The 69,668-nt window shown below is 44.4% G+C and overlaps 9 protein-coding genes, 1 non-coding gene and 1 pseudogene across 12 annotated transcripts; 5 read left to right on the top strand and 6 right to left on the bottom strand.

The window, feature by feature from the left end:
- Positions 1 to 5,800: 5,800 nt before the first annotated feature.
- On the top strand, positions 5,801 to 10,282 carry LOC125524859 (uncharacterized). The gene is made up of 2 exons (XM_048689885.2): positions 5,801 to 6,615; positions 8,678 to 10,282. Exons 1-2 carry the CDS (start codon positions 6,149 to 6,151, stop codon positions 9,972 to 9,974), a joined length of 1,764 nt encoding a protein of 587 aa, XP_048545842.2. The 5' UTR covers positions 5,801 to 6,148; the 3' UTR covers positions 9,975 to 10,282.
- A 7,601-nt stretch (positions 10,283 to 17,883) lies between these two features.
- LOC125522745 (putative F-box protein At3g25750) lies at positions 17,884 to 20,378 on the bottom strand. The gene is made up of 2 exons (XM_048687777.2): positions 20,215 to 20,378; positions 17,884 to 19,420 (listed from the first exon to the last, which is right to left on the bottom strand). Exons 1-2 carry the CDS (start codon positions 20,316 to 20,318, stop codon positions 18,226 to 18,228), a joined length of 1,299 nt encoding a protein of 432 aa, XP_048543734.2. The 5' UTR covers positions 20,319 to 20,378; the 3' UTR covers positions 17,884 to 18,225.
- A 10,418-nt stretch (positions 20,379 to 30,796) lies between these two features.
- Positions 30,797 to 30,868, bottom strand: TRNAD-GUC (transfer RNA aspartic acid (anticodon GUC)). Its single transcript has one exon. It is a non-coding gene; the product is annotated as a tRNA-Asp (tRNA).
- A 1,970-nt stretch (positions 30,869 to 32,838) lies between these two features.
- On the top strand, positions 32,839 to 38,459 carry LOC125524608 (uncharacterized). Its single transcript, XM_048689650.2, has 2 exons — positions 32,839 to 33,202; positions 37,085 to 38,459. The coding sequence occupies exons 1-2, from the start codon at positions 33,082 to 33,084 to the stop codon at positions 38,191 to 38,193; spliced, it is 1,230 nt and encodes a 409-aa protein (XP_048545607.2). The 5' UTR covers positions 32,839 to 33,081; the 3' UTR covers positions 38,194 to 38,459.
- A 451-nt stretch (positions 38,460 to 38,910) lies between these two features.
- Positions 38,911 to 42,971, bottom strand: LOC125518147 (putative F-box protein At3g25750; annotated as a pseudogene).
- LOC125521476 (uncharacterized) lies at positions 42,347 to 45,775 on the bottom strand. 3 transcript variants are annotated; one of them, XM_087537133.1, is made up of 4 exons: positions 45,598 to 45,775; positions 44,328 to 44,567; positions 43,371 to 44,246; positions 42,347 to 42,836 (listed from the first exon to the last, which is right to left on the bottom strand). In XM_087537133.1, exons 1-3 carry the CDS (start codon positions 45,684 to 45,686, stop codon positions 43,388 to 43,390), a joined length of 1,188 nt encoding a protein of 395 aa, XP_087393259.1. In that variant the 5' UTR covers positions 45,687 to 45,775; the 3' UTR covers positions 42,347 to 42,836; positions 43,371 to 43,387. The 3 variants fall into 3 exon arrangements, with proteins under 3 accessions (XP_087393259.1, XP_087393258.1, XP_087393261.1); XM_087537132.1 differs by having other exon boundaries at positions 43,371 to 44,567; XM_087537135.1 differs by lacking the exon at positions 42,347 to 42,836 and having other exon boundaries at positions 43,826 to 44,030; positions 44,132 to 44,567.
- A 3,125-nt stretch (positions 45,776 to 48,900) lies between these two features.
- Positions 48,901 to 51,275, bottom strand: LOC125521138 (uncharacterized). The gene is made up of 2 exons (XM_048686187.2): positions 51,106 to 51,275; positions 48,901 to 50,400 (listed from the first exon to the last, which is right to left on the bottom strand). The coding sequence occupies exons 1-2, from the start codon at positions 51,183 to 51,185 to the stop codon at positions 49,179 to 49,181; spliced, it is 1,302 nt and encodes a 433-aa protein (XP_048542144.2). The 5' UTR covers positions 51,186 to 51,275; the 3' UTR covers positions 48,901 to 49,178.
- Positions 51,276 to 55,283: 4,008 nt separating this feature from the next.
- Positions 55,284 to 56,030, top strand: LOC125522762 (avenin-like a5). Its single transcript, XM_048687796.2, has one exon. The coding sequence runs from the start codon at positions 55,347 to 55,349 to the stop codon at positions 55,866 to 55,868; it is 522 nt and encodes a 173-aa protein (XP_048543753.2). The 5' UTR covers positions 55,284 to 55,346; the 3' UTR covers positions 55,869 to 56,030.
- Positions 56,031 to 59,528: 3,498 nt separating this feature from the next.
- On the top strand, positions 59,529 to 60,227 carry LOC125519703 (avenin-like a2). The gene has a single exon (XM_048684435.2). It carries the CDS (start codon positions 59,529 to 59,531, stop codon positions 60,072 to 60,074), a length of 546 nt encoding a protein of 181 aa, XP_048540392.2. The 3' UTR covers positions 60,075 to 60,227.
- A 647-nt stretch (positions 60,228 to 60,874) lies between these two features.
- Positions 60,875 to 63,460, bottom strand: LOC125519701 (uncharacterized). The gene is made up of 2 exons (XM_048684433.2): positions 63,235 to 63,460; positions 60,875 to 62,247 (listed from the first exon to the last, which is right to left on the bottom strand). The coding sequence occupies exons 1-2, from the start codon at positions 63,324 to 63,326 to the stop codon at positions 61,074 to 61,076; spliced, it is 1,266 nt and encodes a 421-aa protein (XP_048540390.1). The 5' UTR covers positions 63,327 to 63,460; the 3' UTR covers positions 60,875 to 61,073.
- Positions 63,461 to 68,406: 4,946 nt separating this feature from the next.
- Positions 68,407 to 69,419, top strand: LOC125519702 (avenin-like b6). Its single transcript, XM_048684434.2, has one exon. The coding sequence runs from the start codon at positions 68,476 to 68,478 to the stop codon at positions 69,316 to 69,318; it is 843 nt and encodes a 280-aa protein (XP_048540391.2). The 5' UTR covers positions 68,407 to 68,475; the 3' UTR covers positions 69,319 to 69,419.
- Positions 69,420 to 69,668: the final 249 nt, after the last annotated feature.

Here is a 69,668-nt window from a genome sequence, read left to right as displayed (position 1 = left end):
GAACTCCCACATGCACCGCCAATACATTAGTATCGCATTACCAAACGAGCCAACGAGCTTACAGAGGGATAGAGAAACCACTGACATTGTCTAATCACTCTCAAGATTCCTGTAATCAGTAGTACAGTAACCTCTACACCTCCCTGCCTGTCCTGGTCCATGGAGAGGGGAGACGCCAGCTGCCGCTGCATGCAGTGCAGCGAAGAGGGAGACGACGGCCGCAATGCGGTGCAGGGAAGATGCGTTGTCCGTCTCATATTTTTCTTCCTTGTTAACCAGCTTAGCTTCGGTTTGCTAGGGTTGGCTTGGGGTCCTGGGGAACAGCGGGAACAGCTGTGTGTTGGGGCGCCCCATATGATTTGCAGTTAGCGGTACCCTGCAAATAATGGTAAGTTGCCAGGGCGCAAAAGGACTTTTTCTCCGCCTCCAGTCCAGCTTCCAAGTCAAAAGACCCGCCCGCCAAGCCCAACCCCAAGACCAACCCCAACGGCAAAAGCTACAGTGCAGGGCTGGCCGGGGCATGCTTGCATCATTGCACCCCATCCCTAACCCTAACCGTTACCCTGATTTTGTGTGTGTGTGTGTGTGTGTGCTGCCCTGTTGGATGGTAGGTGTCCTAGAGACCCACTCCTAGACTACTCGACCTACCTGCGAGGCCGGCCAGCAAAGAAACCACTTTGGACACTCATCCAAATAAAAATAGATAAGGCACTTTGAACACTCAACAAATAAATAATGAAGATATTGCATGGAGGAACACATGGCTACTTTACTTTATTGGGTGTACTATTTGTGTTGGTTTTGCTTGGTGTGGATAATTATGTGGATAGGGGCGGGTGATTTGCCCTCCCCTGCCCATGCACGTTACTCCTAGATGAATCTCGATTGAGTTATGGGGAGTGATACTGATGCATATGGCCTCTGCTGCATGCCTTGTCGTTCCTTCTCCCGTAGTGGCGAGTGAGAGTGAGGCTGTATCATTTTGTCCATGCATGCGTGCCATTAATTAGATTGAGCTGGACGAACACCTCGTGACCTGCCAGTTAAACTCGGCTTTGGCTCCACTATAGGAACGAGACCACTCTCTAATACCGGTGTTACATGGCAGTTCGATACACCCCATGTGTTGCCTTTGTCCATACGTGCATGCATACATGTGTGCATGCCATTAACTTGGTTGAGCTGGATGGTCGGTTTAAGGGTACGTGTACCACCGCATGCACTTCCCATTGGTGTAGGGCTCCATGCATGAATAGCTCCAGCATCGTGAGCTGCTAGTTTAACTAGTTCTTGGCTCGACTCACTCCAGATCGACCGGGAAAAGATACGATTTAGCTTTGAGCATCATGTGTGTGGGGCTCCGGTGAAAACAGCTTGGTTGATGTGTTCCAACTTTGTGATTAATCTAACTTTCTCACTATAAGGATAATGCGGGCATATGTCACGTTTTTTCGTTTGACAATGGCATATACATGCCACTTTTAATAAAGGTGTGGAGTATTAATCTCAGGGCCTTAATGGGTTGCATTCTTTTTTTTTCCCGGTAAATATGCGTACAACAATATGGTAAGAGACTCCGAGATCGCAACGTGACAACACTTACCCCAAGCAAGCCTTCCACCGACAGGCGCTTAGGCCCCTTCGGCAAGTTCAGCATCTATGGTCAAGTGCGAATGGAAATGAAAAAGAAAAACATCTATGGTTCTATGCACGCCAATAGTAATGTGGTCTCCTATAACAAAGGGAAAAATTGTAACAGGACCAGGCGAGGCGTCGACGTGCCCTCCTAGCTCGCCGCCATCCACGACACGATCTTCCATCACCATTTGATTTGTGTGTGCAACTGCTAGCTCCTTGCACCACTTGACACGCTTGTCATCCCAGCGATGAGCTCATCCGGACGTGTCCACTGCTAGTCATACTCGGTTTTGGCTCAACTCGAGATCATCAACTAGCGATGCTGATACAAGTCGAGCGCCTTGTGGGGCTCAGGTAAAAATAAACCTATATGGTGCTGTGATAGCTTAGGTTTATCTTCCGAACACTTCGATAGCCTAGTGTATCTTTTCAAAACTTTGATGGGAGTGCCTAGAACTCATTTAGATGAGATATAATTTGGTCTCATTCACCTTGAAAACAAAAACAGATACAACCCACGTCAGCACACACGCATCTTATAGCATCATATCTAGTGGCTATAAAAGGTGAATGAGACCAAATTATATCTCATCTAGATGAATTCTAGCAAAACTGAACTTTGATAGCTTAGTTGGTGCATCTCCATGACAACCCATGCCACTTTGAGGTGGAACGACGATATTATTTTTTTGTCTTTCGGATGAATTTCTGGTGAGCATCCAAATATCCGTAAACTCTTTTTTTTTTTGACAAATTCAAACTAATGTAAAAGCCAAACTTAATTAGGTCAAAATAATTGATATTTATTGAATTTAAAAAGAAATTCCGATTCTTTACTGTTAGCTTAATGATTTATGGGATTCAAAGGAATGAACTAGTATGATGATAGATGAACCACATGGCCACAATCATTCTACGGTTTCTGCTGCTAAGATGAGGCAAAGCCGGTTTAGTTTGCAGCCAGCGAGAAGCAGGCCCCTCAATTTTTTTTGCTGCGATGCATCTCTTGAGCCGCTGGTCCTCACACGCACCCACAACACAAAACCCTAGCGTTAGCGGCGGGAGGAGGCAGCAGCAGTATTTCCCTTGCTCCAAGTACCCCCGCTCTACATCCACAGCGTGCGTTTCGTGTCCCAGCCAGCCAGCCCGTCCATGTGCGTGTGAGCCGGGCAGCGCAGGCAAGCAGGCTGCGGCGCCGGGCCAGGGCCAACGGCCGGCCATGCAACACAGGCACACCGCGCACACATGGTAGGCCCGAGCCAGCCAGCCAGCCGGTGCAACCAGTTTAATCTATCTTTTTTTCACCCACGTGAAAGATAACCTCAAATAAAATCTACGGCCTGCCTCGGGCTCTGCGCGTCGCCGTCACGGGAAAGAAAGAAAGAAAGAAAGAAATTACCCAAGCCCGTACACGTACGTCCGGGTCCGGCCGGGGGTGACGCGCCGGTGATCGCACCCGTCCATCAGCCGCGGCGGACGTCAGCCGGGAGCATCATCCCACACTAGTTGTTAACGCATGCAGCATCATGCGTTTTCTTATCAAAGAGACTGCAATTTTCAGCACGCAAGCAACCTCTGAGAGAAAAACGGCATGAAAGTGACTTGCAATAAAAGAAAACACACACACACACACACTGCTAGTTGAGGCTGTTACCGTCACCGCAATGGAACGGAATGGAACCCTATCATCAAGCTAATAATCCCGTCCCGTTCCGTCCCACGGAGGAGCCATGGGCCGACGGACATCGCAAGAGCCACATGGACGGATGAGCAGATGAACAAGACAGGGGCAGCAACGAGTTTTTTCCATCCTGATGTCAAGAGGCAGGCAAGGCGATGCAGTCCCGGAGATGCAGGCACTTCTGGCCTAGGGGGCAGGGCAGGGCAAAGTGAAAATTATATACTGTGTGTGAGAATGGAGCGTAGCCCGGCTAGGGCATCCAAGGTTAAAAAGGCCAATCGAGTCGACTCCCCCTCTTTCTTGGCCGGGTGGGAACTGCTATGGGTCCCCCGCCACAGGCCTCCAGCTACCAAGCCATCGCTTCCCTGTCAACTGCCTATTGGCAAGACAAATCGTTTTGTTACAATCGTCTCCTTGCTGCTTGTGGTATGCTCAAGTAGGAAACTTACTACTCCCTCCATTCCATAATGTAGTGCTCCCTCTATCTCCGTGCTTCAACTTTGACCGTAAATTTAACTATCAAGACCCATTGCGGTAGGAGCAAAAATTATATCAGTGAATTTGTATTCGAAAGAAAAGTTTTTAATTATGTAATTTTTTTCTCCCGCCGCAGTCGGTCTCGTTCGTTAAATTTGTGGTCAAAGTTCGACATCGGAAAGCGCGGACGCACTATATTTTGGAATAGAGGGAGTAATTGGATGGATCCGTCTATCGCGTGGTCCGCAGCTACTAAAATCTTGGATGTGTTGTGCGCCATGCCAATTTATCATTGCCTTCTAAAAATTTCCAAACGGGTAAATCCACATCAACATACCACAGCCCGTGATACGACATATTGTTTGGAATTCTTTATCTGTAGGGTCTTTTTTATTTGCTAAGAGCATTTAGGTTACCATCAAACACACTATCTTGAAATATGTTCATAGGTGCCATGTTGCAACGGTAAAGATTAGTCTATCTGCTACCGTCTAACCCGTGAAATATATTAAGCCACATTGTAATACCTTTTCATTCTTTTTTTCGTACGAAATCGAGAAGTGGCGCCGTGTTTTTAGGTTATGCATCCACACTTCTTATATGCATACCCCAAATATATACTCGAAATATTTGTTCACATCAGTCATGCTAAAACGACTGATGTGATATATTACGGTAAAGATCAAGTCATCTATGACCTTCTGATTACCGAGTTGTATTAAGCTGCACTCTTACGCCATTTTCTTAAATATTTTCTCACACAAAGTAGAGATGCAGCAGATATTCTCAACAACCCAAAATACGCACTCCCTACATCCCACAATATAAGATGTTTTTGCAAGCTAAAACAGTTTGGAAAAAACATATTATACCGTGGGACAAAGGGAATATGTTTTTCTTTGCTAGCCATGTGATGGTTTATGGCACTCTATTATCGTTAGTTAGTACCGCGAAAGGTGGTTTGATAGATTACTTGAAAACATACTACGATAAAGATTAATTCACCCGTGATTGCCCGGTCAATGAAACACATTGAGCTGCACTTTACACCTGTCCATTTTCCTCATAAGAAATATGGATGCAAGGGAAGGGATATCCTCGACAACTCATACTTTTCACCTTGTTTTTTCTACACGCTTAGCCTGGTTTGTTAGATAACTACAAAGCCCAACCAACCCTAATCTTGTACCCATTACCTGTGCATTATATGGCTCTAAACTTGTATACACCCTTTTGCTAGCTCAGTTTGGAAATATAAGATGTTTTTGCAAGCTAAAACAGTTTGAAAAAACATCTTATACCGTGGGACAAAGGGAATATGTTTTTCTTTGCCAGCCATCTGATGGCTTATGGCACTCTGTTATCGTTAGTTAGTACCGCGAAAGGTGGTTTGATAGATTATTGGAAAACATATTATGGTAAAGATTAATTCACCCGTGATTGCCCGGTCAATGAAACATATTGAGCTGCACTTTACATTTGTCCATTTTCCCTGTAAGAAATATGGATGTAAAGGAAGGGATATCCTCGACAACTCACACTTTTCACCTTGTTTTCCCTACCCGCTTCGCCGGGTTTGTTAGATAACTACAAAGCCCAACCAACCCTAATCTTGTATCCATTACCTGTACATTACATGGCTCCAAATTTGTATACACCCTTTGCCAGCCATCCGTGGTCGCCATCACAGAATGCTCTACCGTCAGCATTGCGATTCACTCCGCTTTCACGCCTTCCGCACCAGCAAATTACACGAAAATGCACAGTAAATAAACAAAAAGAAGAAGATGGAAACAAAATCCATCAGTTGGTACACTTGTAGGTACACAGAAGTCACATGTTCATTGATACGCGCCGCGCCGTGCCGCCGCACGTCGCCGTCGACGGCCCGGCGGCCAACTCACCCGCCTCCAAGCAAGCAGTGGTGCAGCCCGCCCATGGGTTGGGTTGGGTTTGGTCCCCGTAGCAGAAACCCCACGCCCCCATAAAACCAGCCCCGCCATGGCTGGCTCCAATGGCAACGCACACCACTCTCTCTCTCTCTACACCCAAAACCCCATTGCATCCCCGGCTTTCAAATCCGCCACCTTTTCCCCTCCCCATTTCTCTCTCTACCTCTACTTCTCAACCCAAGAAGAGAGAGAGAGAGAGAGAGAGAGAGAGGAGCAGGCCGGCCTCAAAAGAACCACTCACCTTCCCGCAGCCGCTCTCTCTCATCACGCACATCACGCACGCCCGCTGGTAGCTGCAGCCGCCGCTCGCTCGCTCGCTCTCAACGGTAGCTAGCTAGCCGGCCGTTGGAGCGGAGCCCCTGCTGCGGCCGCTTAAAGGAGGAGGAGGAGGGCGGGAGCAATGTCGGAGCAGCCATTGCCGCAGCCGCGGAGCAGCATGAGGGAGGCGCTGCAGAAGGAGGACAAGGAGAAGGCGTCGGCGGCGGCGCCCAAGGAGAAGGCGGCCGTGGCCCCGCCCCCGGTCGCCGCGCCCCCCATGGCCAAGAACGGCGGCGGGAACGGGGGCAAGGGCGGCAACGGGGCCCAGCCGCCGGCGGCGGAGGAGACGACGCGGGAGATCCAGGTGGTGCGCGAGGCGTATCGGCAGCCGGCGGCCCCGGCGTACGTGATGCCCGAGGAGCCGCCGGCCATGGTGGAGCTTGTGGGGTGGTACCTCTACGGCTTCTGCTCCTTCTTCATCACCCACCTGTTGCTGCCGGTGCTCTTCCCGGCCATCGTCACCCAGGTCGCCTACCCCTCCTCCGACTTCACCCCCGAGGCCAAGTACACCGTCAAGGGCGCCTCCTGCTCCGTCCACGAGATGTCCATGTAAGAAGAACAACATCCCACTCCCCACTCCCTCCCTACTTCTCTCCCAAAGTTTTGATTTTTTTTGGGTTCTCTCCCCTGTTTATTTCAAGTTCTTGGCTGTTTCTTGTGGTTTTTAGAGGGGTTTTGGGCCAGATTTGGGGGACCCTGTCCAGTTTCTCGGCGAGGTTTCTTTCAGCTCCCCTCCTCCACACAAGACTTGCAGATTTGTATTCTTCTTCCTGTATTTTCCCTCCCCTGTTCCTCTTTCACACAAGTTCGAGCCAGATTTGCTCACAAGCAAGCAAGAAAAAAAGTCCTCCATGTTTTTTATGGGAAGTAGTAATCTTCCCTTCAGTTTTAGGGCTGTGCGCCATTGATTTTTCTTGGAGTGCTACCACTATTTTCCTCGAGAGCTTGTTCTTATCTTACCCAAGTGTCTGCCCAAAATAAAAAAGGTTCTTGTTTTTGTCTGCAAACGAGGAAGCATGGTGCTCCCCCGTCGCCCAGGCCCTCCCTTGCCTTGCGGATTTCAATTTGCTTTGGCAGTTTCTCCTGATGCATCCCGTGATCTCGTCTGTACTTCTGCGCACTATTATTCAGTATTTGTTTTTACCCATTTTTCAGATTTATTTATCATCTTTCTGCTACTGTGTGCAAGTACAGATATATGGTTTTCCCTGTCTGTTGGGGTGTGCGTGGGTGCGTATATTGCGGCGTATATGCGACGAAAATACCTAGGAGATAGGAGAAATGATAGGATGCGTCGTGATACCTCAGAGATTCCATGCTACCTCGCTTGCACCTCCATTATTATCAGTAGCAAGCAGATAAGAGATTCTTGGTGCAAGGCTCCAAAAGATGGCCACTGTTTTTTGGTCCTAGATGCAGATAGCTCAGTGTCATGAGGCCACATCCAACATCCCATATCCTCATTTTTTCCCTTTATTTCTTTTCTTTCCAGCTAAATATTATTTCCCCAGGATTTTTCTCTCTGCCTATATATATCTACCTACACATATTAAAAACTGCACCATATTTTGTCAGTTAGCCCTGCCCTGCTGAGGGTCACATGATTTCTCTTGGGGGGATAAGGTCAAACAAGAGATTCCCCAAGGGTGTCTCTGAAAATAAAACCCATTTGGATGAATCTTTTTGTAACGTTGGGATTGTAGTAGGAGCAGCAGTAGAAAAACATGAATGGTACTGCAAGCAGGCAGGGGAGGCCATAAGTGTGAAATTTATGGGCATGCCTGTGTATCCCATTAAATTCGGTCTCTGAACCAAAACTTGCTTCCATGCTCTGCTTCAGATAGTACACAGACAAGATACTACTACCCCATACTACTTCTACTATACTGTATTTCATTTCAAAGTTCAAAATGCCAGTACTGAGCAGCACCGATTTTCATTTGGAATGAGTGATGTTTTTCCTAGGAGAAAAATAGCAGTAGCCATGTACTACTGGGAGTGCATTTTTTCTAGGGTGATGGATAGATCTAGTGAGTACTGCATTGCTTTTGTCCCACTTTTGATAGGACCAAGGAAATGAGTGCTCGAAAGCATGCCCATGCTTTTGCCCCCCTTCTCTTGGGCCTGGTCTTCTCCCCCTTTATGCCCTTTTGAACAGGAAAAGAGGGTGATAACGCTTGTAATTATGCACAAGCTCTTTGCTTTTTACCTGCAAATTTTTTTAGGTGATGGCTGGCTAACTGCAGGTCCAGCCAACTGGTAGGTGGGTGTAGATGCTTGAATTGCATAGGGCCAACTAACTGCCCCTTGATGGGGGCAAACAAGATGTTGTTGATACATAAATGTGTCAACATTGACGCCCCAACTCACAATTGTTTTTCACCTTGTGTAATGAGTTCATCTTGCATTGCATCTACCCATGGAAAGAGTATGGTACCACTGTAAATTTCACTTTTAACTATGTTGAAATGTGCATGTTTTATCTTCTCAGCATTATTGTTCTTATTTACTTGCAAGTTTTTACTATGCAAAATTCAGTCATGCCATGTTTGCTTGTACTGCATGTTCATGTCATCAAATTGCTCACACCAAGTTTGTGAAATGTGGCCAGGTACCAGAGGCTGACCAGGTACTCCATTGACATCTCTAGCTCCCACATGTCGCCCCTGGGCTGGAGCGCCCTCTCGTGGGCGATCGGCATCCTCCTCGTGGCGCCGCTCCTCACCCAGGTTGCGCACCACCTCGACAGGGGCCAGTACCAGTCGCTCATCCTCATCGCCGCGACGTCGTTTGGCTCCTTCTTCTGCCTGCTCACCGGCTTCTTCAAGACGGTCTGGGTGTTCCTGTTCTACATCCTCTTCATCGCTGCGTCCATCATCATCGCCGAGGCGGTGCACACCCGCAACCTCGGGCTGATGATCCGTGGCCTCGCCGCTCACGACTCGGGCAAGCACCTTGTCCTGCGCCGCCGCGCTGCTGCCAGCCAGCTCAGCCTCTACTGCACCGCCATCGGCGGCATCGGCGCGGCCCTCATGGCTGCGTTCATGTACCACATGCTGAGGCGCACTGACCAGCTCACCGGCCTCTGGGTCGTCTCCATCTTCAGTGGCCTCATATGGTTCATCGGCATCTGCCATGGCCTCTTCACGAACAGGCCCAGCAGCTCGTCACCCACCACTGCATTCGAGCCGAACTTCATCAGCAAGCTCAAGTACAGCATGACCATTGGCCGCTACCCACAGGCCATCGGAAGCTTGGTGGCAGTGTTCCTGTCATCTTTCGCCACAATGTGCATCTTCACCAGTGGCACGCTCTACGCCATTGGCGGCGTCTGCATCAAGCCGGTCCTCGTGCTCGCGCTGTGGATCCTCTACTTCCTGTTCCCGCTCATCTCGCTGCCGCTGCTCCACCCGATCCAGATCATCATCCGCGCCGACGCCGTCCGCATGCAGCTGCTCGGGTTCATCATCGCCCTCTTCGTCTCCGGCGCCGGGTTCTACTTCAAGAGCCACAGGTGGAGGGCCGCCCACATCATCATCATCGCCCTTGTCCAGAGCACGGCCAACGGCATCCTCTACTCGTTCGGCCGCATTCTGCTGCTCGACGCCTCACCGCCGGGCAAGGAGGGTGCGTTTGCCATCTGGTACGCCTACGTCCGCTGCATGGGCGCCATGATCGGCTTCGCCGTCGCGTCTGCTGGTCCTGGGCGTGCAGGAGGGTCCTTCGCTGCTGCGTTCCTGGGCAGCTTCCTCGGCATCATCGTGCTCATCTTCGGCAATGTCAGCAACATCGGGGCGCTCAAGGCCGCCGGGCATCTCAAGGGCATGGAGGACGACAAGAGGATGGGCGAGAAAGGCGAGGGCATGAGCGCCGTCGCCGACTCCGGCGAGTCCAGGGGGAGGGTATGATTGATTACATGGGGCTGGAAAGAAAGATTGCTTGCCGCCATTTGTTGTTGTGGTGGGTTGTGCTTGTGAGAAGGGTATGATTTGTTCTTCTTTTTTTTTTTCTTGTTTTTTCTTTCTTGTTCATGTCTCAGTGACACTGTTAATCCGGTGCTCTGCCCCTTTGATGCATGATGATTATGATGATGTTGACATAGTGGTTCGTAGAGGGAGTGTGCTAGCAGCTCTGTTAATGTGTTGTTAAATTCTTTTGCTTGGAAGACAGACAATTGTAACTGATGCATGATCTCATATGGTTCTTTCTTTGTTCATCGCCCCGCCCCATGAAAGTTCTTCTCAAGCAGTCATGCTTTGTGATTATGTCGAAAATGTGATTGCAATCTGCCTGGTGCTTCTTTCACTCTAGTATACCATTGTGGCGAAGCCATATATGCAAATCTGTCATTCTGGAAACTTGGATGAGTGTTTTTCCATTGGTTTTGTATGAAAGCATTATGGTTGAAGAAGAAATGAAAACATATGGCACCTTGCAAACACAGGACATGTCATTATCAAGGCACTGCACTAAACTTTGCATGAAAACACATCTTTATCAGGGCACATCATGGCCATTTTCTTACATCATGCCAAGCTAATGACTGACATCTGTGTTTTGCCAAATGATGAGTCTCTGTCTGGTGCCCCTTGCAAATTGTTGATGCTAATGACCTTCTACTCTTGCCAAAGGGTGGGTGCATCTGGGTTTGCATTTCAAGTTCTCAACAACATGTGCTGTAATCTTATTTCTTTTTTACTTTTTACTTTTGGTATGTCAGTTGATTATTGCATAACACATACTGTATAACAAATGCTCTAGTGTACTTGCACCCCATATGTTTAACCACCAAGAAACAAGCATCACTACAAGGGCTGAGATAAATAACTACTAACATTACCATGTACTTGAAGAAAGCTCTGTTCGTTTTCTCTTTTGCCTTTTGACCCTGACACACTGCACCATTTGTACACCATATTACCTGCAAAAAAGGAACAACATCATGACAAAATTAAGTGACTATTATTACTTGATCTTTCAGAGTTTGTTGGGTTGGGAGGAGGATAAACTTTTCTTCCATTAGAATAAGTTGATCCTTTTTCTTGTGTTCTTGTCTTCACCTGCTCCATGAGAATCTCTCTGCCTCATCAACTAACCATCATCAAAAAGTCAATGGAGGGCTCATCCTAATCGACAAAGTAGCATAAAAAAGCTGCAAAATAACAAATTGCGGCGATTATACAGAGAAATATATATGGAAGAGTCAAGAACATGGAAAATAAAGAGGGAATAAATGGTGATGGTAGGCCAAGAAGCAGACGTATATGGAGGTCCATGGAGCTGTCCATGTCCAGCAGTCTCGACGTACACATCAAGTCGTATTAATTGTGGTTAGCTTATATGAACAATGATATGCTTTAGTACTGATATTTCTTTTGTCCATGCTATTGTCAACTCAGATACAGTGATGGTGTCATTAGTGTTCAAGTTGTGTCAATTATTGTAAGAGGTGACGTGTAACACGCAGACCCGAGAGCAAAAAGACACGGAGAAAATTACACTAGAGGGAGCACAAACAAGTCAATTAATTTTTTGCTAAGCTCGTTTTCATAAGCCAAACGACGATTATGTGCGGTTATTTATCAATTGTTCTTCTCGCATTTAGTGCTTTCTTGAATTCGTACAACACATTTGAAATGTTGTTTCTTTGGTTGTATCTAGATGAGCTGACTCCTTTACACATGCAACTTTGAGGTTGAAAGAGCATCTAGACCTGGTCATTATCATGTCATCACATATATTTTTCTTTGATAAGCACGTCTCTTTTGCCCAAGTCCACAGTCAAGAAACTTATGCTATGGCCTGTTGCAAGTGAGAGTGGTTATCCACGCATTTCCTAATGATAAAATCATTGAATCATCTAAGCGTGAAGGAGAAAATTTTATGGGACGTATTGGAGAAGACTAATTGCATGTTGGGTGTCTAGAAGTGCGACTTTTCCCCTACCCAATAACTCGATTAAATTCAATTGATTAATTATTGTTGTTGTTGATGGCTGGTTGGACTTTGAACTCCATGATGTGTTTACAAAGACTGAACTACAAGCCCTATGGACAGCAGGACGTAAGTTCTAAGTGCCAATGCTCATATTTATTTTTTGTCGAGATTAAATAAATTGGCGCAATTTTCCTTATTCTTCGTTGTCGATGCTTACATGGACTTGTGTGGACGGTTTACGTAAAAAGAGATGATTCTTTTATCGGGAGACTTATCCTTAGGCAAAGTCATATGTGTGTTCTTAATCATCTCGTTGAAAAATAAGTTATCAAGGTCGAATGCGGGTATTCAAATTGGCTCTCAAGAGCGTATGCGCCCGGAGTGAAACTGATGATGCTTTTTAATGTAAAAAATAATCGCGCAAAAGGTTACATACGCATGTACCCATGTAGATGGTCTTGGGAAAAAGGACAATTCTGTGTCATGAGCGGGAAAAAAATTTGGTGCTTAAATTTTGTCTTTTAAAAGCATCGGAATTGAAATTCATATTTTTGAATCTCGTTTTCACTATTTCACTGGTCAACCGCGAGCATAGTTTTTTAATTGGCTAGCATTTATGTACACTTGGGGTGAAATTCACTTGAGGGTTGCGTGAAGCTTTTTTTTTGAACACAGTACAGTCGCAAGCGCTTATAAACACGCGCATACACTCACCCTTATGAACGCACACACGCATACCCTACCCCTATGAGCAACTTGTGTAGCTTGCGTAAATAAAGTAGCACGTGCAGCTTTGGTACACATAATTACCCATGTATTCGTATTCGCTTTAAGTACATTCGAATCCCCTCTCAATTTCGGGTATATATGCATGATGTATCCCATCCAATATTAACCCAACACGTCGGAAAAACGACTTGGACATAAACAAGAAGTCTCCATAGAAAACCCAAGTAGCCTGCAGTGCAGGTCTTGTCTCTAGCGATGCATGTCACCGTCAAGCCCTGCAAATTGTGAGCATGAATGTATGATTATGTCTGGGCTGGGCTCACCTCAGGCTCAGAGGGATGACCTACCATTAGCGGAGTGTAGATAGGAAATGCTTATGATGTTGGCATAGCGCATAGCATGGCATCACATCACACCCACACACGAACATTGACGCGCATATCCTGGCTTAGCTAGGCCGGCGTGGGTTCATGCATGTCCCTCTCCTACATACGTATGTACAACTCTAAGGAAAGAAAAAACAAACACAAGGCGAGTTTACACATATATTGTTGATGGAATCTTGCAGGCGCAATAGCCATCTCATCAGATAATTTACATCTTAATTCACAAAAGAAGAAAGATAATTTACATCTTGCATATTGCTCTCTCCTCCGATCCATATCAACCGTCGCTGCTTAGTACAGTGCACACAGTAGATTTTTTTTTTTCTGTAAAAAACACTTGGAAACGTGAAGACTCAAGCAGGCAGGCAGGGACATATGCACCCTCGGTGCACCGTGCTATTTTCCGTGGCGTGGTGTGGTGTGGTGCTCCATCACCCCATGTTTCCCCTTTGATTGATGAATGCTCCCTCCGGTGGTCTTCTCTTCCCTCCCTCAAAGTGAAATGAAATGGAATGGAAATGGGAGAAATCTCAACTCAAGTGCTAGTGCCAGGCATGATTGTTGGCATGTGCATGTGCGGCCGGGTGCCTGCGTCCCGCACAAGCGGCAAGCTAAGGACAAGAGGGCCTTGCAGGCATCCACTCCCTGTCCCTTTATTTTATTTTTTCTTTCTTACCGTTGCAGCCAGCACGGTTATCGATGCATAAGGGCACCGTGAAATTCGGCCCTTGATTAGCCTCTAGTTCGCACTGCTAGCACCTTAATAATTACTCACTTATATGTACTATATATGGTAAAAAAGATGTAGTAGGCCGTGACAAGAAAAGAGGGATGGAGCTGAAACTGGGCATGCATCGATAGCTCAGCCCTTGTCTTCCCCCCTGACCACTTTCGAATCTCTCTCCACGGTTCTTGGTCCTAGCTAGCCGTTACGTACACCCTCTCCGGTCCAACGGTCATATACTCATATGCAGTGCACAGAGGTGTGTCCGTGTGTGAGAGTGATTAGCTAGCCGTTTGAACTACTACCATGGGTACCAATTAGCAGCAGCTTAGCTTAGCTGTTTTAACTGCTGCTGCTGCTGCTACTACTACTGACGTCTGTCCCTCCCGGGGTCTTCTCTTGTCCACCTTACCTGCTCTGCTCCACAACAAAACCTAGGAGCGGTAGCAGTTGAATTCCCACCATTACTTAATCTACTAACGCTCCTATTACTACTCCCTCCGTTCCGAATTACTTGTCGCATGTATGGATGTATCCACATATATTTTAGTTTTAAATACATCCATTTCTGCGACGAGTAATTTGGAACGGGGGGACTGGTTGTTAATCCTCGATTCGCATTAAAGAGATGGCTGGTGCTCGCAGTAGTAGTTAAGATTCGAGATATTTTTTGGTGGTACGTAGAGCAAGGGAGTTGACCGGAGCACTTGGTTGGTTTGTAATCAATTTGCTCTTAATCAAGGTTCCCAGCCTAACCACACCTGCCTCATTTCCCTCCTTTTTTATATATATTCACAACATTGTACCAGCAAGAATCATACGCAAGATTCCTGCCCGCCTGCGGCCTCAACCTCGAGGCCCCGTACGTGCACGGGCACACTTGATATTTTGTAGTAGCACGACATATACAATTCCAATGGAAGACACCTGTCTTGTCTTCGTCAGGTTTTACCGTGCACTCAACTACGTGCTAATGAGAGAGTGATTATGCTGGTGCTACAGTTCTTAAGGATGATGGCAAGTACAGTCAAGGCTTTGTCTGAATCGCCCAAAGAGCTGGCCCTGCTCGGATATTACTTTACGATGATGATGTACTTGAGATTCATCAGATCAGGCTAATTGTACTGCACAAAGGGCGCAAAGTGGTGCTGAACGCCACGGAAAAAGGAGAAGCGGAGAAAAGAAGGAGAAAACAGGATCAAAGCGAAGAGCGCGCGCCAACTCTTTTTGAACGCCCAACAAAGGAAAAGAGGTACTACTATAGTGGAAAAAGAAAAAGAAAACAAGTTGAGATTCGCACTCACCAGATCCTAAGCTGTCCCGTTCACTGATTAGTGTGGTAGTACGTACTAGTGGCAGGACCTATTCACCGCTCGACATATTTTCTCCTCTATATTGTTGAAAAATAAAAAGGGATGGAGAAAAAAGGGCACAACACAATGCACTATCTTGGATGCCGATTTTAACCAAGTCGTCCTTTGATCCAGAGACCCGTTTATCTGAATATATGTGCACCCTGTGTTTGGGAGTGTAGAGTGCATTTTCATTGTTCATGCATGCATGGACTTTTATTGTCATATATGTACTTTGTACCCAGTTTTGAAAGTAACGCTTGAAAAAAAATCACTGCTATAAGATGTGTTTGTCAGTGTTTCGTAACACAATGCGCATATTGCTGACCTAGCTAGTTGCTGTTCGAAGCCTGAATTTTAAGTGGTCAAAACACGATACACACGAGTAATTTTTATTAGTCGGCACCCCTTCCCTCTCATCAAGTTGATTAGAACATCGACATAGCTAGGAGTTAATCGTGTACTTTCGTCGACCCAATTAAATTAAGTGGCCCCAACCACAAGCGTTGTCAGGTTGTACTAGTATATGCAAAGCGTTCAACAAGCCTAGCTTTCAAGATGCTGCGACCACTAACCAAGTGAAGGAGATGGCCTGCATTTTCTTTGATCACTTGATGCATACGGCTGTGCACCCGTGACAGCCGGCATTTGGGGGATAATGCAGACATATATGGACCCGACAGGACACCTGACCACAAAGCACAAAGCCCCTAATTCCGAGTGCCCAAGTTGGTGTAGATCCACTACTACCACAACATACTTTAACAAGCAGCATGAGTATGTCTCAAGAATTCAGTGACGCCGTAGATTCAGGAAAATAACATGTTGTTGCGCTGCCCTCTCGGCTCTTTATAAGTTGCAATTTTACATGGATCAACAAGAACAGCTCTTTCCTTTTTCTTATTTTATCACTAGCATTTGTTGTTGCGCTGCCCTCTCTGCTCTTTTTTGGATGCTGTTTAAGAGTATGTGCTTCAGTTTTGTAAAACTTTGACCACTGATGTGCAAGAAAGTAATTTTTATGTGTACTAGTTATTGGAGTTGTCATGATGAATAATTCCATCTCATTGTGTCTATAATGATTTCAAAACACATGGAATTAGAAGAAAATATAGTGGTCATTCAAAATCATTATACTAGGCACTGATATGTTCTTCTTTCCCACTTCTTGCAGATTGTGACCAGTTATTGGACTGTAGCATACCAAGTTTTCTCTTGCAGTAATGATTACTTGTTGGAATGGAGTAAATGAATATGGTTGAAATTTTTAGGGTTGTTGTACAACCTGTATGCTTTCAATGTGAATAGTCCTAGGAGAAAGTACACACGACATCTTCTTGTCTAGAACTGCAAGTGTCAACGCTGTCATCATGTACAGAAAGGAGGGAATGACATCCCCAGCAAAAATCCATTTACCTGATCCAAGATAGATTATGCAAGCACAAGCAGCAGCCATATCTTCTGTAGATAAGAAAGTTGACACAGGAAAATTAAAAAAAGCTGAGGTGACAAGGCTGCGCAAAGTCAAATCTATTCGTGTGTTCCAAATTCTGATCCGTCTTCAACTGCTCATACATATCCTTTTCATGTGTGGGGATTGGAACACAAATTCTATGGCCCTTTGGAGGTTTTCCAACCATTCGGTTGTGAAGTTTGTCTTGTTGCCGTCTAGGAAGGATTGTTTTCTCACCAGATGTGACCCCCCAAAAGCCTTTTCATTCGGATAAGTAGCTCCTTTATTTACTTTACATTTACATAAAGAGATGTTGAGTGGATGTCATATGCTGGTAGCTAAAACTTTTTATCTACCACCACAAGAGAAATTAAGAAGTGAACTTCGCAGCGGCCGAATGACGATGAGAAGCTATATACATATCTACATACTATTGAAGTACGAGTAAATCACCCACCTCTCCCAAGCAGATCAAAATTTCAGGATACTAGTTGGTGCAAGAAACTCGAAGAAATTGTTGTCTGCCAATCCTTTTTCATCAAGGTGTTTGTGAAACTTGTCCAATCTATGGCGACATGGGTGCCGCACCTGCCGGTCGCATTGATTCATCGGCACCCAAAGCCAAGAAGATTCAAAGCCTAAAGTCTAACATGAGTCCCATATAGACGCCGTGCCCGCCATGCCTGTGGTGTGGATGTGTGTCTTTTTCTCTCCCTTGATGCCATCAAGATGTTGAGGCCTTGTGGGGATTCGAATGATGGGGCATGCTAGACAGGGAAAGCAAAAGGTTTGAAAGCACAAAAAGATGATGGTGATGAGCTAGACCAGTCTTTATTCCTGTCATTGTTAAACATCAACATGGTGTATATATGTGTGTTCTGTTTTTCCATATTGGCAACTAGCATATTTTCTTTGGACCTAAAGGATAAAGGGGTCATCAAAGTGATCGCATCCACATGGAAAAAGAGATGTGCTAGTAGATTCTTATTTTTTTTACTTTGAGATATTTTGGGTGGTTTCCTAGTAATGCTTTTGGAAATCTGTCCAAACAAACATTTTTTTTAAAGATGGAAGATCTGTATAGTTGGTCAACGGTTGATCTCCGATGGCGGATTAGGATCGAAATGGTTCTGTAAAATCTTACAAAGACAAGGATAAACAGTATAGGTTTCTAGTAGTATGGAAAGATGAAGAATGACAGTAGGCTTATAGCTTACTGAATGAATAATGAGCAGAGATGCTAGCTGGTAGGCAGTATGAGTTTGCATTTTGGGCCTAGCCCCAGGCCAGATGAACACCTTAGGTGTCTAGTATGAAAGATAGTTGCAGGCCTAGCCCATGTTATCAAGTGGCCCAATTACAAAAAATCTCTACAATTCTAGTAGATGAGAAATGAAATATAACAAGGGTCCCTTGTAATCACCACACAAGCAAAAGCAGAGTTTGAGTAACTTTGGAAAACAAGTCAAGAACATTCAGTCAACTACTCGTCCTGCAACTGCAACATGGTAGAATTCTCCCACAGAAGTTGTATGAGAATCTAATTACCAGACGCATGCACGATTGCCCCAAAGATCATCACCGACCAGATCGAGAAAACATGCCGGGAAGGACCCAGGTTGACTCCAATCTGCGGTACCGGTTTCCAGTGTCCTCGAGCTGCGAACGTGTTGAAGGGTCGTTACGTTTTTGCCATAGTTGGACTGCAGCCCAAGGCTGTTCAGGCTGATAACTTGGGAAGTATATGTGGTTGCTTCTGCCTCCCCATCTCTCTGGGTTGATGCATGGCAATGCCTCGCATCGCACGTCCGCGCTGACAAAGATGGCCCAGTTATCCAACCTGTCCACCTTCACCCACCTCGCCTTCTTGGTCGCGGCGTCCAACGACTCAAGCTTGAAGGCCTTGAACTGGATGACCTCCGAGAATGTCTTTCTTGCTGCCTCAAGTTTGATCAAAAGAAGCACGTCACCGCACGCAACAAGCCATGTTTTTTTATTTGTCCAATAAAGATCTTTGGTTTTATCTTCCTCAAGTATAACTTCAAACTTCTGAATTAAGAGACTGGGTAAGAATTGTACAATGCAGAAGGACCCGAAAGACCCTAGTGCATATGTTTTGCCCTTCAGGGCCACGACTTGTTCAATCTTAAGAAAATTAACTTTAGGATAGTGTTCCAACCAAGAGTCGCTCCCGATGCGCCACTGGAACAGATAGGCTCCACTGCCAACAAGGAGATGCGAGTCATCGGATGCAACCGGGGCAGTCAAGGTGGCAAAGCTAATGCGAGTGAAGTGATCTGACTTGAGGCAAGGAGGCACAACCTTATTGCCGCTGAACGCATTAACAATGTAGAACCCATCATCGTCGCAGAAGATGAGGTGGCCGTAGGAGTAGCGAAGAAAGAACATGCCTCTGAGGTCACTCAAGGAAAGCAAACTGGGATAGGATGAGGTGCCAGCAGGAACAGCCAATCTCCACGTGCATCCTTGCAAGGTCGTCCAGCGGTTAAACTGGGGAGATAGTTTGCTGTCGGCACTCGGGTGTAGGAGGAGAGGCTGCAAAGAGCACGTGCATACCGACAAGAGATCACGCCAAGGACGACAGGTGGCACCGAAGGCGAGGAGGTCGCGGGAGGAGCCGAGGAGAGCAACGACACATTGGAGCAAATCTTCGGGGAGCTCTGCCCATCCTCCTGGCCCGGATGCGGCGAAGACAGAGGAGGCAGAGGCATAGCAGGTTCTCTTAGCCCTGATTCGCATGGTGGCGCTCTCCCTGTTTGACACAACAAATTCAGGACAAAGTTTAGTCATGCGAAGCTAGATATAATTGTATGAAAAAGAACAGGAGCTACCAAGATTCTAGGAAACATAACCTGAGCTAAACAAAGATACATATTATAGTTATACTGAGTTGTTGCCCCTGAGAAGCTCAGAATAAGATCAACAACGACGCAGGCACTGAATTTCAGTTCTACGGAGAAGTTATACACGGTAAATACAGGTAGCTGAAGTTTCATATAAATCTTTGGGCCTACTGAAGTGCACACCAGAATCACCGGTTTCTCAAACTAATAATATCTGGCAGGTGCCGAGTGCTTGATGCTGACTGACAGCACCTAGTTGTCAAACTGAATCAGCCAAAAAAAAAAAATGACAGGCAAGGGAAATATGATTCTCCTAGCACATTGATACAGGCATGGCAAATCAGTGACAGCACCTAGTTGTCAAATCTGTTCTTTATCTGCGATGTTGGAGATCTAATAAAGCAGGGACAGTTTCAATCTGGACTGTTTCCCTTTGACAATAAGCAGAATCAATCTTCGCCTTAATAATTATATCAACCAAATATAGTTCCATATCGAGGTACAGTATGACTAATGTTACAGATATAGGTGGATCTGATGCAACATCCACAGGTGAACGGAGAGGCGACGGGATGCAGAAAGAAGCATGCGCCCTGAAATCTGTCTACTCTTTCCACGAACGAAATTAACCAGAAAAACAAGACGGGGGGGAAAGAAAGGGAGATGGAGGAGTACAGGACGAGGTAGGGCTTGGGGATATTACGTCGGCGACGAGGACGAGGACCCAGCGGCGGCCGCCGCCGAGGAAGAAGGATGCGCGTCGGTCTCCCGCGGCTGCTCCTCCATGCGCGCCGCCGTTTCTTCCATCTCTCAGATGAGCAGCAGTACGGCGCAGATCTGGGTTTTTTCTTTTCAATATTTTTTAACTCTTCCGGTTATAATGACGGCCTGGCCCAGTTCCGACTATTTTGGACACGATGATAAATCCTATGTGGACGCTTCGCCCATTTAACGCAAAATTAACCGCTAAAAAACCGTGAAATTATAGGCTTCCACCAATCCCAGTTTTAGGAACCTTCTAGAAGGTTTTCTGTCCGGGAAAGCCCACTAAAAGGTTCCGGTTTCTTTTCTTTTCTTTTTTATCCATTTTTTCGTTGTTTTATTCATGGAATTTTTTATTTTCCTTCACTGGTTCAAAAAATTAAAAAGTGTTCGCTTTTTTTAGAAATATTTGTTTTTATTGTTTTTCAAAACAGGTTTGTGAATTATATGGTTTTGCATTTTAAAAAATCTATTCAGAATTACCAGATGTTCATGTTTTCAAAAAAAGTTTCAACAAATTCATTTTTTCTTTTTTAAAATATATTTGTAATTATACAACATTTTTATTTTTTCAAAAACCATTTTCAAAATTTCAATATCATTTGCGTTTCCAAGAAATGTTCGCAAATTTCAAAAAATATTCACACTAAGAATTTTTTTCCTAAAAACTTATGAAAACAAAAAGGAACTTAAAAAAACAACGCTATAGCAGCCGGCTCGATACAATAGTCGGGCTAGCTAAAGTAGCCGAGCCGCTACAAATGCACAATGGGCTGGCCCAATCAAGGCGCTTCCCTGTGTGGGAGGCCGATTGTTTGCCGCTTAATGCATCTTATAGGTGCTCCCGTGTTTCTGGGAGCAACTAATTAAGGGTTCCCATGTGGGGGCACTTCTGTGGGTTGTGAGAGCACGCGGTCGCCAAGTGGTGCTTCAAGTTGTCATCATGCGCCTGATAAACCTATCGCCATGTGTCGCACATAGAATGCATCCTGCACGAGAGTTTTTTTTCTTTATGTTTTTTTAGTTTTCCTGGTCTTTTCGCATTTCCTTTTTTGGGGGGGTTTCCATTTTCTCATTTTTTTTATGGAGTTCATGTGTGGTCTCCACGTGGGGCACATATGCACTTTGTGCGAAAGCAAGGGTTAGAAATAGGTGGATCACGAGTTAGTATTAGGTGCGAGCACAAATTAGTTTGTGATGGAAGCATATGTGTGCTTCACATAGGAGCACTGGTTGTGCCTCGCGTTAAGGGAGACAGATCCTCTAACATACATACAGGAGGCAAGTCAGGGGGCTATAGTGCCCTATGTGTGTAAAACATGGAAAGAAAGTCAGAGAGCTGGCATTGTTCACTCATCACTGTAGATTCACATATTACTGTAGATAACCACTGCACATAATCATTGTGTTAAGTTGCTATTTATGGAAATCTAGCGAAGGGAAGTCGGGTACTGCCCTGACTTCTCTTCCCTAGTCAGAGGATCCAAATCCACGGTAGGAGCACTGGTTAGTTCACATTTGGAGCACAAATTAGTGGGTTGAGAGCACAAATGTTAGTACTAGTTGGGATCATAAAGTTGAGGGGCACACGTTATTACTAAGTTGGAGTACGAGTTAGTTCACGCTGTGAGCACATGGTAATGTAGTTGGAAGCACAAATTTACTAAAAAATATTAGAACCTATCAACATGTGGTTTGAAGATCTCAACGCGAACATTGTGAAATCCGTTCGTAATTTGGATGCATAGTTTGAGAGATATTTTGTTTTAAAAAAATGAACACAAAAGGACAAATTAACCCCCCACCACTTCCGTGGATGAGATGAAATCCCACAAAAACTCGCAGATTGTGACATATGGCACACATACGTTGCGCCATTGGCAGCATCACAGGAGATGGGGCAACAAATCCAAAGTATACCCCTTAAGTTGTGATTTCGGGAGTTTCTAAGATGTTCCTATGGAGACCTTGCGTAGGGCAGTGCGGGTCGCACACTTTGGGCGGATGCAATGTGGGGCACCCTTTTTTCCGTTTTCTTTTTTCATTCTTTGGGTTTTCAGTTTTAAAATACATCCTTGAGTTTTAAAATGTTCCAATTTTTGAATAATGTTTGGATTGAATGTTTTATGGATTTAAAAATTGTTCACAATTTTTTTTGCGTAATCAGAAATATTCATGAATTTAAAAAAATATTAGAACTAAAAAATGTCCATGAAGTTACAAAAAATTCGTGAATTCACAAAATATTCATGAATTTCAAAAGTAGTCAAACTAAATTTGCCCATGAATTTAGCTTAGTTGTGTGCAAATTCTACAATATTATCTATCTAGGTATCACTAAAACCTGCCCCAGCCCCAGGTTTCAACACCTATTTCCATCTATTTAAGTCCATAACATGACACAAATAACTACAAAAAACACATCACTAGGTCTACACAAAAATTATTAACCTTGGTCTAGTTAATCCTAGTGAACATTATAATTTGGGGATTCGGGATTGATGAGCCGAACAAGATTAGACACACCGGAAGACTGGTATACTCTGTAAAATTTAATGACGAAATACGTTTTGATGCGAGCTGTACAAAAAAAAAACCATGTATTTCTAGCACATGCACAATTCACTATAAAATTCCATCATTGTTTTGTGTAGCTCAGACCAAAACATATTTCGTCATGAAATTTTATAGAGATGTAGTATGCTTATGCAGGTTCATGTGTATATTTCAGTTTTTTTTGAAACTTCAAAATATGATTTCGGATTTTTCAAAAAAACAAGCTCCATGGAGCTCAACCTCAAAAAATTGGCCCTCCTCATGATACATGCATAAAACACATATCTTTTACATCCACTATAAACCATATTTCTTTTACAAAGACAAGAAGTTTTGCTTCACTCGCCAAAGCTACAAAACCGCTAAATCAGACTTTCCGCATGTGTAAAACTCATTTAATGACTCATGGCATTTTATCTCCTACCAGATTATAAAAGACTACAAAACCAGTTCCAGGAAGCAATTAAACTTGGCATACCAAAAAAAAACAAAAAATTCAGTTTCACACTCCGAAGCATAGCTCCATGACAATCCTTGACATGTAAAGGAAAATTTATGAGTCATCCAATGCTCTACCGATGCCATTTGTGTTGCCAATTAATACAATGATACAAAACTAGTCTTCAGGAAACAATAAGATGGAGTGCGGACATGCCAATCTGATTTATATCTAACAACTCGTACAAGATAACAAAATGGATTTCACAAAAACAATAAGATGGAGCGCAGGTGATCAAGCCGATCGCTCGCGAGGTCGGGGAGGCTGCTTGGTGTAGGCAGGGTGGCGGCGGAGTCCGAGATGAAGCCGGCGACGGCGAACGGCGTTGGACGACGTGCGGACGAGCGCGTGAGCACCAGCACCCGGGCTGCCAAAGCAACGCCAGCGCCCGGGCAACGTGGCCCGAGCGACCAACGTAGCAGCGGCGCCCGAACTCGAGGCAGCCGACGAGCCTGACACAGCCGGCCCGACGCAGTCGGGGACGATGCCGGCGAGGCAGACCGCAAGGCCGTCGTTCAGACGCAGCAGAGGCGGGTGGTGATGGAGAGGTCCCTGTCGGAGCAGGGCGGCGATGGTCTGCGCAAGGCGACGGGCGGGCGGACGCGCGGGCGACGGCCGTGAGGGGCCGCCTGTCGCGCGAGGCCACCGGGTCGGTGAAGAAGCCGGCCGGTCGCGCCAGTGTTGGAGTAGAGGCGCACGGGGGTCAACGGCGGCGGGCGACGCAAACCGATCTTAGATCGGAAAACCAGAAAGTAAAATGTCGATCAAGATGACCGGCCGGAGAGAGAAAAACCTGGAGCAAGGGCTCCAAAAAACGACTCTCTAGGACAGCCGATCAACACGACCGGCGGATGAACCCTAGGTACGGGCGGCGCGGCCCCCGATGGCAGTCATGGAGGCCGACAGCCCCGGGGGCGGCGCGCGGGGCGGAAGCAGCGGCGGCTAGGGTTTGGATCCGTTAGGTTGATACCATATTAGAAGGGATAGAGAGGGATAAAGAGGGATTGGCGGAATCTCTACTCCTAATGGAGCAGTTGGTAGTCTCGTTTCCAGATTTTTTTTCGTCCCACCACTTTCGTTCGGTTTTTTTTCGTAGGTTAACCGTCGTAGATTTTTTTCGTCGCCTCCCCCACTTTATCGGTTTATTTTCACTTCACCGTCTCACACAATGAAAAAAACTGAACGGATCAGAACTTTCCATACTGACGCAAATTATTTAGTAATGTCTTTATGTAAAAAAATCAATCACAATCAATCTCTAAAGATCAAATCTAAATTAATTAATCTTCATAACGTTTGTTTCCTTCCGAATCACGTCCATAACTTTCCTTCCTTGTTTGGGCAGAAACTGTTTGGTAGCAGAGATTAGGAAGCTTCGAGTGTAGTAATAGGAAGTATTCTTTTTCTTGATGATTTGTTTCCATGCATGATGATAGTAAATTAGGCCAACATTCACCACTATTTATCAACGTCATCAATCGTATCCATTCCTACCAGTTTTAAGGGAATCTGCTCGCTATGTCTTTTTTAAGGGGATCCGCTCGTTAAGTCGTCGTCGCACGTTATTTTCACAAGCAATTCTCCTAAAAAAAGGCGTGGGTATTGGTAGTTGAACGCCCGTTAGGTTTTCCGCCTGTCCCATCCTCGCGCTGTGCCGCCGCCACCCGCCAAATTTCCAGCCGCCCGAGCCCGTTAACTTCGCCAGTCATCGAGTCGACTGCCCCCGCCCCAAACCCCCATCCCCGAGCACTAGCTATCGCCGCGTTGCCGCCCCAAGCTCCACGCCACCGGGAACGAATCAAGCGCCGTCCCGACACCGCCGTCGCCGGCCCAGCACCTCCAGCCTTGCATGGACAACTTCAATGTGCAGTCTCCCTTGCTGCCTCACCTTCTGCCAGCGCATGCAGCGGCGGGGTTGGACGCGTGCGTGCTTGCTAGCTTGCTCTCCGTGCGTACGTACTTGCTCTGCGTGCGTCGCACCGGCTAATGCGCATGATGCGTGTGTGCCTGCTTTTCTGTATGTGTATGCCAGCGTGATGCGTGTGTGTGTTGCTGTGTGTGTATGATATAGATGGCCCGAGTGTGTGCATGCTGTGCTCTGCTCTCTGCTGATCTATGTGTTGGTGCTCCTGCTATATGTTCATGCCATACAAATGAAATTTCTGTTAATCTTCTGACATGTTGAGTTGGTTCTGTCTGTCTTCTGAGGGGGTGAATGCAAAGCAGTCTATTAAGCCAGGCACTATTGCTGAGCTAAATTGACAAAAAAATATTGGCAGCCATAGTTGTAGTTTAAGTAGTAGCGAGTTGTCTGATATGTATAAAGAGCCCGTTGCAACTGAGCCCGTTGCTAAATTGACAAAAAAGGTCGCCAGTGTCACTTGATATGTATGAGAATATTAAATGTATTATTAACATGATTAATATTGAACTCTTAAAGTTAATGTGGCCCCGTTGCAACGCACGGGCGTTCTTCTAGTATGATTAATGTATTATTAAGCCTCGATGACGACTATATATTGAGTACAATACTTGAAGGGCAAGACGCCTCTCCTAGAGATAAGGTAAGAGGCAGATTACAAATCCTAGACTACCAAATACATATATGTCTCTAACATCCCGACGAGGAGATGACAGTTGTATAGTCTCTTTTCTTTTTGCGAAAGGGACCCAGACTACATTAAAATTAAGCAGCGGTACAAAGCATCCAAAAAAAAAAGGAAAACTACAATCAACACCCTAGGAACCAATAATCCAGTAACCACCAACGCGGGATGAGGACGCGCCGCCGTCGCTGTCACCACCGCTCCCTCCCGGAGCAGGTGATAACCTTGATCATGCACACTGACAGTTGTATAGTCTCAACCACGACCATGGATACCATGGATGGAACCAAGAGTTAAGATGTTAGGCATCCAGGTAGAAATATGTAAGTACATTAAAGATAACGTCTGACTATGAATCTGGAGCCGAAATTCAAGTGAAGACGAGTCTAACTTAAATTTTTATACATTCTATTTATGCAACCCCAAAAAGTTGGCATGAGGAATCATCTTGACACAATCACCATGAGAAAAATGACATGGATGCATTGCATATAACACTAGCTCATTTGATCTAAAAATATAACACTAGCTCAAATATAAGGCAGTAAAACCAACCAAGGTAACATGCACAAGTTAAAAGCAAGTGTTTTTTTATAATAAAAGAATTTGCGGTGGATGGGGCTCTTTCCCCCCTCTCCTTCTTTAATACTAGATCATTGATGGCGCGCGTTGCCGCGCCCGTCCATTTTGAATGTTATATGGTAGTGTTATTTTTTTCCTAAAAACATGGAGTTCAAGTTTATTTTCAACGTGAGAGTGCAATATGAATGTTCCATCAGATTCATTGGGCTCGTTATGGGGACTTATATTTTGTGTTGTTCCATTGACCCCAGCTCAAATCTTATCTCTTCTCTGATTTCTTATCTTTATATTTTAGATGTTCTATGATTTACCCCTAAAAAAAGATGTTCGATGGGTTGGTAGTGATTTCAACAAATATATGGATCGGAGGTTAGAAAGGCATTGTTGCACATGTCTATTTCATTTTAAAGAACATAACGGTTATTTAGTTCAAACAATGTCATTATTTGGGAACATACGTCTGGTATTATTTGGAATAAAATACAAGCAGAGCAAACCGGAAATACATAGCGTAGATTTCTCATCCAACCGTTGATGTATCAAAATGGCCGGTGTGCTAGCTGGTATCATGCGGAATATGTTGAATCTTCAAAACCACTATATCTGAAGGAAAACATTTACAGAATTTACTACTCTCCCTCCATTTGAAAATAAGTGTCTCAAATTAAGTACAACTTAGTTAGTACAAAGTTGAGACACTTATTTGGGGCGGAGGGAGTATCATTGTTTAATTCAATCTAGAATAGAACAAAATCAGAAAATACAAATCAAACTGACAGCAAATTAGCATAGCCACTTACCCAAGATGGTGTGTTGCAGCACGTGTCTGTTTTGCAATATAATGGTAGCAAGTGTCCATAAGTATATCAAGTACTTGATGACTGAATTGAAAAGAAGTGTTATGTTTACCAGTGCCACTATTTTCCATCTCAAAACTGAATCAATTCATCATTCGACATGAAAGAAAAAATGACGCATCACTTAGTAGAGTAGCATAAGTTCTCAACATGCCTATAGTAATAGCATGAACAAGCAAAAATAGAGCTTACCGGAGTTAAGTAAAAGAAAGTGGTAATCTGATCAAGTCGGATACAGATACCTCAAATCTGGATGGTCGAAAGGAAAGTTTTTAATAAAACATGTCAACCTTATTCATAGAAACTGGAGATGAACAATTCCAACGTTTCCCGGTGGACTGTAAAGGTCAATATCATTTCTCCTTTAACATGTCTTGCTTTCACCAGATTTGTTTGTCAGTTAGATTGAATGTATGCTAACTCAGACTTTAAGTGTTACTCTATGGTTGAAGAGTTCCATATGATCTGCAATAAGAAGGAAAAGTTTTGTAAGCTAAAAATCATCATCAAATGTGCAATCTAATCAATTGGATCGAAGGTGTGCTAACTCAAATTTGAGGTGCTCTTCTCTGGTTAATTACATATAATCTACAATAAGGACATTTTCTTAAGCAAAAAAATCATGTTCCAACGCACTATCAAATTGTTGTAGGTTGTTAAATAATCATCACTCAAGTAGAACACGCAAGACAACTTGCTTTACAGTGAAGCAACATAATGTCTTAAAATTGTAAAGCAGTCAACCAAGGTAATCAATACAGAAATAGGTTCCCAGATAAAAAAATTTATAGTCACTCCATATTAAGCAAAGACTAAGGTGTATGTTGGCGAAGAAAATCCAAAAGAGAACATCACCTTCCATACCTACGTAATATCAAATAAGATTTGAAAAACAAGAATTGAGTATGGCTATGAGCCTATGAATACATCCTCACTAAATCTATGAAGCAGGAAAATATAATGTAGGCCCACTCTTTTGCAATTGCTTAAACTGAGCCTGGTATATGTGCCCATCAAAAACTGTGATGGTACCTTTCCTTGAGCTAATGGTGGAGTAAAATTGGGCACTTGCCTCAAGGCATAGCACCATTTAAAATAAATGACCACCATCATAATCATGTATTTTTTTCTTTTTCTCATAGGAACTTACCCAATCTTTTGTAGATGAGAGATTCCTAAATCAAATGGGCATGAAAAAGATGTGGCATGGCCACTCATGTAAATTTTAAGCTCTCGAGATTTTTTGCTTAACAGTTCGTTGCTCAGCCTACTCTTGTTCTGCCTTCAACAATATCCATGGGAACAACGCATCGCAAACATTATATATGCAATATGAAACATAAAAATTATATTTGGTCATGTGATACCTGCAATATGATGTGAATCTTTGATTGCCTAATTCCACACAGATCCTCATTGTTCAAGCTAATGGCAATATCTCCTCCACAAAGCAGCATCCATGATATTTCCAATGTAAATGAACGCAGCCATAAAGAAAGGCACCAAAACTGATCAAAAAAATGTCGGTCGACATATAGAAGATAAAAACAACATACAGTGTTTCAATAGCAGAATCATAACCCCAGAGGATGTACCAATAAAGGAGGACCTCTATCATCGTGACCTCTATGTTAAAGAAAATAATATGTGAACATGTTTTTGCAAAGCTTTGGATTATTACCATGCTTTATTCATTCACGACAATTTACTACTCCTATGGTACGTCAGAAGGTCAATTACCTGTTTTGTACAAACCTATGGAAAGATGCTAGTTTCCAAAACTGATGAGGTCTGCACAATTTACGTAGACGGGGAAATTGCAAGAACAAAATTATGGAAATAGCACAAGAAAGATGGAAAATGAAAAGGCGGGATACTTGCCTTTGGTACGTCAGAAGGTCAATTTCTCAGTAGCAGCATTCGCATATCCCTTGTGAGCATTAATGCAATCTTAAGTTAGCTCGCATATTATAAGCATTTCCAAACTTAAAATTAATGGTCGAACATCAACAAACATGTGTGGGTTCATAGTTTATTTGACAAAAAATATAAGGAGCCCAGAGAAACAATTTTTCACCCGAATATGCATAATTAATTAGCAGTGCAAACATCTTAGATCTTCTTGTATTACACCTTGAGTAGATGGATGCTTTTGCTGCACTTCCGTAGTAGAGTGTGATAAAAATATAGTATCGCTGCCAGTGTAGCATCACAAAGACAAACTTAAATTTTGCAAAGCACCATCTTCATACAAATATTTTGTGATGCACTTGATTTAACTAACGTGACTACCTGGTGGCCGAGCTAACAATATCATCATTGCCGATGCCTGTTTGTGCCAAGGACGCCGAACTGGAACGAGCAGATGAGCAAGAGTTGGAAAATTGGGAGACCAGACCTTACAATCATCGAAGCCATGAAAGATTTGTGGCACATAATCGGGCACCTGTACCGAGGCAGCGAAGGATCGGAACAGAGAGAAAACTATCCAATAATCCCCACCGGCGAGGGGCGCACATCATCTGCCATGATGAGTGATTGCTTCCTATCGATCCCCTCCCGCAGCGACGGATCTCCTGCTCCGCCTAGGGCTCGCGAGAGGAGAGGTGCACGATGAGCGGAGATCAGCCGCTCTTCAGCGCCTCAACCTGGTCTGCTATGCCTCCTGCGACTTCAGGTATATGATGCAGGCGATGTACTTGCCGAGCTTGGGCTCGCCGGACATGGCTGCAGTGGAGGAGCATACGCGCATTGCAAGGGCGGCGCCGCCGCAAAAGTGTGGCTAGGGTCTCTCCCCAAAGATCGCGAGAACAAGATGAGGTGGAGGGGATGCGGAGGGGCGATGGAGAGGCGATGCGGCGGCTTCGTTTTCCTTCCAGGTCGGGAGGGGAGCGAGCTATTTCTTTTTTTGCTGCGGCGAGTGGTTTACGCTTTTTTTTCAAGGGCACGAGGCTAAATGGGCTGGATAGATGGCCCGGTTAACCAGAAACCTCCGATTTTTCCCGGCCCAAGTCGCGGTAGTCTCGCCTAAAACGAAGATCCAACGGCAGATAAAGACCCGAAATCAAGATCCAACGGACCAGGAGGTTGGAAGCGTGAGAGGGCAGGGAAGAGGCTCGGTTATATTGTCCTTAATATGATAGACACACTCGTATGTATCTTAAAAAAAATAAAAAAAGGAATGTGGTATTCACTGTAAGCATTTGACAATGATTAGATTCCAGTCCTTGAGCACACGCCATGCTTGCCATCGCAACAAAGTATTCTTTTTTGACGACGGCAAATGTTTTGGCAGGGCTGTAGAGGGAACGGGATACTTTTCGAGGGTGCATACGATAAATAGGCCCGGACGGGCCAGGCGAGCTCTCAGCAGGCCGAAAAGAACCGGCCTGGCCTGTCGTGGGCCGCAAAACCAAAAAAAATCGCCGTTGCCGGGGATCGAACCCGGGTCACCCGCGTGACAGGCGGGAATACTTACCACTATACTACAACGACTTGCTTGCTACTTGTGCTCAACTTAGACTACTTAGACAGGATGAGTGTTTGCTTCTTGGGTTTGCCTGCCTAGTTAAATGAGAGGGCCGCCCCCTAAGGAAACTATGGTAAATATTTCAGTATTTTTTTAGTGGGATTATACCAGTGCATTGATTATTTGAGGGGCAATGCTACGCGTTTTAAAGATCAGCCGGGCCGTGAGCCGTCGGATTTGCCATATCTAGCGAGCGAGCGTGTCTTCACCACTGCAACACGGGGCTTGTTGTAGAATTATTTATGAAACATAAGACTTGTTGCAGAAATTTTTTGCGGTTTTGTTCTAATTTTTTTTTGCAACTGAGGTCTGGTTGCAGAAAATTTCCTCGGCAGATGTTTTGTTGTAAAACATGACTCATCGTAGACCATTGCAACACCGCATATGTTTAAGAAACATAGCCTCTGTTGCAGAAGCGCGTTTGGCGGTATGCCCTCATTGGACGCGTGTCATGCAGGAGAGGTGGCAGACGCTGCCGCTGCGATCCGCTGGGTCGCCGGGTGATGGTAAGCTTTTCCCTTATTTGAGTGTGTTTTATAGCATTTTATATGAGGTTTTGAACTATCCTCCTTTTATAATTAATCAAAGGATGTTTATGCAATAATTGTGATGCACACTACAACTCGTTATTACAGTTTACTAAACTGGGTTGCCCCCCTCTCCCTCCCATGCACGCGCAATGGTCAACAAGCTTCTCCATCGCCTTTCTTGGCGGCATATCTGAATGGCGCTCCGTTGTACTCAGTCTTAATAGACCATTAGGATAGTTGCTTTTGCAGATGCCGACGAATAGATCAAGGGGGGGGGGGGGGGAGGGTGCATCTTCGGCTGGGAGAGAAGGTTTTGATGGGAAGAAAACTCGTCCTTATGGATTGTGTTGTGGGTGTCGGATTACAGATATTCCCTCGCATGCGGTGCCTGTCCTTGGCATCGAGCAGATATCACCGTCGTTGGGGTTGTCCACTTTGCTATCATCGGCAAGGAGGACAGATAGGACAAAGAGGGTCACAACCGTCATTCTCAAGACAAAGGGAAATTCAGTAGAGGGGTCTTGGTTGACAAGGAGAAACAGGAATAAAAATATGGGCGAAGAGCTACAAGATTTCTAGGAGGACATGGAGTACCTCACGCTGACATCCTGTGTCTGGGAGTGGAGCCGTGGGTGTCCGGTCAGTGACAGCGAGGTAAGGACATTGGCATCTAATGGTTCACTATTTGCATACAGGAATCATGGACGGCCGGACCATGTTGCATGGTGTCATTCGTCTCCTTGCCAGTTGGGAGCACCTCACATTGACTCACTGGCGTTTGATCGCTCTAGTGAGCAAATTGACCAACACACACAACTCTCAGCCGACGCGCTTTTTTGGGACCGGCAGGGTGAGAAGTGGGCCCACCACGTGGGAGAGGGCGGAGCAATTTGAACGAGAGGACGGGAGGTCTTATTGTGGTATGCAAGCCCACATAATAATCTACAGGTAAACTCCCCTTGAATTAGTTGGGTGGGCCCATGCTAACTTCCTATTAAGCCTCCACCTAATCTGTCCGAACCAGAATTTCATGATGGGAGCTCCCTAATTTCCTATTAAACCTCCATCTAATCCGTTCTCCTGTTGAATTTCAGGGTGGGCCTTCCCTAATTTCTTATTAAGCCTTCACCTAATCTTCTAATGGGAACAAGGAGGTGCTGCACCCTTTTCCAAATGGGAAAATACAATAGTCGAAAAGCGAGTGCACGATTCACAAGCATGCACAATCTACCCTCCCTCTTTTCTTAGTAATAGAGTTTGTTCATCTCATATGAGTAAGGTTTAAAGTTGCAAAAGCAAGAAAAATCACTCCAAGTTTGACAAGGTTCCCCTTGGTACTTTGTTAAAGCTTTTCTATAACGAACAAACCCACACGCCACTCCCCCCTCTCCTCCCCCCGCTCTCTCTCTCTCTCTCTCTCTCTCTCTCTCTCTCTCTCGTCACACACGTTCCCCCTTCCCCTCGACATCCACACCGACTGCGCTAGAACCGTCCACAGTTGAGCGATGACGAGGCGTTGAGACAACCGCGTGGGGTACTACTGTGTTTCCGTCCAGATCTGGAGTCCTAGGTGTGGGCGACCAACCGCATCTAGATTTGGAGTCACCGCGGTCGAAGGCGTCTGTTTTCCCCCCAGATCTGGAGCCAACATGATGATTGGCGATGGAGGAAATCAGGATACCATCTCCGATGGCCACGTCTTACCACGACTGGCATCGGAGAAGGTAGTCGTTGCCTCCACTTCTCCCTCCGCTGTCAACATCGAAGAAGGTAGGGGAAGAACTCGCCCTATTTTTTCTAGAAAAATTAAGGTAAAAATTAGTTGATCTTCGAGTTGTGTTTATTTTATTTAATTGAGGGAAAACACTAGACTCGTATATTACTATAGACTGATTGCAATCATTAGACAGGGGGGCATTAAGTATTGATGGGACACCAATTCCCTCAAAAAAGAAGTATTGATGGGACACTAGCCAACATCCCAAAGCCACTGTGGAGATTGGAATTCATGCTCCACATTGTTACCAGAAATAGCACAAATGGTGTTATACTCAGTGCCTTTATAAATTTACACGATTGTGTAGCCAGTGAGCCAATAACAACCTCCAGCCAAAGATTTTAACCTTCTCTGGAACCTTAGCTCTCCAAATCACATCCCAAATACTCCAATTATATGTCGTACTTGAAGAGCTAGAAGCAGGGGAATTGTACCTGAATTTGAGTTGGGTGGCAATTTATAAGCAAGTCATCCATCATGTAGAAGGGTGATTTATGCTAAATATCTCCTCTACATAAAAAAGTCAGAAAGTAGACTATGGACAAGGTTAATATTCCATTCATTTTTTATCGAGACAATTAACTGGTTAACCCACCTCAACCTTGAGATTCTAGCGAATTTGGCAACCCGAGGCCATACTGTCTCAGAATCCAGTTGTCTCTCTGAATCTGAATTTTTCATCCATTCACTATACGCCAGATGATGCCTTCCTTGAGTATCTTAACTCCAAGACGGCGATGCATATGAGGAAATGACCACGTCCAGAATATCCACACGAGGATAATATTCTGATCTCAAGACTCTGGAACATAAACTATCTGACTTGTGAATCAGTCTCCACCCTTGCCTTGCCAAGAGAGCTTAGTTAAACATATGCATATCCTAGAATACTAGAACACCTCCTCTCTTTTGTTTTACCAGTTGGTACCACGAGAGCCAATGGACTTGTGATGTCCTTACTCATCGCCCCACCTAAAGTCCCAGATAAGTTTTTCATACTTATCACAACAGCCCAAGGACATTTGAACAATCCAAAGAAGTAAGTGGGAAGCGCTTGAACCACTTACTTGATCAAGACCTCTTTAGCTGCATGGGCCATATACTTTTCAATCCAGTCCTTGCACATTTTTGTGAACCTTTCCATGATCGACTGAAATTCGAGGCAAACATCCTACCTTCTGGGGTTTGTAAACCCAAATATTTACTCTCAAAAGTGGAAGCCACAACACCAAGAGTGACCTTTATCTCTTACTGGACATGGGGCGGGCAGTGTTCACTAAATAATAAAGAGCATTTAGCTGGGCTAAGAAGCTATCATGTACACCTTTGAAATAGATTTGGAGTGTCCTTCACTACCCTCACCTCTGTTCGTACGGCCTTGAAGAACAAAAGGCTGTCATCAACAAACATTAGTTTAGAGACATCGCGGCTCCCCCAACAATTTTGATAGGCATTAACCTCCTTTCCAAGACCTGCTTTCTTAAGATGCTTTCCCGACCATCCGCAACCAATAAAATGGTGCATTCAGTATGTGACTGTAATATTCCTTCTCAGCCAGTGAGTACTCCTTATCATGGACCCAAAATCTTTCATGTCCAGGACTAAACATCCTGTTGCAGCACTCCCAGCTTAGTGCAGTCATTGGCCAGGGACTTCAGTAGTTCCCTCTAGTGACGGTACTCTTTAGCATATCTACTCATATCGGAAGGATTTCACGTTGCTATGCACCTTGGTCTGTCTCCGTATTGCAGCCATAGAGGAAAGTGGTTGGAACATGTGTGTACCACTGTACACTCGGAATAAATCACACCAACCCGGCGATGCAATTGCACTTTCAACCCGACGATCACATTTCTTTTACCATACTGTTTGTTATCGTATGTCCAGGGTGGCCCCTTATAGCCCCAATTATGAAGATCACACTAGAACAAGGCTTCTCTGAAATTGGTATTTTTCTCTCGGATATCCAAGCTACTGAGAAGTGCTCATGCTGCCACATCGTCTCATAAAAATCACCTATCATCAACAAGTGTTCATGAGCATCTGGTTTATTCTTTTGAGTAAACTCCAGATGTGACGTCTTCCTTACTCCTTAGGTTCACCATGTAGCCCGACACTTCGGGCCACGGGAATAATCATGAATTAAGACATCGATGTACCTCAGGTCATATGGCAGTCTTTTTATTTTAGTTAATTCATCTGAGAACAACGCAAGGCACCCTTTCCCTTACCATCACGCACAATACAATTCTGGCGGCCTACCATCCACCTAAGATTATTGAAACTCTTTTCACATTGCCGAGTTTCAGGAACTAATACGATCATCAAGTGGTATATGTTCGCACGAGGCAAACTAGCTCTTCAACTATCCGGGACTACCCGAGGCCCCAACAGTTCTAGATCAGGCGACTCATTTCTCCTAGTGGTGCCTTCCTTATCACATGTCATTCATCGGTAACCCATGGGCCGATAGCTTCCTAACCGCCTAACACAACTATGTTGCTCATGCCACCTCCATTACCCTCACCTCATGCCTTCTTGTTCAGACCAGGACCCTTGTAACTAGGTGTCGCCACAAACTAACTACCAGACTCACCGTCACGTCCCATGTATTTACCCAACACCGCCCCGGTGTTCACCAGGGATTGATCAACTTACTTCCTTGGCTTACCCTTGAGGCTATTTCTTATCTTTGTGGTGCTTGACTTTCGTGTTACCGGCTCCAGGGGTAGGGGAGGAGTCTTGCTGAGGTTGACTTCACCCACTTCATTTTCCTTGCGGGCTGCTGGACTCATGGAGGAGGCCTGGCCTTGAATCACCTCCGCCCTCCGGGTTCAGCCCCGGCAAGGGAAGGAACCAAGTTGATGTCGAGTTCTACCCCCTTGCTCTGATTTGTACATACAAGCAGGTTTGGAGTGATTGCCAGTATCATGGACAAGACCTTCCCCACCTCCTGCTGGAGTTGGGAACCCATGACAGCCATTGGTGGTGCAGGGGCCGACGCTAGTGTTAGCATAATCTTGATTGTTTTGTTTGGAACATGATGTAGTTGGTGCTTGCATGTAACGTGGCTTTAGTTCTTTGGGGACTAACCAAAGTCATGTACATGTACTAGTAGGAATTCACGTGTTTGAGTCAAGCTTGATTACAAATATGTAGTATACGATGTGATCTAGGTTAAGTCAATTTCCATGTAGGACATGGTCTCGTGGGTTGGCCAAGTATATATATTCGCTGACCGGTGCCATTGTCCACGGTCAGACAGAGTTCTCCACCGCGCAAGGCTGCCTAGGATCATCTTCCATGGCCTGCCATCACCCCCATTGGGGGCGACCTCCTCTGACGCGCTCATCACACTTTTGTTCTTGTTAGCCTGACTCTGCCATGGATGATTTGGGGATCTGAGTGTATGTGTTGTTGGTGGATGTGCGATCCTGTTGTGTTTATACTATATGAAAAATATGAAATAGGTCAAGGGTTTACCACTATCGGTGTAGAACAATCTTAGAATTTCAATATTGATGAAATTTCAAATAGAGGTGGAGACAAGAGCCAAACCTGTTGCGCAACACATATAAATAACATTCGGTGGAAAGAAAAATACAGAACTTGCCTTTTCTTTTCAAATGTTGATGAATTTTATCATGATCGAATTTTCTTGATGCAGATGCATATTTCGATGGCAATACTGTACTCTTTACTCTAACTCTACTGTGTATTATGTTTATGGTTTCTACAAACAATTTTATCGTGTTTGTATAATTATCATAGCTGTAGTAGTACCAAGTGAATTAAAATAGTGATAGCAATTTATATTATATAGTTAACTCAATTCCATTGCTAAAATTGTTTTCCTTTCATGATCCTTAATGCAGAATTTGAAGCTGATATCATGCAAAACATCAACCGGAGCTCCAACACCCCCATCTCCGTGCATCGTGTTATGTTTGGACCCGAAGGCTGGGCGGACCTACCACATGGATTATTGCACTCCATCATTGTCCTATTGGGTTCAACTCGTGACCTTCTTGCGTTCATCGCCACCTGCCCTAGCTGGTATGCTGCATTCATGTCAATCAAATCTACCTTAGGCGAGCTCTTCCCACCTGTTATTTTCCGGAACTGTGCCGACCAGACAAGCTCAGCTGGCTCTAACATTGGAAACACATGGGAGCTCATTGATCCAGTATATCCAAGTACTCCATTGTGTCGCTTGACCCCTTCAAGTATTTTGGACAAAATGGCAGTCGTCAAATGTTCTTATGGTCATGCGATTTTCTGCTACGACAGATCTCTTGTCATTATGGACGTTCTCACTGGCACTACGGTTGCAGCTCCACCTTTCCCATTGAGTCAACTATGCTACAGAACCTTCATATCTCCAGAGGCGTCACCAGATTCATATCTATTTGTCAGCAGCCCACACTGCCTGTACGCTTGGCGAGTTGGGAGCCCCTCTTGGTTGCACTGCGATTTTCTAAATGCACATTTGATCAAGGAGATGGTGTCCTTCAAAGGCCGGGTCATTATGAGGATGCGTCAAAAACTATACACCGTGCATTTGGCACCCCAGTTTCATGTTGAGGTACTAAGAGTTGAGTGCAGAGATTATATGGACCCGTACGTGCTTTTCGGAAATTTGGTGGCTTGTGAAGACACACTTCTCCTACTTGGTCGTAACGGGGAAGTCTTCTCCATTGACTTCTCAACTGAACCTGCAAAGTATGTGAGCGTGGAAGAGGGAGGCTTGAAGAAGTGGGCGTTCTTCTTTGGCGCGAAATGTACTGGACAGCCACGACTCTTAGTGAACCCAGAGAGAATGGGTTTAAGGGGTGGCCTTGTCTATCAGTTGGATGAAAACTATCGAGTATTTTCATACCCAGTAGATGGCAACCAAAATGAGGAGTTGGAGCCAGAACCTTGTTTTGCGACGATCAATGCTTATCTTGCTCGCAATCCTACATCCTTTGCAGCTTGGGTATGAGATCGTGTCATTGCACCGCACAGTTGTCTTGTTGTCGTTGGCTGCACTTGGGGACTTTTTGTCGCTATGTTCCTTCTAGTTTCCGCTCCTTTGAAGGAGTACATCAAGATTTGTAATAATCTCTGTTTGCCACCCAGTGTACATTCCTGGAGGCAAAACGTGTGCTACATGTTGCTATTTTTGCTGAACCTTGTTAATTACTCCCGTTTTGCATACAAGGGATAAGGGTTTGCATCTTGAAACAATACTAGCTTCTTGGGTCTTCATATCACTCTTCAGCATTTTTTGTGTGCACCATGTCAGATGTGCCTGGGCTTTTATTTTAGTTATGTGCTTTGTTTGGTCCATACATCTATTTGTAGCTTGATCTTCTTTTAAACAGAGATAATCAAATGCATGCAGAGCTGTTTGCTGAAGCTATGTTCAAATGCAGATCTGTTTGGTTGTCGAACACTCTGTCTGCCTAGTTTTTGTTGGTGCGAAATATAAAATTTGTGCTGAATGCACATATGCTGCTTATATGTTTGTTGGCTGAACTTGCAGTTTATAATAACCTGATGCTATGGACTTGCATCCTCACTCTAATTCTTGGTGACCTTGCAATTCTCGAGCCCAAAATAGCGTACAATGTTCAGTTAAAAAATTGTAGCTCTGCCCAAGCTATGTTCTCAATGTTTACATTTCCACCCAATGAGACTGTCATATGCTCAAGCACATCATGTGAATAATCAACAACCATAGTACAATTACTCTTAGCTATCTATGTATGAAAAGGAAGTTACAGACCTAGCCCATGTTATCAAGTGCCCAGGTACAAGAAAACTCCACAATCTGTAATAAATGAGAAATAAAACATATGGGTCCCTTGTAATTGCCGCAGAAAAAAGAGGAAAGTACATAATCTGATAACTTAATCTACACTTCTGTTTGTAATGCAAGTTTCGGAACGAACATTCAGTGAACTACTCATCCTGTGACTGCAACATTGTAGAATCCTCCCACCAAAGCTGTATCAGAAGCTAATCACCAACTGCACCCACGGCCGTAAGATCATCGCAGGCCGGAACGAGGAAACGCGCGGGGAAGACCCAGGTTGACTGCAATTTCAGGTACCGTCTTCCAGTGTCGAAGAGCTGTGTCGAACGGTAATAACATTTTTGCCATAGTTGCACTGCAGCCCAAGGTTTTTCAGACTGATAACTCGGGAAGTATATGTGGTTGCTCCTCCCTCCCCATCCCTCCGGGTTCATGCACGGCAACGCCTCGCACCGCTCGTCAACGCTGATAAAGACGGCCCAGTTATCTAACTTGTTCACCTTCACCCACCTTGCCTTCTTGGTCATGGTGTCCAATGACTCAAGCTTGAAGGCCATGAACTGGAAGGCCTCCGAGCGCATCGCTCTTCCCGCCTCCACAAGTTTGATCAAGAGAAGTGCATCACCACACACCGCTAGCCATGCCTTGTCATTTGCCGAATAGAGATCTTCGGTTTTATCTTCCTCAAACACAACTTTAAACTTCTGAATAATGAGACTGGGTGACAAGTGAATGATGTAGAACCACCCGAAAGACCCTAGGGCATATGTCTTGCCCTTGAAGGCCACATTTTGTTCAATCGAAAAACGACCAACTTTAGGACTGTGTTTTGTCCAAGAGTCGCTCCCGATGCGCCACAGGAACAGATAGGCTCCAGCCCCGACTAGGAGATGCGAGTCAGCGGATGCAACAGGGGCAGTTAAGGTGACATAGCTGATGCAAGTGAAGCGAACTGATGGAGGGAAGGAGGACCAACCTTAGTGCCACTGAATGGATTAACAATATGGAACCCATTGTTGTCGTAGAAGATGAGCTGACCATGGGAGTAGCGCAGAAAGGTCATGCTTCTGAGGTCACTCAAGGAAAGAAAACTGCGAGAGGATGAGGTGGCAGCAGGGTCGGCCAATCTCCATGTGCATTTGTGGAATAAGGTCCAACAGTTAGGCAAGAGAGATTGTCCACCGTCGGTACGGAGATTGGCTGGAGGAGCAGAGGCTGGACAGAGGACCTGTGGGCTGAGAAGAGATCACACCAAGGATGACAAGTGCTACCAAAGGCGAGGAGGTCACGAAACGAGCGTAGTAGAGCGGCAACGGGCTGGAGCAGGTCGTCCGGAAGCTTTTCCCATCCTTGCGGCCGAGATGAAGCAAAGAGTGAGGAGACAGAAGCAGAACATGTCCTGTTGGCCATTATTTGCACGATGGCACTCTACCTGCTCAACACAAAATTCAAAAAAAAGGTTAGGCATGTGAAACAAGGTATATAACTGTATAAAAATGAACAGGAGTTACCAAGATGAGCTACCAAGATTCTAAAAAACATGACTGGTGCGTGCCGTTAGGACATCAACGCTACACTAATCGCATTGAGTTGCGGCCACCTCATCCTGCACTGAGCTGAACTGAACAAAGGTACTAATCTTGCACTGAACTGAACAAATGTACTAATCGCATTGAGTTGTGGCTCCCGAGAATATCAGAATAGGATCAACAACAATGCAGGCACTGGATATCAATTATATGGGGAAGTTATATATATATGCGCTAGATAGAAAATAAATGTTTGTGCCTAGTATTTTTCAAACTAATATTGTATCTGGCAAGTGTCGATGCTGACAGAAAAATAAAAGCAGAGCACATATGATTTTCCTAGCAAATTGAGAATCAGTGATCGACACCCTCTATTATTATCTCTAAAAACATTGATTGGCAATGTAGAACAACCACCATCGGCTCGAACTATCTCATGACATCACACGGACTACAAGAGAGGTTGGGAGCCCCACTTGGTTGGGCTGTGATTTTGTAAGTGCACATTTGATCCAAGAGATGGTGGCCTTCAAAGTCCGGATCATTACGAGGGTACATCAAAAGTTGTATACCGTGCATTTGGCACCCTAGTTTTCATGGTGAGCTACTAAGAGTTGCTTGCACCAATTATATGGACCGGTAGATGCTTTCGGGAAATTTGGTAGCTTGTGAAGACACGCTTCTCCTACTTGGCTGTAACGGGGATGCCTTCTCCATCGATTTTTCGACTGAAACTGCAAATTATGTGAGGGGATAGATGGAGGCTTGAAGAAGTATGTATTCTTCTTTGGCCAAAAACAGGCATGACACGTGAACCAAGAGGGGATGGGGCTAATTGATGGCCATGTCTACCAGTTGGATGAAAATGCTTGAGTATTTTCATAACCTGAAGATGGCAACCAAAATAAGAAGTGGGTGCCAGAACCTTGTTTTGCGACGATAAATGCTCATCTTGCTCGCAATCCTACATCTTTTGCAGCTTGGGTATGAGATCATGTTGTTGCACCATGTAGTTGTCTTGTTGTCACTGGCTGCACTTGGGGGCTGTTTGTGTTCCATTGTTATGTTACTTAGGGCGTGTTTGGATCACGCCTTGGGTTGCCGAGCCACATGTGCCGCGTGCCAAACAATCTCCAGCAGCTGTTTGCTTCCTGCCACGCTGTAGTATGTGATAGCAAAACAAACTACTGTGTTGCGCTTTTTCGTGCCTAACATGTGCCGGACGAATCGTCCGCCTCACTTGCGGCTTGCCGCAGGTTGGAGTGGCAGGCTGAAGTACCGAACCAAACACTCCCTTATTCTTTTCGCTTCTCTGACGTAGTGCATCAAGATTTGTAATAATCTTTGTTTGCTATCCAATGTACATTCTTGGAGCCAAAAACTTGTTCTACATGTTGCTTTTTTCGCCAAAGCTTGTCAATTACTCCCATTTTGCATAAAAAAGACAGGGGTTTACATCCTGAAACTATTTAGTGCCTGTTGGGTCTTCATATCACTCTTTAGCATTTTTTGTGTGCACCAGGTGAGATGTGCCTGGGTTTTTATTTACTTATGTTCTCTGTTTGTTCATCTATCGGCAGCTCGATCGATCTCCTTCTACAAACGGAGGTAATGAAATGCACGCAGAGCTGTTTGCTGAAGCTACATACAAATGCGGAGATACATACACATGTCAACGGTGTCATCACTCATCACGCACAGAAAAAAAAATGACATCATAGCAAGATTCCACTTATTCGAACCAAGATGGATTGTCTTTTTGCAGATGTTGAAGCCTTGTACGGATCCAAATGATGGGAAATGCCACATAGGGAAAAAAATGCAAATGGTCTGAAATCACAGAATATATATTGCTGATTTTTATTCTGTCATTGTTAAACAGCGACATGGTAATCTGCCAAATAAATCCGTCTTAAGATGATAATACCTGAACAGTTGTTCTATGGAAGATATCTGATGGTGGATTAGGATCGAAATGGTTTTAGAAAATAGTATGAAAAGTAAGGGTAAACACCTTAATTAGGCTTCTAGTATGAAAGACAAAACAATTCTCAGCTCACACACAATGAACACAATGGCACAAGCAGGTTTTTTGCGCTGCGCACAACCCTTGCAGCTTTTCTGTATCTCCTTTTCTCCTTTTATTATGGTACAAAGGAAATGGCCTGTAACAGTCCGAACAAAATGCTCGCAGTGATCCTCGGCGTTCATTCCATCCCACGAACAAGACCGTGCAGAGCGTGGACTAAGCCCGACTCACTTATCCAGCTGACCACCTCCATCGTGCCATCCCACGACCTGGCTAACCGAAACACGATGAGAAAGACGCCTAACCAGCTAATTATGCACATGTGCAGTGAGTATGCAAACCTTTGCCATGGCACACTTATTAGAAGCAAAACAGCTGCCATGGCAGTCAAAAAGCTCTGCCATGGCACTAAATAAAGACAGCACAAGTTTATTCAACATGAAAAGATGAAGAACAGCAGCAAGCTTATAACTTGATGAATAATGAGCACTGCACAGATGCTAGCGAGTAGGTATTAGGAATTTGCATTTTGGGGTCAGACCTAGATCACCTTAGGTGTGTAGTATCAAGTGGCCCAAGTACAAGTAAACTCTGTAATTTGTAGTAAATGAGAAATAAAACATAAGGTCCCTTATAATCCCACAAAAAAAGCAGAATCAAATAACTCTACAGCGAAAGCTTCTGTTTGCAATGCAATTTTAGAAAAAAGTTAAGAACATTCAGTAAAAATACTCATCATGTAACTGCAAACAAGGTAGAACTCTCCCACGAAAGCTGTATCAGAGGACAATCACCAACCGCACCTGTGATGGCCGTAAGATCATTGTTGACCGGAGCGACGAAATGCAGCGGGGAGGACCCAGGTTGGCACCAATCTGTGGTACTGGCTTCCAGTTTTCGAGAGCCACGAACTTGTCGAATGGTTGTTAGCTCTTTGCCATAGTTGCACTGCAGCCCAAGGTCGTTCAGACTCATAACTTGGGAAGTATATGTGGTTGCTCCTCCCTCCCCATCTCTCCGGGTTCATGAACGACAACGCCTCGCATCGCCCGTCGGCGCTGACAAAGATGGCCCAGTTATTCAACCTGTCCACCTTCGCCCACCTTGCTTTCTTGTTCTTGGCGTCCAACGACTTGAGCTTGAAGGCCTTGAACTGGAAAACCTCAGAGCTTATCCATTTTACTGCCTCAAGTTTGATTAAGAGAAGCACGTCGCACACCACAAGCCATGTTTTTTGATTTGTCCAATAGCGATCTTCAGTTCTATCTTCCTCAAACATAATTTCAAACTTCTGAGCTAAGAGACAGGGCGAAAATTGTATGATGCAGAAGGACCCAAAAGACCCTAGGGTGTATGTTTTGCCCTTGAAGGCCACAATTTGTTCAATCCTAAGAAAAGGAACTTTAGGATAGTGTTCCAACCAAGAGTTGCTCCCGACGCGCCACTGAAACAGATAGCCTCCGCTGCCGACAAGGAGATGCGAGTCAGCGGATGCAACAGGGGCAGTCAAGGTGGCATAGCTAATGTGAATGAAGTTGTCTGACTTGAGGCAAGGAGACACAACCTTAGCGCCACTGAACGCATTAACAATGTAGAACCCCTTACTGTCGAAGAAGATGAGGTGACCGTAGGAGCAGCGCAGAAAGAACATGCCTCTGAGGTCACTCAAGGAAAGAAAGCTGGGATAGGATGAGGCGGCAGCAGGATCAGCCAATCTCCACGTGCATTCGTGGTAAAGGGTCCAGTAGTCATAGTCATACCACGGATACCGTTGGCGGTCGGTGCTCGGGTGGAGGAGGAGAGGGTACAAAGAGGACGTGTGCGCTGAGAAATCACGCCAGGGACGACAGGTGGAACCAAAGGCGAGGAGGTCGCGGAACGAGCTGAGGAGAGCGATGATGGGTCGGAGCAAGTCGTCCGGGAGCTCGGCCCATCCGCGTGGTCCAGATGAGGCAGAGGCATAGCATGTTCTCTTCGCCCTGATTTGCACAGCGCTCTCCCTGTTCGACAAGGAAAATTCAGGACAAGGGTTAGACATGCGCAGCAAGGTATAGTAGTTGTACAAAAAGGAACTGGAGCTACCAAGATTCAATAAACATGATTTGTGTGTATCGTTCAAATATCATCGCGTCACTACAATTACATCATACACTAATATTAACAAAGATACTGATCGCCTTAAGTTTTTTTTTTTTTTGGGTTGAAAAAGAGAGTTTCCTCTCCGATCTCCATTATCAGTAATCACTGAGTCCTACAAACCCAGACCGAAATTACAGATAACGCTGCTGACCTACACCACATCGACAGATCCAATGATCCGCGCCCCTGAAACGATGTAGGAAACTAGGAACCCCCTACTCATCAGGATTGCAACCTCCCAGCCTGCAAAAGGAACTAAGTCTAAACACACACAGTCGCCTATCACCTTAAGTTGTTGCTCCTCAGAATAAAATTAACAACTACTCCCTCCGTTCCTAAATATTTGTCTTTTTAGAGATTTCAAATGGAGTACCACATACGGATGTATATAGACATATTTTAAAGTGTAGATTCACTCATTTTTCTCCGTATCTAGTCACTTGTTGAAATCTCTAGAAAGACAAATATTTAGGAACGGAGGAAGTACATAGAAGCTACATGGGCGGTAGATAGATCGGCTGTTGGAGTTTCATATAATTCCCCTATTCTTCGCGTCTACTGAACTATACACACCACAATCGCCTATTTCTCAAACTAATACTATGTCTGGCAAGTGTTGATACTGCCTGAAAAATGAAAGCAGAGCACATATGGTTCTCCCTCTGTTATTATCTGCAATGTTGAAGATCTAAAGCAGGGAAAGTCTCAATCTGGACTGTTTTTCTTCTTCGAGAATAAGCAGAATCTATCCATGCATTAACAATATCCAAGCAATTCAGTTCCATATCTAGGTGTGATTAATCTTGGAGATGTAAGGCGGATCTGATGCAACATCCGCAGGGGAACGAGAGGGACGGAGAGATGGAGCACAGGACGAGGTAGGGGTATTACGTAGGCGATGAGGACGAGGACGCAGCCGCCGCCGCAGCCGACGCCGAGGAAGAAGGATGCGCGTCGATCTCCGGCGGCGGCGCCTCCATGCGCGCCGCCGTTTCTTCCAGCTCTTCTTCGATGGGCGGCGCGGCCTGTAAAGCAGTACGGTACAGAACTACAGATCAGTTTTTCTCTTTTCACCTGGATATTTCCTTCTTCCGGTTATAACGCCGGCCCAGCCCAGTCTAGCCATGGTACACCTTCGCATCGCTAAAAAAAAACTATTTTGAGCACAATAGATAAAAAAACTATTTTGAACACAATGGCGTCTGTAAGATGTTCTTAGAGCAACACCTCCCCGATCTTTGTCGGAAAAAAAAATCGGTCCAATCTCTGTCGAAAAAAACACCGCTCCGATCATCATAATAACAGTTATTATGGCGATTTTGGCAAAAAAAAACACACTCTAGCAGAGTCGCTATCCCCGCCCTCGATCGGCATCATTATTGCAGCGCGCCTCGAATACAGCTCGTGAGCCACCATATTTGACAGCGAAAGGGGGTATTTGGAGGGCGCTCCATCCAGAAAACGGCTTGGCACGAGCGACATTTCCCCCCTCCCGCAGCTCTTCTTGCCCACACCGCCGCCTCCCCTCCTCGCTTTAGGGTCGTGTTTCACCTCTTCCGGACGTCCCAGGCCCCCGCCTACAATGGGCTAGACGGTGCTTTGACCCTCGCGTCCGATCCCACACGTTCCATGACTCCCGCGGCTCCGGTGGCTAACATGCCTCCGACGGCCGACTGCCACCACCTAGGCCACCACCTTGTCCACATTGTCGCCGAAAAGCCCGCCATAGAGGTGGCAAGTTCTACGAGACCACATGAAGGCGGCGGGTCTCCCCCAACCAGTACCAAAGGGACATAAGAAGAAGATAGGAAAACTAGATGCCCGCGGCCCTCACCCACCTCGATTCATCACGGTGGCCGACGAAATTGGCAACTTCCCAGTCGTATGTCGGATCAGCAACAACGACCAGGTCAAGAAGGCCATTCTATACCTTGCATTCATTTTTTGTTTGTTTGAATGCGAGATGGCCATGGAAATTGTGGTACATGTGCAATGTTTATGATTTAGTGATTATTTATTGAATTTGTCGGGACCGGCCCTCGATGACGAAACATTTCTTAATACACCGAGACAAATAATGTCGATCTTGAGGATGCATCATTGTCGCTTTTTAAACATGACTCCATCCAAGATATGTAATTTGATCGATTCGAGGCCTCCGGCTCATTGAAGAAAAAGGCAATTCGGAAAAAAGCGTAGGCTCGAAATGCAACAGGAGATGAAGGCACATAGGCTCTAAATCGAAGAGGATCGTGCGAGATCATCACATAGCCGAGCATAATCATTTCATCATGTTGGATCTGAACCTAATGGATCCAGTGGTGCGAGATTTCTCGGTGTCGTAGCGAGACTTGATCATTCGAAACAGGAAGCTCAAAAAGAGGGTATGGCGGGAATACATGATTAGTATATGTCGCTGGTGAAGTAGTGTTTTTGTTCATGCAACTTGTCAAAAACTATGTGCATTTTTGCTTGATGTGCTAAATGTTTAAATTATGAGGTAATCGAAGTGTTTGAATGTGGAAACCAATATTTTTATTATTTTATATGAAGGCTCAGATATGGCAACTATGAGTTTGCGCGTTGCGCGCCCACCCTCCATATGGCGAATCTGCTAGAGTTGCTCTTATGGTCATGCTATCTTCTCGCCCCGCAGATTGCTTGTCATTATGGATGTGCTCATTAGTGCTAGGGTTTGAACTTCACCTTGCCCATTGATCCAGCTCTACTATAAAGTCTTCATATCTTCACGGTGTCAGCAACCTGCACTGCCTGCGTGCTTGGTGAGTTGGGAGCCCTTCTTGGTTGCCCTGCAATTTTTCTAAATGCGCATATGATCAGTTGCGTAACCAGCCTCAGCCCATGCCCCAGGCAAGCCATAGAGCTACAGTAATTAAAGTAGCTACATTACGCTATAGTAGCGACCTTTTAGGAAGTGTTTCACCGCCATGCCCCAGGACATGGCCCCTTTTGCTTGGGGCCTGGCTACGTCCTTCATATGATCATGCATATGGTGGCAATCAAAGGCCGAACCATTGCAAAGATATCTAGAAAGCTTTACACCATGCATTTTGCACCCCAATTTTTCTTTGAGGCACTAAGGGTTGTTTGCTGTGATAATATGGACCCAGCCAAGCTTTCCCGCGAGTTAGTGGCTTGTGATGACATGCTTATCCTACTTTGTGGCAACGAGGAAGCCTTCTTCATCGACTTTTCGTTTGAATCTGCAAAGTATGTGAAGCTGGTAGATGGAGGCCTAAAGAAGTGGGCATTCTTCTTCGCCGACAAAGATAATGACCAGCCACGACACTTGGTGAACCGAGAGAGGATGTAGTTAAGGGGCGGCCATGTACCGTGCAGTTGTCTGGTTGTCGCGGGTTGCACTTGGGGACTATTTGATGTTTGGGTCTCTAGGTTTGTTCTAGTTTTCGCTCCTCTGACATTTTCTTGAGGAATCACCGGTGGAAGAGTTCTTCCACCTGAATATACTGCTCAAAGATGTCAAAAACCAAGAGTAGTTACATCAAGATTCGCAATAATATGTTTGCTATACAGTGTACATTTCTGGAGCCAAAAACTTGTGCTACATGTTGACGTTTTGTTGTTTTTGCTTAACCTTGTTAATTTCTTCCATTTTGCATAAAAGATACGGGTGGTTATCACCCTTCGGCATTGTGTGTGGGCTTTTATTTAACTATGTGCTTTGTTTGTTCCATACATCTATATGTGGCTTGATCTCCTTTTAAAAACAGAGGTAATAAAGTGCAAGCAGAGCTGTTTGCTGAAGCTAGGGACAAATGCAGAGCTATTTGGTTGTTGAACAATCTATCTGCCTGGTTTTTCTTGGTGCAAATTCTGAATTTTGTGCTCAATGCGTATGTTGCTTATATGTTTGTTGGCTGAACTTGGCGTGCGAATGCACAACATTTTGCACTATATATTAACCTGAACGCATACCTGCTGATAGGTAATGCTATGAACTTGCATCCCCACTGCGATTCTTGCAACTCTCCATCCCAAAATGGTGTGAAATGTTCAGTTAAAAAAATTGCAACCCTCCTTAAGCTATGTTCTTAATATTCATATTTCCACCCAGTGCGACTGTTATATGTTCAAGCACATCACATGAACAATCAACAACCACAACACAAATACTCTGTTGCGGTAAGAACACCTTAGGTATCTAGTATGAAAGGAAGTTGCAGCCCAGATCATGTTATCAAGTTACCCAAGTACAAGAAAACTCTACAATCAGTAGTAGATGAGAAATTAAATATATGGTCCCTTATAATCGCCACAAAAAAAAGGATAGTGCGGAATCAATGATCTTTACAGTGAAAACTTTTAAGTTCTGAGACAAGCCAAAAGAACATTCAGTAAACTACCCATCCTGCAACTGTAACATGGTAGAATCCCCCCAAGAAAGCTGTATCAGAAGCTAATCACCGGCCGCATCCTCAATTGCCCTAAGATCATTGCTGACCAGAGCGAGGAAATGTGCCGGGAAGGATCCAGGTTGACTCCAATCTATGGAACTGGATTCCAGTATTCACGAGCTGCAAACATCTCGCAAGGTCGTTATATTTTTTCCATAGTTTGACTGCAGCCCACGGTTCTTCAGACTGATAACATGGGAAGTATATGTGGTTGCTTTTCCCTCCCCATCTCTCCGGGTTCATGCATGGCAACGCCTCACATCGCACGTCAGCGCTGACAAAGATGGCCCAGTTATCCAACCTGTCCAACTTCACCCACCTTGCCTTCTTGTTCACGGCGTCCAGTGACTTGAGTTTGAAGGCCTTGAACTGGATGGGCTCAACCTCCGAGCATATCTTCCTTCCTGCCTCAAGTTTGATCAAAAGAAGTGCATCGCCGCACGCCACAAGCCATGTTTTTTGATTTGTCCAATAGAGATCTTCGGTTCTATCTTCCTCAAACACAAGTTTAAACTTCTGAATTATGAGACTAGGTGACAAGTGTACGATGCAGAAGGATCCAAAAGACCCTAGGGCGTATGTTTTACCCTTGAAGGCCACGATTTGTTCAATCTTAAGAAGAAGAACTTTAGGACAGTGTTCTGACCAAGAGTCGCTCCCGATGCGCCACTGGAACAGATAGACTCCACTGCCGACAAGGAGACGCGAGTCCGCAGATGTAACAGGGGCAGTCAAGGTAGCATAGCTAACACGAGTGAAGTTACCTGACTTGAGGCGAGGAGGCACAACCTTAGCACCACTGAACGCATTAACAATGTAGAACCCATCTTCGTCGCAGAAGATGAGGTGACCGTAGGAGCAGCGCAGAAAGAACATTCTTCTGAGGTCACTCAAGGGAAGCAAACTGTGCCAGGATGAGGCGGCAGCAGAATCAGCCAATCTCCACGGATCGGACAATTTCCATGTGCATTCCTGGAAAACAATCCATTGGTGATACCAGGGAGATCGTTGGCTGTCGGTACTCGGGTGGAGGAGGAGAGGCTGCAAAGAGGGCGTGCGTGCTGACAATAGATCACGCCAAGGACGACAGGTGGCACCGAAGGCAAGGAGGTCGCGGAAGGAGCCGAGGCGAGTGACTAATGATTGGAGAAAATCTTCCGGGAGCTCTGCCCATCCACACGGCCTGGATGCAGCAAAGACTGGGGAGGCAGAGGCATAGCGGGTTCTCTTAGTCCTGATTCGCATGGCGGCGCGCTCCCTGTTCAATGCAGCAAATTCAGGACAAAAGGTTAGGCATGTGAAGCGAGTCATAATTGTATGAAAAAGAACAGGAACTACCAAGATAATAAAAAAAATATCGCCACACTACGCTTTGCATCACAAACTGAACTGAACAAAGGTACTGATCACTTTGAGTTGTCACTCCCCGGAAGCTTAGAATTAAATCGACAGCGATGCAGGCACATGATTAGGGTGCTGTTGAGAAGTTATAGATAGAAGGACTGCTGAAGTTTCATAGAAATTTTTGTGTACACTGAAATATACACCACAATCGCCTGTTACTCAAACTGAATAAATGTCAGGTGCCGAGTGCTTGATACTGACTGACAGCACCTAGTGTCAAACTGAATCAGGCTGAGAAAAAAGAATGATACAGGAAAATATGATTCTCCCTAGCATATTGATACAGGGATGTCAGACTGACACCCTCTATTCTTGCCTGCAATGTTGGAGATCTAGGGCAGGGGCAGTCTCAATCTGGATTGTTTTTCTTCAAGCATAGCAAAATCAATCTTTGTCTAATATCCACCTAATTTAGTTCTATATGGGGGCGTAATAACTAATTTTGTGGATGAATCTATCATCTAATACAACATCAGCAGGCAAACGCAACGAGATGAGATGCAGAAAGAAATTAATAACCAGGAGAAAAAGAAGGAGGAGTACAAGGCGAGGGTATTACGTCGGCGACGAGGACGAAAAAGCGGTCGCCGGCGCCGAGGAAGGAGGATGCGCGTCGATCTCCGGTGGCGGCGCCTCCATGAGCGCCGCCGTTTCTTCCAGCTCTCCGATGGGCAGCGCAGCAGTACGGTACGGTACAGGTCATTTTTTTTCCCAGGTCAGTTATAATAACGCCGGCCCGGCCCAGGAGTTTGAGGCGCTGGAGTTAGCAGCAAATACCCTACCCCTAAAAAAAGCAGCAAATACCGCGATTTCCAATTTGCCGCTTGTTGCGTAGAATTGTCGACGCAATGCACTGGCGAGCCACCCTACAATTTTTTGTTTATTATTACCAGCAAAAAGCGTGCGCATTGCAACGGGAGAAAAAACTCAGACTATCCAATGATCATGATCACATTTTGCTGCATCACCGGGATACACTAAGGCCTCGTTCGGAAGTGCCCCAGCTTCCAAAAATCGCTGGCTCCAGCTTCTCATCGAGCGACCCAGCTTCTCGAAGGAGGAGCGATCCGTTCGGCTGCCCGCTGTGGCTCCTATCGCATCGCAGGCAGGGCTGGTAGCCCACGAAAACAGGCTGCTGTGGCCTGCTCGGCCATACAGTGGATCTTGCTGCCAGGCCCGTCCAGGAGCTCTCCTTCGTGCAGCTGCCGGCGGCGACCAACGGAGGAAGTGGCGGCAGATGGGGAGACGACAGCACGGGGACGTTGGGCGGTTGCTGCGAGTGGCGATGGACGGAGACTTGCGGGGCGATGCGTAGATCCGAGGGGCGGCGGCGGACGGTGGGGCGGAGGCGAACGGCGGCGCGGAGGCGCGCCGGCGACGGGGCGGCGGCTAGGGTTGCGAGAGCAGAGGAGGAGCCTGGGCGTTCATTCTATACGAGCAGAGGAGTCGGGCCGGTGGGTCGAGGGAAACGGTTCGACTCCGTATACTTCGCGGTGGCATTAGCATCGTAATTTTGAGCAACTCCCGATTCTGCTTTTTGCGAAGCTGCGCCAGCCCAGCTTCTCGTCTCCGCGATTATTGCACTGCCGAATTCTCGTCTCCGCGGAGCCAGCTTCTCGAAGCGGAGGCGTTCGGTGCGGCTTCTCGGAGCAATTTTCGGAAGCCAGCCTGTGGACTGCTTCCGAACGGGCCCTAACACTCGCAATTTCGTGAAATCACAGACATATTTTTTAACTCATGAACATATTTGAAACCATGAACATTTTTCAAATTAATGAGTATTTTTCAAATTTTCGAACCTTTCCTAAAATAAAGAACACCTTTTGATTTCATGAACATTTTATACTATTTGCAAACATTTTTTTAAACGGTTAACATCTTTTTAACAACTGTCTTGAATCGGCTCACGTTTCTAGAAAGGACTAACATTGTTTTGGAAATTGGTGGAACAATTTTTGAAATCATGAACTTTTTTTGATTTAATGACATTTTCTGATTTAATGAACATTTTTTGAAATGCATGATCTCCTTTTTAAATCAACGAACATTTTATGAATGAATAAACTATTTTGTAAGTCACAAACAGTTTTTTATTTTTAGGATATTATTTCATTCATGAACATTTTTTAAGTTGGCCAAAATTTGTTCAATTTAAGTAAAATATTTGAATACATGAACTTTAAAAATAATAATGAACATTTCCTGATTTCATGAACATTTGTTTCTAAATTTTGAACATTTTTGAATTAGCAATTTGTCAATTAAACATTTTATGTTTTATTAAATATTTTATTTCAAAATTCTTACATTTTAGTTTGGTAACTTTATTGAATTCCCAAATTAATTAAAGTAGAAAACAATGAAAACAGAAAATAAAATTAGAAATATAGAAAATGAAATTTCAAAAACAGGCCCGTCCAGACATGGCCCGGCCCAAATGGGTCGCAGCTTTTCTTCTCCCAGATTGCACAGCGCAGTATAGTAGGTCCCTACTGGTCTGGCCTAGGCCGGGGATTTCCATGTGTGAAACGTTTATTATTATTTATAGCTGGCATTGCCGGGTAATATTTTACAACTTTGGGGCAATTGCCGGGTAATATTATTTATAGGTGGCAATGTTTTATTTCTCTTTTTAATATTTTTCGAATTTCCAAATATTTATTCAGAATATGAAAAAAATTCTTGTTTTGAAAATATCTTCATAATTTTCAAACAATGTTCATAGTTTCAAAGTTTTGCTCACATATGAAAAAATATTCCGTTTTCAAATTTATGTTCACAGCTCAAAACAAAATCGACAATTCCAATGATTTTGTTCATGTTTTCAAACATTATTTGCAATTTCAAAAAACTGTTCGGAATATGAAAAATTGTTTGTGTTTTCAAAACATATTAGAGTTTCAAATTTTGTTCGGGTTTCTATTTTTTTCAAGTTTATTTTGGAATTTATGAGTATGTCCGTGTTTCCAAAAATTGTTCAAATTCGTGATTCGTAAAAAATGTTCCAATTTTCAAAATTTGTTCACAAATTCAAAAATGTTCCTGTTCGCAAATTTTTTTCGCAAATGAAAAATGTTCCTGTTCTCAAAATATGTTCACAAATTTAAAATGTTCCTTTTTGAAAATTTGTTGACAAATTCAAAAATTGTTCAGTTGTTTTTCAAAACTTGTTCGTGATTGTGAAAAACTGTTCAGGATTTTTAAAAATGTTCCCGTTTTCCAAGATTGGTTCACAAATTCAAAAAATTATGTGCCTTTTTAATTTCATTTTAACAAATTCAAAAATTGTTCACATTTTCTAAAAACTTGTTCTTCTTTACCAAAATTGGCCGGAATTTTAAAACATGTTCGCGTTTTTCAAAAAGTTTCCATAACTTCAAAATTGCTCCTGTTTTAAATTTTGGTTCTCGTGTGTGTTTTTTCAAAAACGTTTGGAAGTTTTTTAAAAAATATTCAATTTTTTTAAGAAATTTAAAAAAGGAAAACTAATCGGATCTGCCGATGTGGCTAATTCTAAAGAATCTGTGTTGTCTTTTCAAATAAACATGAATCAGCCGCAGTGGCTAGCTACATATGTCTACTAGAGTGCGATCGTGAGCTTGAATCCGAGCTGATACACTGCGTTTTTCTCTGATTTTATCCGTGCCCAGTCGAGGCAATACCCTGTGCGAAGCCTTGACATTTTCCCGCAGAATGCGGCAGATAAGAGGTCCCACAATTACCCTTTACTATGTCTCAAAATTCTCTAAAAAAATATAGTAATAAAACCTTCACTATGTTCTAGAAAGGAGCAAATACCCTTCACTAAAAAAACCAACTTGTTTCTATAAAACACAGCAGCAAATACCCTTCGAAGAATCAAGAGCTTGCAGACTTCTCTCTCTCTCTCTCTCTCTCTCTCAAAAAAAGTAATACTAGCTTTCAGCATGATTACACCCCTCCCCCTCTCCTCATAAAAAGAAGTTTACCACATGTTAAAGCGATTTTGATGACTCATGGAATTTTTTACAAAGTCAGTGGAAACAATCAAATTAACTCGGCGTACAAAAGACAACAACTTCAGTATGACAAGCTAAAGCATAGCTCCCATGGCAATCCTTTTTTGTATAAACAATCAAATTATGCATACAAAAGACAACAACTTCAGTTTCACAAGCCAAAGCATAGCTCCCATGGCAATCTCTTTTTATATACCTCGCAAAAAAGAATTTTTTAATATAGAAAACAATGAAACTTGGCGTACAAAAAACAATTACTTAAGTTTCACAAGCCAAAATCACAGTTCCATAACAATCCTTGACATGTAAAGAGAAATTTATGAGTCATTCAACGCTCTACGGATGCCATTTGTAACACCAATTAACACAATGATACAAAACCAGTTTTTAGGAAACAATAAGATGGAGTGCTAGACGTGCGAATCGGATTTATATTTAACAACTCGTACAAGATTACAAAATCGATTTCACAAAATGACGCAATCCAGATATACGCTTGACATGTAAAGTGATCAGTGATGAGTCATATCGATCATCCAGGCCAGGCTTCATCCGGCATCTAGACGATATCTGTTGAAAAGTACTTTTTGATGATCATGCAAGATTGGACTTGTAGCGCCACCTAACACAAGAGTCTAGGATGATCAGTTTGAAAAGCACGCAATAACTTTAGCAAAGCAAGCTAGGGATGCAATGCAAAAAATGATGCCATGGTAGCTATAAAAGGGCTGCACCATGAAGACCATCCTTCATCACCCTTCACACAAACATAAACATCGAAGCAAGCTTGTAGCCAACCACCATGAAGACCATGTTCATCCTCGCTCTCATTGCCCTCGCGGCGACCAGCGTCGTTGCGCAGCTGGACACTACATGCAGCCAGGGCTATGGGCAATGCCAGCAGCAGCCACAGCAGCAGGTGAACACATGCGCTGCTCTCCTGCAGCAGTGTAGCCCGACACCATATGTCCAGTCACAAATGTGGCAGGCAAGCGGTTGCCAGTTGATGCGGCAACAGTGCTGCCAACCGCTGGCCCAGATCTCGGAGCAGGCTCGGTGCCATGCCGTCTGCGGTGTGGCCCAGGTCATCGTGCGGCAGCAGCAAGGGCAAAGTTTCGGTCAGCCTCAGCAGCAGCAAGGGCAAAGTTTTGGCCAGCCTCAACAGCAGGTTCCAATTGAGATAAGGAGGATGGTGCTTCAGACCCTTCCATCGATGTGCAACGTGAACATCCCGCAATATTGCACCACCACCCCATGCAGCACCATCACTCAGACCCCCTACAACATCCCTATGGCCGCTACCTGTGTTGGTGGTGCCTGCTAAGATCTGTGATGCGCTAACTAGACGGATCACCATTTAGTTTAGATGATGGATGAAGGGTGAAAAATAAAATAAAAGTGCCATACATCATCATGTGTGGCCAGTACTGTTGCAACATAGAAATAAGAAACCTTTGTTTCTCAATAAAGCTTTTGTCTGAATAAATTGCATGTTTGCATGATAAATGAGATCACAAAAGTATCTCACATTATTGACCTTGTTGCATGGCAAAGTTACGATCAACCTACGCAACACATTCAGTTTTAGATACTAAGTATGGTACTTCACAACCTTCTACCGATGTGCAATGTGTACATCCCGGATTACTGCATTACCACCTCCTGGAGCAGCATCACTCCCCCCCCCCCCCCCCCCCCCCCCCCCCCCGCCTGCAGCCTGACTGTGGCACCTACGTGTGCTGGTGGTGGCTGCTAAAATCTGTGTTGTGCTAGCAAGGTCGATCAGTGTTCAGTTGATAGATGAAGCTATGACAAAATACAAGTTCCACGCATCATCGTGTGTGGCCAGTACTATTGCAATTTCGAAATAACAAACATCTGCTCCTGAATAAATCTGTCGTCCAAATAAAATTGCATGTTTTGCATGATAGGTGAAATCTCAGAAGCATCTGACTGAAATATACCATCAACCTATTGTATGCCTCCCACTAAATCAAATAAATTTAGAACACGAAAGGAGAAATAAAAGAGTAGCACAAGGCACATATGGAGAGAGACCAAATCAAACAGCACATGGCCACAAATATGTATGAGCAATATAAAGAGTTGCCGAATTCGGAACGATGTTGACATATTCAGTATGTGCTTTCTTGTTCAATCACAGAATTGATGACAACGAAGCTGCTACATAAGAAGTCGATTAATCCCCGTAGAGCCAGTGCATGATGATCACTTCCTGGAGACAATATAGATAAATATTATTGTGCATAATATATGCAAAGTCAAGAAACCATGGAAGTTACAAAACCTAGTAGATATAACTGAATAATATCTAAATGCATAAGATATATTTTCATAATTTCACTCCTAATTATACTTTTTTTGTAGCCACATGATTGTCTTTTTATTTCGTATATACGAATGAATATTGGCACACCCGCATATTTTATTTTACTGTGTTACACCATTAGGAAAACCTTCTACTCTAGGAGTGGTTTATTTTCCGTGAAACAAATGAAATCTATGACACATCTCACTGAATTGAAGAATCATCATACTCTACATGGCTACCAATTAGACCAAAAGTTCACAACATGAAGAGAGGGACGGTACATACGTAAGAAGAGAGACTGGATCAAGGAACATACACATATGAACAAGCTTCATAAAAATATTAATGGATTTGATAACATTGTTGACACACGTAAAGTTATTATCCAACACACACGATAAAACCCAATGCTACATCAGAAGCTGATTAATTGCCGACATGTCATAGCCATTGAGCATTGTGCAGCACAATCACGGGCGGGAGACAACATATATTAATATTCTTGTCCTCTATACATTTGGTGCCAAGTCAAGAAACCGTGGGGGTACCAAAAACTGAACAAGCATACTAGCCACATTTTGTCATCGTTGGTTGGAAGGTTGGATACAAGATAGAAGAATGAAGGATATGTATACTGAATATTCAGAAAAAAAGGATATGTATACTGGAATATAACTCTATTGAGAAGCAACACTTGATACAAGTCCAGCCAAAACTTCATAGGAATGATTTTTCTAGCGAACTACTCCCTATGTATCTAAATATAAGTTTTTTTACAGATTTCAATATGGACTACATACAAAACAAAATGAGTAAATCTATACTCTAAAGTATGTCTATATATATCCTTATGTAGTTCTTATTGATATCTCTAAAATACACTTAATTATATTACCTCTATCCCGAAATATAAGTTGCTGGGGGAGTTCAGTTTACACTCCCCCAACGACTTATATTTAGGAACGGAGGGAGTATTTAGGAATGGAGGGAGTACATGGTCACCTATATCATGATATAATTCTATAGCAAAGGGTTAAGCACCTTGTTCGCAAGATTATTATCAGGGCGGAGTCAAAGGGTTCCATTCTGGTTTTGCGAATTCTATAATATTGCTCCCTCCATCCGGAATTAGTTGACACTCAAGCAGATGTATCTAGCACTAAAATACGTTAAGATACAACCGTTTGAGTGCAACTAATTCCGAACGGATGAAGTATCTATCTAGGTATCACTAAAACCTGTCACAACCCCAGGTTTCAACACCTATGTCCATCTATTTAAGTCCATAACATGTCACAAATAACCACAAAAAACACAACACTAGGTCTGCACAACAAACATTAATCCCGGTCTAGTTTATCCTAGTGAACATCATAATTTGGGGATTAGGGATTGATGGGCTGAACAGAGAATAGACACACTGGAACACTGGTATACATCTCTGTAAAATTTCATGACAAAATACATTTTGGTGTGAGATGTAGAAAAAACCATTGTATTTCTAACACATGTGCAATATTCACTATAGAAGTTGGGGTAACACTAATTGAAGAGAAGCTTGTCCAATTTGAGATGGTTTTGGCATATTCAGCGTAGGCCTCCAGAAGGACGGCTAAAGCGTGTTGATAATGTAAAAGAGGCCGGGATAGACCAAACTTGACCAGAGAGGAGTCCGAAGAACTGCAATATCAACAAAGAACTAGCCATGAAAAGGGGTGCATGAAAGCTAGCTATCCATGTGTCAGAACCATGATTTGGTTGCGAGATCTTCAACTCAAGCTAGCCCAACTTATTTGTTATTGTTGTTGTTGTTGAAAAGATGCATTATACATCTGTAGGTCCATGTGTCTTTTTTCAGAAAAAAATTTCAAACTTCAAAATATGACTTTCGTTTTTTTAAAGCTCCATGGAGCTCAAGCTCAAAAAATCCACTCTCCTCATGATACATGCATAGAACACATACCTTTTACAAAAAAAAAACAAGTTTAGGTTCACTCGCCAAAGCTACAAAAATGGTACATCAGAGACTTCCCACATGTAAAACTCATTTGATGACTCATGGCATTTTATCTCCTACCAGCTTATACAAGACTACAAAACCAGTTCCAGGAAGCAATTAAACTCGGCGTACAAAAAACAACAAATCCAGTTTCACACGCCGAAGCATAGCTCCATGACAATCCTTGACATGTAAAGGGAAATTTATGAGTCATCAATGCTCTGCTGATGCCGTTTGTATTACCAATTACCAATTAGTAGAACGATACAAAACCAGTTTTCAGAAAACAGTAAGATGGAGTGCGGGACATGCCAATCTGATATATCTAACAATCGAGATATACGCTTGATATGTAAAGTGATCAGTGACGAGTCATATGGATTATCGGGGTCAGGCGCAAGCTGACTGAAATCTACACGATATGTGTTGAAAAGTATATTTGACGACCATCCAAGATTGGACTTGTAGCGCCACCTAACACAAGTGCCAGATGATCAGTTGGAAAAGCACGCAAAAGCTTTAGCATAGGAACCTAGGAATGCAATGCACAACATGATGCCATGGCAGCTATAAATAGGCCTGCACCATGAAGACCTTCCCTCATCACCCTTCACACAAACATAAACACCAAAGCGAGCTTATAGCCAGCCACCATGAAGAGCATGTTCATCCTCGCTCTCCTCGCCTTCACGGCGACAAGCGCTGTTGCGCAGCTGTACACTACCTGTAGCCAGGGCTACGGGCAATGCCAGCAGCAGCCGCAGCCGCAGCCGCAGCCGCAGCCACAGCCGCAGATGAACACATGCGCTGCTTTCCTGCAGCAGTGCAGCCAGACACCATATGTCCAGTCACAGATGTGGCAGGCAAGCGGTTGCCAGTTGATGCGGCAACAGTGCTGCCAGCCGCTGGCCCAGATCTCGGAGCAGGCTCGGTGCCAGGCCGTCTGTAGCGTGTCACAGATCATCATGCGGCAGCAGCACAGGCAAAGTTTCGGCCAGCATCAGCAGCAGCAAGGGCAAAGTTTCGGGCAGCCTCAGCAGCAGGTTCCAGTTGAGATAATGAGGATGGTGCTTCAGACCCTTCCGTCGATGTGCAGAGTGAACATCCCACAATATTGCACCACCACCCCGTGCAGCACCATCACCCCCGCCATCTACAGCATCCCCATGACAGCTACCTGTGTTGGTGGTGCCTGCTAAGATCTGTGATGTGCTAACTAGATCGATCACCGTTTAGTTGATCGACGAAGAGCTATAAAATAAAAGTGTCATACATCATCATGTGTGGCCAGTACTATAGCAACTTGGAAATAACAAACCTCTGTTTCTGAATAAAGCTTTTGTCCCAATAAAGTTGCATGTTTTACATGATAAATGAAATGTCAAAAGCCTCTCACCTTACTGAACCTTCTTACATGGTTGAGTTACGGCCAGCCTCTGCAGCAGGTTCAGTTTGAGATAATGAGCACGGTGCTTCTCACCCTCCCGTCGATGCGCAGCTCATACATCTCGGATTATTGCACCACATCCCCCCTACAGCATGCCTGTGGCCATTACCTGTGCTGGTGGTGGCTGCTAAGATCAGTGTTCAGTTGATCGATGAAGCGGTGACAAAATAAAAGTGCCATACATCATCCTGTGTGGCCAGTACTATAGCAACTTGGAAATAAAAAACATCTGCTCCTGAATAAAGCTGTTGGCCGAATTTGCATGTTCTGTACGGTAGAAGAAATCTTAGCAGAATCTTACTGGAATGAACCATCACTCTATATTGTATGCCTCCCATTATATCAAAAGAAATTCAAAACATGAAAGGAGAAATAATAGAGGCACAAGGAACATATGGAAAGAGACCAGATCAAAGACCACAAACATGTATGAGCAACATAAAGAGTTACCGGATTCGAAACAGCGTTGGCATATTCAGAATGTGCTTTCTTGTCCAGTCACAGAATTAATGTCAACCAAGCAGCTACATAAGAATTCAATTAATCCCCATAGATCCAGTGCAGGACGATCATTTCCTGGAGACAATATAGATAAACATTCTTGTACACAATACATTTGCCAAGTCAAGAAACCATGGGAGTTACACAGAACCTAGTGGCTAACTGAATAATATAAAAGCAGGAATCGACAGGACTGGCATTGTGAAAGACTAAGAAAAGCCTTGCAACTGCAACAAGCAACGATGACCAATCACTGGTCAACCCCGTAAACCAAACTGGGAAGCACCCAGAGGCTATTTAGTGGACTGCAATGGGCAGTGGCTGCGGAACTGAATGACATGCGGTGAGTCGAGCTGGGCACCGGCTGTCCAACCTCTATTGCAGTCCATGGCTCATCAAAATCTTCTGATTTTGTTGGAACATAAATATAGTTACTCTTTCCTCCCCATCTTTCGGGGTTCATGCAAGAAAATGTAGGGTTTCTCCTATCATTAGTAAGGAAGAGAGCCCAATTGTCCAACTTATCCATCTTCACCCACTTAGCTGGTTCAACTGAGAAGTCGAGGCGGAAGACTTGAAAGGTGCCAGGAAAGCCAAACAGTTGGTCCATGCTTACCGATAGATCTACCAAGAGAAGCATGTCACCACAGACCACCAACCATGGCTTAGAATGCAGGCCTATGAGCATGCTCTGTTCCCACATAACTGCTACTTCCTGCATGCCGAGCTCAGGTGCTATGTGTATGGTATGTAGCCTTTGAACAAAGTCCATGGCAAACATCTGGCCTTTGAAGAGCACAATCTGATGGATGAGTTCACCAACATGAGGGTGCTCTGTCCAAGAATTTGTTCCAACCTGCCACTGGAGCATGGAGATCCTCGAGAAAAGGATGAGACTTGAATTGGGCGAATTCAGTGGAGCCGTAAGGATGCCAAGGTAGATCAAAGTGTTGCTCTCAGATTGGAATTTTGGTGGCTTCACCTTAGTGCCAGTGTACACATCGACGAGATGGCAGTGTCTCCTATCAGAGAAGATAAGATAACCATATGAGCAGCCCAGATAGCGCATGGGATGCGGAGTAATTCCAGGCGCTAAACAACGATGAGATAAACTTTTCTTAGCAGGATCAACAAGCTGTGATTTCCGATCAGAGTTGTAACTCTCTTGGCTTACATCTGGTTTGAGGTGGAGAGGTGGGAAGCTGAAGGTATATACAGATGGGAAGGAAGAGGCTGCAGCGTGCCATGAGTGACAGGTGCCATGGAAAGCAAGGAAGTCATGGAATGAGCTAATGAGCGAAATGATTTGGTGGAGCAGGCTGTCTAGAAGGTTTTCCCAGGCATGAGATCCCGATAAGGGTGAGGAAATAGATCCAGAGGCATCACAGATTTTCTTAGACGGCCTTGCTGCACCAGCAACTTCCCTGTCATGGAGAAAATTCAAGGGTCAGAAGAAAGAACTCAAATATAACAGAGATATAGCTAGTAATTTATTAGAAATGTGGTATATATGTGACAGAGGAGGTTGAATTGGATTTCCGGTATATATGCTCTTACTACACACTAAAGCAAAAAAGAATGACTGTTTAGCTGAACAAAATTTATTCCCCTTGTGAGATGTATGTATCAATAATTCAATATGAACACCGATGGTTCCTTCGTTGAGGCTACGGGGCAGGGACGTGCTGGTGCTTTAGCAAGGGACCATAATGGAGTGGTCTTGCTTTCTACCTGGAGAAAGAGAAGCCTGTGTTCTGAGGCAGAGGAGGTTGAAGCTGTTCGATGTGGTGGTTGGTTTGTCTCCGTCAGTTATCTGAAGTTTACAGGGCGGCTGGTTGTGGGTCAAACGGACTGCACGGCCTTGTGGGAGGTACTGTCAAAGAATTCAGAGAACAGATCCTGCCGGGACTTCTACTACAGTAAGACAGAGAGACTGACAGAGTTCAGGCTGCGCATATAGGATTGCAAGAGAGAGCGATGGGGCAGCCCACCCACCCGCAAACCATCGTAGAACAAACTATCGCCAAGGAACAGACAAGTAAATTAAGTTCCCCATTCGATTGTAACAACGCATATCAATATGCTAAACTTTAACCAGAACAGGCTACATCAGGATCACCTACAGCATGATATTCTGTACAACAGAGTATATGGTATATAATTGTTGTGTTCAACCACTCTAGGGTGTAATTTCTTGGACGAGTTGCAAACAATTTTACTGTTCAGAGTTCCCAGTTCCCCTATGACCAGTACAGTACAGATCTCGTGGCCAATAACAATTTCACGCAGGATGTCAGGAGTCAGGACAGGCAGCAACGGGGAATACTAGGCTAGATCTGTTCAATAAGCTTCCGATTGAGAAACCTAAGAGACAAGCAAGGTTAGGGTAAGGGCGAGGCGAGCGTGCTCACCTGGAGCTGAGGCTGGCTGGTGCCGGCGGCGGCGAGGTTTCGGCGGCCTGCTGCGGCCGCGCTCTCCGGCGGCGGCGGCGGCTCCCAGCCATGCGCGCACGTACGGTGGCGTCCCCTCAACCGTCGGCTCCGGATCGGCGCCGCCTACTGGTCGTCGGTGAGCGGCGGTGGTCGTCTCTCACTTTTTTTGGGGGTGGAGAGACGTCTGAGAGGAGGTGGACTTTTTCCAGTTTGGGCCAGCGTCTCGGCCTTTAATGCTACCATGGGCCAGCCCAAGCACAGTACAGGCTGAGATAGTAGGGGCACATGTTCGGCCACAGCGAGCACGGGCCGCCCAAAACGGAAGCGGCTGGCTTGCTTCGCTCCCTTGTTTTCGTTGATTTTTTTCAATTTTTGTTTATATTTCAAATAATGAAAAATATAAATACCTTCAAATTAATCTACATATTTTTATAAAAAAACATTAAGTACCATTAAAATTATTTATGTAATGTAAAAAATTGTTTTTGTGTTTAAAAAAATTCATATCATTCATAAAATTGTTCATCACATAACAAAATGTTCATGTGTTTCAAAAATATGTTCATCACATTTTAGAAAAATGTTTATATAATGTAAAAAAGTTTCACTTAGTTTTGGAAAAGTGTTTTGTACCATTTGAAAAATATTTTCCTCGCATTTCAGAAAATGTTCGTAACAGATTGAAGTGAGATGAGATAGCGTAGCTGCGTAGGTATGGCTAAGCACACCTCTAATTTTGTGTTTATGATCTTAATCCATAGGGCATGCCCCAATGTCACATCAGGCAACTGCGGAAATTATACTAAACAAGCACCTTATAATCTTCATATTTCCAATCATAATTCGTAGAGTCACCCCAATGCGAGTACCGACATCTTGGAAATTATACTAGATATGCATCACATAATCTCATTGATTCCCAAAAGATTCAATCCTACTTAAAGAAACTCATAGCATGAGCAAAATCCAATTCGTTACAACGAGAATAGAAGGGATACATCACATAGTTCGACTCCATTAACAAGCCCATGAAAACAATCAAGATTGAAAGCTGATCAAAAGAGTGAGATAAAACATATTGCTATTGGTTCAAACGCTCAACCACGAGAGTGGGCCATAAAATCGCATCACATAGGAGTAGCAAGATGATGGAGAGGTTGAAGAGGATCAATTCGACCCTCCGGCAGGGTGCCAGACAAGGGCTGAAGAAGATCGCTTCAGGTCGAGAAGTGTCGACGACAGAAAAACCTTTCAAGCATTTTTTTAGTATATGTAGAGAGAGGGGGGCGTGAGGCAGCAGGGAGGAGGTCAAGGGGCTCTACGCGCCCTAGCCCTAGGTTGCATCATGGGTCCATGCGATGGCCTGGTGCCCCCTCCAGGTGAGCTTCTAGCCCAAGGTCTCTTTTGGCTTGAAAGTTCACAGAAGATTTTTATTACAATTTTTTGGTCCTAAAAAATATTACCTATGCAAATTCCAAAAACATGCAGTACTGGGCACTTAATAGGTTAGTCGAATAAAATAATAAAAATGATGCCAATGTTATGCAACAATGATAAAAAAAATAGCATGACACAAGAAACCAATTATAGATACGCTTGAGCCGTATCAACCCCTGCAGGGTTAAAACTTTTCAAATAGCCATGTACGCAGTTATGTGACTGCTTGCTGATCTATGCTTGATCATATACACCATTAACGGTTACCTTAAAAACTATCAAGATAAGCCTAAGTATCTTTAATTGCTTCCGCATGGGTTAGTCGAGGAAATATGCATGTTGGTGTATTGATGTGGTGATTAAGCTACATGATGGACTCATGTGTGCTCTCTTACCACCTTGAATTGCATCCGCATGGGCGAGTCGAGGAAGTATGCATGTTGGTGTATTGATTAAGCTATATGAAGGACTCATGTGTGCTCTCTTACCTCTGCTACCAATCTTCTTGTAGTCCTAGGTTAGAGTAGCCAAGGTTAAAGCTAGCGCTTCTGGAAACTAATCCACATACCTTCCCTTGACACTGAAGCATAATGTAGCTAGTTCTAATGCAAGGCTTGCCGAGTACATTAGTACTCATGCTTCCTTTTAATTAACTCATTGCAGAGGAGATCATGGATCTCAAGTGTTGGTTCATACATGGAGATAAAATATCGACAAGTAGCTTGGAGGTCCCAAAGGAAATCTAGTATCTTGGGAGGGTGTTGCTTTATTTTGAAGCCTCTTAGGTTGTTTGTTAAACTTATTCTTTACTAAGACACAATTTGCTTTAGTTGTGTGCTTCTATGTTTGTTGGTTATGTGACTCTAGCCTGTAATAACTTTGTTATGTTTGCTCTTTAGAGCTTTTGGATAGTATATTCTTTGAGTCGTAGAGTTTGTGGTGTGATACATGTTATTTATACACACACATAGCATGATGCTCATATGATTATAAAGGTCACATTGGTTATAAAAGGTCACAACTGATAAGAAGACGAAGACAAGCGTGAAGATGGATGTGCACCAGTTAAGTTGAGTTCCTGCATAAGGCCATGCATTTGGTTTGCATGTAGGACGCTAAGATGTGGCAGCATGATTGGCAGTCTTGATGATGTGTTGGTTCCAAGTCGATTAGTCAAAAGTTTGGATTAGGAGGTGAATGTTGAAGTAATCCAAAATGCCTACATGCTAGTAATACTAACTTGTGTTTGATTTTGGTTTAACATGGAAGTGATTGCCATGTAGTTAGATTAAGTAAGTAAATTTGAGTCTATTCAAGAGTAGTATAGCCCTATCCTAGTAGTACATGCACATATACATGCATGTTTAGTCTACGCTCGGTTTAGTTAATTCTCCACTACAACCGACACAAGTTTTTCCTCTCGGGACGTGACTAGAAAACCCTGGCCACCACCAGCGAGTTTCTTCCCCGCGTTCCTCCGGCAGCTTCCCTTCGCCGACGACCTCGGTTGTCAGTGGTGAGGGGGGTCGCCGGATCCACATGTGTGGATAGTTTTAAACTAAAGTAGCTTCATTTTTAGGTTGTTCATCGTCTTGGCTTTGGCGGCGGCAATGATGGCGCTGAATAAAGATTCTTATGATCGTTCTACGACAAGGCGACCGGTACTATGGTTGGGGATGGTTTGGGAAACCAGTCCGTTCAAGCAAGGATGGTGTGACGACGGCATCCTTGTGGTGGGCATGTGTCGTCAGGCTCCGCCGTTGCGACGACGTCTGCTCCAACATCGGTGCGGAGCTTGGGAGGTAGTCTAGAAGCGGATGCAGGTTGTGGTCTGCATCGTCGACGACATCTGGAAGACAGAGCGTGTGTTGGGTTCGTGGTTGATGGATGGCAGGTATGGTTTCCTCCATCGACGCCTTAGTCTTGGTGGGGTGCTAGATCAGGTGTTTGACGACGTGTCCGGGGTGTTGCCCGGGTCTGATTCGTTCAACGGCAATGACTTCACTTCTGGTGAGCCACCTTGGAGGTCCACAAAGCTGATATCAGCGATGGAGCCGCGTCGCGAGCTCGGGTGAGGAGGTGATCCGTCAATCTTTTCTTTGGTGGCTGATGTGGTGGTGCCGAAGACAGGTGACGGGTGCTGGTGTCAAGCTCAGAGATGTTTTGCTATCTTTTCAATTTTTTCACGTCGGTCCTTATGTGATTTGTACTTTGATCTTTTTATATGAATGAGACACGCATTACCATGCAAAAAAAAAAACGCCGGTTTAGTTTGTGTCCGTGCACGTCTAGCATTTAGGGTCAGGTCTGCTGGCTAGGTGTACAACTTGGTCCTACATATAAATGGGTGTGTGCATGCGAACCAATCTGTGAGGGACTGTGGTATCCCCAACCCACCAGGTTTCAAATCTTGGTGCTCGCATTTATTTCAGGATTTCCGGCGATGTGCATTCAGTGGCAGGAGACGTTCCCGTCGACGATGAGGTGCCTACGATGACTTTGTAAATTTCAAAATGATATGCCGGCTCAATCTTTCGGAGGTGTTCATAGGAGTAGGGTGTGCGCGTGTGCGTTCATAGGGGTGAGTGTATGCGTGTGTATATGAGCGCTTGTGTCTGAGTGTTTTAACAAGAAAATTAAGAAAAAATTAAAGAGAAATCACAGAGTACGAGATGTGCTCTTGACTAAAAGTTTTCGTGTGCATGTGTTCGTCGAAGTTTATGTGAACGGTCCTTGGGCGAATTCAACAAAGCGAGTTAGGACCTCGTCTCAACATGACGTTTTCTCTTTTACCCCGACATGAAGATTTCACATTTCACTACATTTGGTATCTCTCCTTGAGCATCAAAATGACTGAATGCATCTAAAAAAGATCTTATATATACCCATGTATAAATCGTGACCAATTCAACGTTAAGATCTTGATGCTAGGCCCACCCAACCCAGTGAACAATAGAATTTGCTTTTGACTAAAAGAAGGGCTTGGCGGCTTGAGTATGAAATGGGCTTAGCAGCAGATATCAACCTTGGAGGATTACAAATTTGTAGCTCATGATGCATGTGTACATCCTGTACAAGATCAGTTTCACAACATCGGAGCATAGCTCCATGGCAATCCTTGACATGTAAAGAGCATCCTATGAGTCATGGCGTGCTCTAGTAATGCATGTTTATCTTACCAACCCATATCACATTACAAAATACTAAGTTCTAGGGAACAATTAATCGAGTAAAGCATGAAGTGTGTGAATGGAAAAGCTAATTTATGCCCAACTCATGTACAAGATTACATAACGGGTTTTGCAAAAAGATATGCGACCCAAACTATGCTTGACATGTAAAGCGATGATTGATGAGTCATATGCAGGTGATATGTGTCGAAAAGTACATTTGATGATCATCCAAGATTAGACTTGTAGTGCCACCTAACACAACAATACGAGATGATCAGTTTAAAAAGCATGGAGTGTATGAATGGAAAAGCTAGTTTATACCTAACTCATGTACAAGATTACAGAATGGGTTTTGCAAAAAGATATGTGACCCAAACTATGCTTGACATGTAAAGTGCTGATTGATGAGTCATATGCAGGTGATATGTGCCGAAAAGTACATTTGACGATCATCCAAGATTAAAAGCATCCATTTGCTTTTGTAAAGTAATATAGGAATAGAATGCAGCAAACCAGACCATGACAGCTATAAGTATGGATGTACCATGAAGATCCCCTCCATCAACCTTTAGACGACCACAATCAGCAAACTAGCTTGAGGCTAGCCACCATGAAGACAATGTTCATCCTCGCTCTCCTCGCCCTTGCAGCATCCACCACCATTGCCCAATTGGAAACCATCTGTAGCCAGGGCTTCGGACAATGCCAACACCACCAACAATCGGGGCAACAACAGTTGCTGGATCAGATGAAGCCATGTGTGGCTTTCGTACAACACCAGTGTAGCCCAGTGAGAACACCATTCCCCCAAACACAGGGGGAGCAGCATAGTAGTTGCCAAACCGTGCAACACCAATGTTGTCGGCAGCTGGTGCAGATCCCAGAGCAAACCCGGTGCAAGGCCATCCAGAGCGTGGAAGAGGCTATCATTCAACAACAACCCCAACAACAATGGAAGCAGCCCCAACAGCAAGCACAACTTAAGAGCATGAGGATGTCGCTTCAGACCCTGCCGTCTATGTGCAACATCTACGTCCCGGTACAATGCAAGCAGCAGCAACAACTGGGGCAACAACAACAACAACAGTTGCAGGAGCAGTTAAAACCATGTGCGACATTCCTACAACATCAATGTAGCCCAATGACAGCGCCATTTCCCCATACACCGGTGCATAAGCCTACCAGCTGCCAGAACGTGCAGTCCCAATGCTGCCGGCAGCTAGCACAGATCCTAGAGCAATTCCGCTGCCAAGCCATCCATAATGTGGCAGAGTCTATCAGGCAACAACAACATCACCAACCACATCAGGAAGCACAACTTGAGGTCCTGAGGATGTCACTTCATGCCCTACCGTCGATGTGCAAAATCTACATCCCTGTAAAATGCCCAAGCACCACCACCACCCCCTATAGCATTACCATGACATCTAGCTATACCGGTGGTACCTGTTAGTTGATCAATGTAGCAGTGGCAAAATAAAAATGTCATGCATCATCATGCGTGCCTAGTACTAATTGCAACATGGAAATAATGAACAGATGTTCCTGAATGAAGCACTTGTCTAAATAAAGCTACATGTTTGCATGCTATATTAAGTCTATGATTTTTCTGACTGAACTTAACCATCTCCATACTCTGCATATCTCCCATTAAACCAATAGTTCATAGCCAGAAGAAAAAGATAATACGCTTTGTTTTAGAACGAAGGCTCAAGAAGGGCCTGACTTTAAATTAACAAAGTCATTAACTGGTCTGAAATTACAACGACTATCATCCAACAAGAAAAAACAAAAAGAAATGGA

The sequence above is a fragment of the Triticum urartu genome, chromosome 7A (assembly GCF_056163025.1).
Source record: "Triticum urartu cultivar PI428250 chromosome 7A, HENAU_Tu73, whole genome shotgun sequence".
Lineage (NCBI taxonomy): Eukaryota > Viridiplantae > Streptophyta > Magnoliopsida > Poales > Poaceae > Triticum > Triticum urartu.
This window is presented reverse-complemented; position numbering and strand designations above follow the sequence as displayed.

Excerpts from the sequence above, each read along its gene's own strand:
- LOC125519702 (XM_048684434.2), top strand. The coding sequence starts at position 68,476 with ATGAAGACAATGTTCATCCTCGCTCTCCTCGCCCTTGCAGCATCCACC.
- LOC125519701 (XM_048684433.2), bottom strand. The coding sequence starts at position 63,326 with ATGGCTGGGAGCCGCCGCCGCCGCCGGAGAGCGCGGCCGCAGCAGGCC. Across the intron at positions 62,248-63,234 it reads CCAGCCAGCCTCAGCTCCAG|GGAAGTTGCTGGTGCAGCAA; the intron begins GTGAGCACGCTC and ends TCTCCATGACAG.
- LOC125524608 (XM_048689650.2), top strand. The coding sequence starts at position 33,082 with ATGATGATTGGCGATGGAGGAAATCAGGATACCATCTCCGATGGCCAC. Across the intron at positions 33,203-37,084 it reads CGCTGTCAACATCGAAGAAG|AATTTGAAGCTGATATCATG; the intron begins GTAGGGGAAGAA and ends TCCTTAATGCAG.
- LOC125524859 (XM_048689885.2), top strand. The coding sequence starts at position 6,149 with ATGTCGGAGCAGCCATTGCCGCAGCCGCGGAGCAGCATGAGGGAGGCG. Across the intron at positions 6,616-8,677 it reads TCCGTCCACGAGATGTCCAT|GTACCAGAGGCTGACCAGGT; the intron begins GTAAGAAGAACA and ends AAATGTGGCCAG.
- LOC125522745 (XM_048687777.2), bottom strand. The coding sequence starts at position 20,318 with ATGGAAGAAACGGCGGCGCGCATGGAGGAGCAGCCGCGGGAGACCGAC. Across the intron at positions 19,421-20,214 it reads TCCTCGTCCTCGTCGCCGAC|GGAGAGCGCCACCATGCGAA; the intron begins GTAATATCCCCA and ends TGTGTCAAACAG.
- LOC125522762 (XM_048687796.2), top strand. The coding sequence starts at position 55,347 with ATGAAGACCATGTTCATCCTCGCTCTCATTGCCCTCGCGGCGACCAGC.
- LOC125519703 (XM_048684435.2), top strand. The coding sequence starts at position 59,529 with ATGAAGAGCATGTTCATCCTCGCTCTCCTCGCCTTCACGGCGACAAGC.
- LOC125521138 (XM_048686187.2), bottom strand. The coding sequence starts at position 51,185 with ATGGAGGCGCCGCCACCGGAGATCGACGCGCATCCTCCTTCCTCGGCG. Across the intron at positions 50,401-51,105 it reads TTTTCGTCCTCGTCGCCGAC|GGAGCGCGCCGCCATGCGAA; the intron begins GTAATACCCTCG and ends TGCATTGAACAG.
- LOC125521476 (XM_087537132.1), bottom strand. The coding sequence starts at position 45,686 with ATGGAGGCGCCGCCGCCGGAGATCGACGCGCATCCTTCTTCCTCGGCG. Across the intron at positions 44,568-45,597 it reads TCCTCGTCCTCATCGCCTAC|GGAGAGCGCTGTGCAAATCA; the intron begins GTAATACCCCTA and ends CTTGTCGAACAG.